At 35.1% G+C, this 60,948-nt stretch overlaps 3 protein-coding genes across 3 annotated transcripts; 1 reads left to right on the forward strand and 2 right to left on the reverse strand.

The window, feature by feature from the left end:
- The first annotated feature begins 26,548 nt into the window (after nt 1-26,548).
- LOC143587688 (shikimate O-hydroxycinnamoyltransferase-like) lies at nt 26,549-29,289 on the forward strand. Its single transcript, XM_077068912.1, has 2 exons — nt 26,549-26,986; nt 28,392-29,289. Exons 1-2 carry the CDS (start codon nt 26,549-26,551, stop codon nt 29,271-29,273), a joined length of 1,320 nt encoding a protein of 439 aa, XP_076925027.1. The 3' UTR covers nt 29,274-29,289.
- A 2,105-nt stretch (nt 29,290-31,394) lies between these two features.
- LOC143587689 (protein ROOT PRIMORDIUM DEFECTIVE 1-like) lies at nt 31,395-32,689 on the reverse strand. Its single transcript, XM_077068913.1, has one exon. The coding sequence runs from the start codon at nt 32,680-32,682 to the stop codon at nt 31,459-31,461; it is 1,224 nt and encodes a 407-aa protein (XP_076925028.1). The 5' UTR covers nt 32,683-32,689; the 3' UTR covers nt 31,395-31,458.
- Nucleotides 32,690-55,088: 22,399 nt separating this feature from the next.
- On the reverse strand, nt 55,089-57,970 carry LOC143587685 (uncharacterized). The gene is made up of 9 exons (XM_077068910.1): nt 56,938-57,970; nt 56,763-56,847; nt 56,570-56,665; nt 56,297-56,449; nt 56,094-56,201; nt 55,896-56,015; nt 55,691-55,816; nt 55,522-55,605; nt 55,089-55,429 (listed from the first exon to the last, which is right to left on the reverse strand). Exons 1-9 carry the CDS (start codon nt 57,909-57,911, stop codon nt 55,304-55,306), a joined length of 1,872 nt encoding a protein of 623 aa, XP_076925025.1. The 5' UTR covers nt 57,912-57,970; the 3' UTR covers nt 55,089-55,303.
- Nucleotides 57,971-60,948: the final 2,978 nt, after the last annotated feature.

Raw genomic sequence — 60,948 nt, forward strand, 5'->3', positions numbered from 1 at the left:
TTCAACTCATCAACTCGGCACAATTAACAACCCTATAAAACACAATATGTCGATGAGCGTAAGCCGGTGTAGGCTAGCATGGTTTGGTCAATACGTACTCTAAGGCTCTTTCATCCTTTAGCTTCCATAGGAGCATCTACAACGTATGACGTCCACAAATCATCGCATAAGCTCCACATCAGATTCCAAACTTTCTTCAAAAACAACTATTTTCTTATGTAAGAGAATGGTGGTACAAACCAAGTTCGTTCCAGGTTAAGGATTACAAACTTGGGATTGAATGAGGTGCTCGGACGAGAGCTATAATGCATGCGTTTGAAATGGTGTAGGTGTATGAAATTTGGACGCATCCACGTTGGATGCATTGTGGATGCTCTGAGAGTGTGTCAAAGTCTCTAATGTTGGTAATTTACAGACTTCAACTCATAAGTTGGTTAATTTGTGGGAACCAAGTTGACAAGTTGGTTAAATTTCTTAATTACATTGTAATTAGATTTAATAATGTATTAGCAAATAAGATACAGTTACTTTATATATACCGAGTTATGGTTAGGGATTATATTAAAGTTTTTGAGTTATATTTTTTGATAATGAACATTTGGGAGTTATCAAATATTGTATGTTAGTTGTATTGTCTTTGATATTAAATTCACCCCTTGAATTGGTATTAGAGTTAACAGGATCGTGGAAATCCTAAAGTTATTGATCAAAGCCGTGATTGAATATACGAAGACCGATCGAAGTGTGATCGAAAAATCTGAAGCCCAATCAATTTCCAACTTAAAGCAATTCGATCCCAGCTGAAAGTAGGGTTGGATTGCACAGGTCAAAAGGTTGGATTAGGCATAAACAGATACAACGATCACTTACAACTAGAGAAAATAAAAGAAATCAAGGGTTGATCAAATGGAACCTGTGAAGGGTAACAACAATTCTTAAAAATCGCCAACTTGAAAAGCTATGACCTTATATTAACTTCTCTTTAAACTCATAAATACTTAAATTAACTAAACTTGACTCACCAAAAATTTTCGTTAACTATATATTCTCGATCTTAAGAACTTCATTCCTAAATAATACGATCTTTAAGAACTCCGCATATCGTTAACTATTTGTTATAAAATAAATCCTTGCATAATTCATCCCCTGAGTAAAATTCCTTTATCGAAGTTAATCTATTAGGATCTTGTATGTCCGTCTCATTTCTTTAATCTCGATTATCACAATAACATCTGTTTCACCAAATCTATTTTCTTTAGTTTTCAAAATTTTACTTTTAAAAGCAAAAGAGGTTGTCAAAATCTCACGGTTTTATTAATTCAACTAGAACATTTATTAATTATCATTTGAAATTATATTTAAAATTATCAAGACAATTGTTTTCTCTTAAAAATTTTATTTCAATATGTTTGTTTCTTACAAAGTGATGATTTTAAATGTTTTATAACCCACATGATGAAACGAATTATGCGGACCATCCGACTATAAGAGTAATTATGGTCACGAACATAATTATCCGAGTCCTCGCATAGAAATCATAATAAGTACAATTATGTGTCATGATTTAGAACCTAAGGTAGCTTGGGTAACGGTACGAATGATGAGATGATAAGGACATGGTGGATACGCCGCTGGTACATCCTATATATAAGTGCCCTTATCGGATTGCCATTTGAAGCGTTGGTTCGGTTATTAAGAAGTTCTACATTATGATATTTTCCTTAAAAAGTTTAATTTGTTTTTAAAACGATGATGTTTTGGTTTTCCTTAATTTCGGGACAAAATTCCCTAAAGTAGGGGAGACTGTAACATCTCGGATTTTTTGTTTACGTTTAAACCGACCTGGAATAATTTAGATTTTCATTATTAAACAAAAATAATATATTTAAGTTTCTAATGTTCAATTTATACCCCCTTATACTTTATATAATGTCTAAATCCTTATTTAAAACAAAAAAAGCTCAATAATGGACCAAATAACAAACTACAGGGACTAAAAATGAAAAAAATGAAACTTTCCCCATTGTGACCCGAGGTGCTACGCGACAGGACCACCCTAGGTAGCCGCGCGGCGCGACGGGGTACCTGCACAGATCGTTTAAGCCTTAGTTTGTTTTCTAGTTCGTTTAAGGTATAAAATCGTTTATTTTAAGCATGTTAGAGTGAATTAAGGTCCAAGTAAACATCATACAACTAAAATACCATTCCTTATTCGTTTTCCCTTGTCCAAGATCAGATCTTTGCTAATAAATCGAAGATTCTTTCCTTAAATCGCATATACTTGCTTAAACGGGCCAAAAAGCCCATATTTTGTTCGTTTTAGCTATTCTTATATAAACACATCATAATTCCCTACTGTAAACCTTAACCTAACCCTACTACATCTCCTACAGCCGTCGCCTACCTCTTCTCATTCTCAAACCCTTCGGTTTTTGCATATTCGTTAAAGACACAAGCCTTGACGTTTGACTTTGCTTATACGTTGATCTTTGACTCGTTATATCTCTTGATCCTTTCACTTTCTGGGTAAGTTGTAAACTGTAAAATTGTTCATACATATTCCCTAGTCAATAACCTTCAATCAATTTCTGAGATTGAAGGGTATTGACTGGTCAATTGCTTTAAAACCCGATAAAGGGTAAAACAGTCAACAACTTTGACTTCTCGTTTTCTCATACTTATGGTCGGATTCAATGTTCGGTCCAGAAGACTTTTCTTCTCGTAATTAAATTTTAAGGGTTCTAACTAAAACCCAAATCAAAGTTTGGATTCTGGTCAGACTCGACTCGTTTAAACATTAAAATCAACATAACTAGAGTTCTACTCATCCGTTTGGATTGATTCCAGCGGCATTAAGTTTGTTTTTATTTATATTTTCATATCACAATGTTTCAGATTCTGATCATTAATCTCGTTGGACGTGTATTGGACGACTCGCTTAAATCATTAGTTCGTTTGTCGAATTTAATAATCACTTGCCTTCCGTCTAAGGTGAGTTTTGTAACACCCCGACCAAAGGCGGATTATACATCGGGGCGCCACATATTGCTTCATTACTCGCGACACTATTGGTGTCAATATTTATTAATACACATTTTATCGCGCACGCGCAGCGGGGAAAATAAAGAACATAAATCAAACATAAATCAATATATTATAAATTATAACATTCAAACATAATTAACTTGTCCTGATACATTTTAATTCTAGGTCCAAAAGTAAAAACGTCCTACGTGTCCACAAGCTCCAAAACAGCTACTGCAAACCTGAACATGTGTTAAAATAAACGTCAAACACTTGCGTGTTGGTGAGAGATCAAGTTTAATACAATACATAGATAACAATAAAATCTGCGCGCAACATGTGTATGTCTGGTTTTCAACAAGGGTGTAATCTGATCGGGACCAACTCTAAGAGACAAGACTGCCAGTGCTCACAATTGAGCTCACAAACAAGACTAACTGTGCATGTGTATACAAAAGAGAAAATCATAAACGAATGTTCTCCCGTGTTCATCTAATGGTACCATGAAAACTGCGGAATAGACCGACAAGACGGTTAATGATCCACACATACAAATAAACAGCCAAGTCTACGTCCTCAACACATGTGATACTGCGCGACTAAAGTTCATAAACAGTTTAAGACTCAAGTTTTGTATGAACACATGAACATCCCAAAGCATTTAAAATAAAAAGGGATTAGATACGAGATAACTCACTTGATAAACGATGCGGTGAAAGATATGCAAGAATCAACTCTTAAACAAGCAAAGTTAACCTATAATTAAGATTATTGTTTTAACGATCTGTTTTAAGTCTTGATAATAAGTTAGCATAATTAATAAGTAAATTATTATATAATATATATATATTACCGGAAAAGCAGGGCAGAACAGGGAGGAAGACGGAGGCAGAGAGGAAGACGGCAGAGAGAGCAAGGAGCAAGAGAACAGGAGGGATTAAGTGTTTGTGTGTGATGTGTTATGAAAATATTATTATTATTTATAGGAAAACCCTAGGAGACACAAACCCTAGAAAAAGGGGGAAAAGATCTCAAAAAGTAAAAGGAAAGATATCAACGGTAAAAAGTTCTGAAAAGTAAAGATATCAAAAGATATGGCAGCTGCAGGGGGCAAGATAAAGCTGACAGGGAACAGTAAAAAGCATGGGCGGATCAGATAAAGGTACTGGTCAAGCATGGCAAAAGCAGATCTCAAAAGATAATGTCAGTCACTTTTTCTACCAACCAATGGGGGTTGGTACGCATGCTGCGCCGAAAGTAACTATTCAGACATTAGATGGGTTAGGTCAACGGCTCAAAAGATAAGACAACACAAAAGCATACAGGCTGGAATAAACAGAAGATACAAGGGTTAAGCGCGGGAAGGCTGAGTGCGCGAGCGCGAAGGCTGGCACAACAATCCTTAGCGCACTGCGGGAAGAATCACATCCTTAGCGTGCTGCGTGAAGAACTAGAATTCTAAGCGCATCGCGGGAAGAACATACATTCTTAGCGCATTGCGGGAAGAACATGCATTCTTAGCGCGCTGCGAGAAGAGTTCTCTTCACGCATCGCAGGAACAAGATGTCTTCACGCAGGCTTCCATGTAAGGAGTCTGGCGCGTGGAGCTGCGCAGACAACCTTAGGCGGGAAGGAACAAAGGACAAGCAAAGAGTTAGAAGAAAGAGGGAAACAAGGCGGAAAGAGAGAAGGAGAGGGACGGGACGGCGGAAAGAAAGAGAGAGAAAGAGGCGGGAAGGAAAATATATTATTATTATTAAAAATAAAGTATAGGTATAAATATATATTAAATCATAAAAGAAAGAGATCGGATAAGAGAAACGGGTACCTGGGTCGGGTCGGATCGGGGCAGATGTTACAGTCTCCCCTACTTTAAGAAATTTCGTCCCGAAATTTATCTCGAAGTAGGTTGCGCAGAGAACAGGTGCGGGTACTTGATCTTCATTTGATCTTCCCTTTCCCATGTAAACTCGGCTCCGCGCTTGGACTCCCAGCGAACTTTCACGATAGGGATACGACTGCGCTTGGTTTGCTTTACCTCGCGATCCATAATCTCAACAGGCTTCTCAATGAAATGCATAGTTTCATCAACTTGGACTTCATCAAGTGGAATGTGAAGGTTCTCGTCAGCTAAACACTTCTTGAGATTGGATACATGGAACGTTGGATGCACATTACTGAGCGCGGGCGGCAGGTCAAGTCTGTAGGCAACTTTTCCCACACGCGCAAGAATCTTGAATGGACCAACATAACGAGGAGCAAGCTTACCTTTCTTCCCAAAGCGGACAACACCTTTCCAAGGCGACACTTTGAGGAGAACAAGATCACCAACTTGAAATTCGAGAGGCTTTCGCCTACGATCTGCGTAACTCTTCTGTCGGCTTCTGGCAGTCAGCAGATGATCACGGATCTTGGCGATTTTATCGGTTGTCTCTTGAACAAGTTCGGGTCCTGTGATTTGAGTTTCACCCACTTCGCTCCAACAAATCGGGGAGCGGCACTTACGACCGTAAAGTGCTTCAAATGGGGCCATACCAATACTGGAATGATAGCTGTTATTATAAGAGAACTCGATCAAAGGCAGGTGCGAATCCCAATTACCTCCAAAATCAAGAACACAAGATCGGAGCATATCCTCAAGGGTTTGAATAGTTCGCTCAGACTGACCGTCAGTCTGAGGATGATATGCCGTACTCATGTCCAAGCGAGTTCCTAGCGCAGATTGGAGAGATTTCCAAAAGCGAGATACAAAACGGCCATCACGATCGGATATGATGCTCAAAGGAGTACCATGGCGGCAGACAATTTCCTTGACATAAAGCTGCGCGAGATGCTCAACACGGTAGTTTTCACGAATGGGCAGAAAGTGAGCAGACTTAGTCAATCGATCCACTATTACCCAAATGCTATCATGTTTGCTTGCTGTCAAAGGTAACTTGGTAATAAAGTCCATCGCTACACATTCCCATTTCCACGTAGGAATTTCTGGTTGTTCGAGCAAACCAGATGGGCGTTGGTGTTCAGCTTTTACTTTAGAACAAGTCAGACATTTAGCTACGAACACAGCAATATCCTTCTTCATACCGGGCCACCAATAAGTAATGCGCAAATCCTTGTACATCTTATCAGCGCCAGGATGAATAGAATATCGAGATTTGTGCGCTTCACTCAGGATATCTGCGCGAAGATTCTCATCAAAGGGAATCCAGATGCGATTGAGATAGCAGAGAATTCCACTCAGATTAGGGACAAAGTGCGCTTCCGCGCCACACGCTAACTCGGCGCGAAGGTTACCATTACTGATGGATGCGCGCTGCGCGTCACGAATACGCGATTCAAGGTTGCTTTGAATCGGCGCGAAGTGAAGCTGGGTGCGCGGCAAGATACAGTTAAGCTGGCAGGGTTTTCGGCTGAGCGCATCGGCTACCACATTAGCCTTACCAGGATGATACCGGATCTCACAATCGTAATCGCTGATGAGTTCGTTCCATCGGCGTTGCCTCATGTTAAGTTCCTTTTGATCAAAGATATGCTGAAGGCTTTTATGGTCAGTGTAGAGGATACACTTAGTACCATAAAGGTAGTGTCTCCAGATCTTCAAGGCAAAAACAACTGCACCAAGCTCGAGGTCGTGAGTTGTATAATTCTTTTCATGAACCTTGAGTTGCCTTGATGCGTAAGCGATAACCTTGCCTCGTTGCATAAGAACACAACCGAGACCTTGGTTGGATGCATCGCAATACACGACAAAATCATCATTACCCTCAGGTAGCGCAAGAACAGGAGCTTCACACAACAAACGCTTGAGCGTCAGAAAGGCTTCTTCTTGCTTCGAGCCCCAAATATACGGTTTACCTTTGTGCGTCAGAGCTGTTAAAGGCAAAGCGATCTTCGAGAAGTTCGAAATGAAGCGCCGGTAATAACCAGCTAAGCCCAGAAAGGAACGGATCTCAGAAGGAGAGGATGGCGTAATCCAGTTCTTGATTGCTTCAATCTTGGATGGGTCGACATGAATACCCATCTTGTTTACAACATGACCAAGAAACTGTACTTCATCCGACCAAAATTCACACTTGGAAAGCTTAGCATAGAGTTGCTCAGCTCTAAGCTTTTGCAACACCAACCGAAGATGTTGCTCGTGCTCGGCCTTGGTCTTAGAATACACCAGAACATCATCGATAAACACGATCACGAATTTATCCAAGAAAGGCCTACACACCCGATTCATTAGATCCATGAAAACGGCGGGTGCGTTGGTTAGACCGAAGGACATGACCAAGAATTCAAAATGGCCATAACGAGTTCGAAAAGCAGTCTTCGGAACATCTTCATCGCGGATGCGCAACTGGTGATAGCCAGAACGGAGATCAATCTTCGAGAAACAAGAGGCACCTTGGAGTTGATCAAAGAGGTCGTCAATACGCGGTAAGGGATACCGGTTTTTAATGGTGAGTTTGTTCAACTCGCGGTAATCAATACACATGCGAAACGATCCATCTTTCTTTTTAACGAACAACACCGGAGCACCCCAGGGCGAAGAGCTAGGGCGAATGAATCCTTTAGCAGTCAACTCTTGAAGTTGGCTGGCCAATTCTTGCATCTCAGCGGGTGCAAGACGATAAGGAGATTTAGCTACGGGGGAAGCACCAGGGACAAGATCAATACGGAACTCGACTTCACGAGCGGGAGGGATACCAGGAAGATCATCAGGAAAAACTTCAGGAAAATCACGCACAACAGGGATATCGCGAAGCTTCTTTCCTTCATCGGGTTTAACCACATGGGCTAGAAATGCAATACACTTCTTCCGCATGAGTCTTTGGGCTTCGGCGCAAGACATAAGTTTAAGACCACTGGAGGGTTTTTCGCCGTAAATGTAAAGATCACCATTTTCTCGAGGTATGCGAATCAATTTCTTGGCGCAAATAACTTCGGCGCGATTATGCGAGAGCCAGTCCATACCAATAATAACATCAAAGCTTCCAAGAGGCATAGGGATGAGGTCGATCAGAAAATCGTTTTCGTTAAGATTAAGCGTACAATCTTTAATCACTGAGTTAATTAAAATAATTTCACCATTAGCCAATTCAACTGAAAAATCTTCTTTTAAATCGTTGCGCGGTCGCGCAAGCTTCTGCTCGAAGGCGCGAGAGATAAAACTTCGATCGGCGCCAGTATCAAAAAGTACAGAAGCATAAAATCCGTTAAGCAAAAATGTACCATTTACTACGTCATTATTCGCTTGCGCTTGGTGCGCGGTTATGTTAAAAGCTCGTCCACGCGTCACTTGGTTTGAAATCTGGTTCACCGGATTCGCTTGCGTAATCTGAACTTGTAGTCTTGGACATGCGTTCCGGAAATGACTGGGATCACCGCAGTTAAAGCACGATCTGGGTCGTGGGTTTTGGTAGGTTGGTTGAGGATTCTGCGGGTAGACTGGTGGTGTTGGCGCAATTGGATTGGCGAGAAGGACTCTACAGTTCTCAGCAGTGTGACCAGTACGGCCACATCGGTTACAAAGTCGACACGGGGTTTGGGTTGGGTGGTGAAATCTACAGGTTGGGCAAAAGGGATGGTTTCCTGTGTAAGGTTTCTTAGTTGGCGGGGCAGGGAGTGCTGGATTGGTTAAGGCATAGTTATGGACTGCAGGAGGTGCTGGGTAGGTTGACAGTGGGTTAGGCGCGTAAACTGGGGGTTGGTAAATGGGTTGCTGGACAATGGGCGGGTTGGTAAGCGCATAGGCCTTGCGCCTGCGCTTGAGGTTGTTACGGTTTGAGGGTTCTGGTTTGGTTTCTGCGGGTTCAGGGGCAGTCTTGGGGAGTTTGGTCTTCTCAGTTCCCCGCAGGAACAGGGTTCCTGCTCTGACATGGTTGTCGCTGAGCACAGCGGCCAACTCGATGGCGTCAGAGAGGGTAACTGGGTTTCTGGCCCATACAGAATCTTGAATTTCCATGGGGAGACCCCCAAGGAATTTCTCGATTGCTCGGCGTGAAGGGGTAACAAGGTGAGGGACCAGTAAGCTTAGCTCGTGGAAGCGCGTCGCGTACTCGCGCGCTTCACCGCTGTACTGCTTCAAGTTCCAAAATTCTTCCTCCAGGCGCTTAACTTCGTTGGGAGGGCAGAATTCTCGCGTAAGAATTTCCTTGAATTCCTCCCATGTTATGCTAGAAGCAGCCTCTGCGCCACGCGCATGGGCTACTCCATTCCACCATGTAAGCGCTCTGGATTCCAGGACACTGGAAGCATATAGGGTTCGTCTGTCTGAGGGGCATTGGGTGTGAAGGAAAGTGTTTTCTATCTTCTCGAGCCACTGGAGCATCACGGTGGCTCCTTCGAGACCTGTGAACTTTGGAGGGTTACCCGCATTAAATGACTTAATGTTATAACTCGAGGTGTTGGTATTGTTTTGGCTCAAAGCTTGGGCTATTGCGGCGGCCATTTCCTGTGAACGTTGCTGTCTACGCATGCGCGAGGCTTCTCTTCTCTGAAATCGGCGAGATAGCGGAGGCATTCTATAAAAATTTTAATTTTAGTTAATATCTTGGTTTTAGCGCAAAGTTTTAATCTTATAAAGCTTGGTTTCACGGAGTCAGTTACAGTCAACAGTTAAAGTAAAATAAATGATCCTAAATGCAGACTTAATAAAGGTAACAAATTCGAATCAAGAATCGACAATTCATGTATCACCATGACTTTCCGAATTCCCAATTTAAAATGACTAGTAAACGAGTATTGGAGATTGACGATTCATGTATCACCATGACTTTTCAATCTTCAATATAAAACATACAAGAAAATGAGTATTGGAGGTTGACAATTCATGTATCACCATGACTTTTCAAGTCTCCAACCTCAGAACATAATCGTAAATGGAAATTGAAAATCAACTATTCATGTATCACCATGACTTTTCGGGTTTTCAAATCCCACAAACGAATATGTAAGTAAAATCAATAAAAATCGAAATTCAACCAAAATCGAAATATCGCGAAATAAAACATAAAATCATATATTGCGCAAGCGCGAGCATATTCATAAATAACGAGTAATTAACAATAAGCGCGCAAACATGAGATTTCTCTCATGCGCGAGAAGGGACTCTTAGGTATTCTAGGCCGTTACGTCTAACCACCTATCCTAAAGTCAACGAGCTCTGATACCAATCTGTAACACCCCGACCAAAGGCGGATTATACATCGGGGCGCCACATATTGCTTCATTACTCGCGACACTATTGGTGTCAATATTTATTAATACACATTTTATCGCGCACGCGCAGCGGGGAAAATAAAGAACATAAATCAAACATAAATCAATATATTATAAATTATAACATTCAAACATAATTAACTTGTCCTGATACATTTTAATTCTAGGTCCAAAAGTAAAAACGTCCTACGTGTCCACAAGCTCCAAAACAGCTACTGCAAACCTGAACATGTGTTAAAATAAACGTCAAACACTTGCGTGTTGGTGAGAGATCAAGTTTAATACAATACATAGATAACAATAAAATCTGCGCGCAACATGTGTATGTCTGGTTTTCAACAAGGGTGTAATCTGATCGGGACCAACTCTAAGAGACAAGACTGCCAGTGCTCACAATTGAGCTCACAAACAAGACTAACTGTGCATGTGTATACAAAAGAGAAAATCATAAACGAATGTTCTCCCGTGTTCATCTAATGGTACCATGAAAACTGCGGAATAGACCGACAAGACGGTTAATGATCCACACATACAAATAAACAGCCAAGTCTACGTCCTCAACACATGTGATACTGCGCGACTAAAGTTCATAAACAGTTTAAGACTCAAGTTTTGTATGAACACATGAACATCCCAAAGCATTTAAAATAAAAAGGGATTAGATACGAGATAACTCACTTGATAAACGATGCGGTGAAAGATATGCAAGAATCAACTCTTAAACAAGCAAAGTTAACCTATAATTAAGATTATTGTTTTAACGATCTGTTTTAAGTCTTGATAATAAGTTAGCATAATTAATAAGTAAATTATTATATAATATATATATATTACCGGAAAAGCAGGGCAGAACAGGGAGGAAGACGGAGGCAGAGAGGAAGACGGCAGAGAGAGCAAGGAGCAAGAGAACAGGAGGGATTAAGTGTTTGTGTGTGATGTGTTATGAAAATATTATTATTATTTATAGGAAAACCCTAGGAGACACAAACCCTAGAAAAAGGGGGAAAAGATCTCAAAAAGTAAAAGGAAAGATATCAACGGTAAAAAGTTCTGAAAAGTAAAGATATCAAAAGATATGGCAGCTGCAGGGGGCAAGATAAAGCTGACAGGGAACAGTAAAAAGCATGGGCGGATCAGATAAAGGTACTGGTCAAGCATGGCAAAAGCAGATCTCAAAAGATAATGTCAGTCACTTTTTCTACCAACCAATGGGGGTTGGTACGCATGCTGCGCCGAAAGTAACTATTCAGACATTAGATGGGTTAGGTCAACGGCTCAAAAGATAAGACAACACAAAAGCATACAGGCTGGAATAAACAGAAGATACAAGGGTTAAGCGCGGGAAGGCTGAGTGCGCGAGCGCGAAGGCTGGCACAACAATCCTTAGCGCACTGCGGGAAGAATCACATCCTTAGCGTGCTGCGTGAAGAACTAGAATTCTAAGCGCATCGCGGGAAGAACATACATTCTTAGCGCATTGCGGGAAGAACATGCATTCTTAGCGCGCTGCGAGAAGAGTTCTCTTCACGCATCGCAGGAACAAGATGTCTTCACGCAGGCTTCCATGTAAGGAGTCTGGCGCGTGGAGCTGCGCAGACAACCTTAGGCGGGAAGGAACAAAGGACAAGCAAAGAGTTAGAAGAAAGAGGGAAACAAGGCGGAAAGAGAGAAGGAGAGGGACGGGACGGCGGAAAGAAAGAGAGAGAAAGAGGCGGGAAGGAAAATATATTATTATTATTAAAAATAAAGTATAGGTATAAATATATATTAAATCATAAAAGAAAGAGATCGGATAAGAGAAACGGGTACCTGGGTCGGGTCGGATCGGGGCAGATGTTACAAGTTTGATCATTCCCCTTTTTCTACACTGTTTTCAAACATTTTGGGGACATATGCGTACTTATTCATATTTTCTATCATATATAAATCTCAAACAATCGCAAACATAATCATTGTGTGTTATATCAATTAAATGCTATTTGCTAATTGCTACTTGTTTAAGTGTGTTTGTATTCTATCAATTCTTGGATTCTCATTAGTATGATCATACGACTGTATTAGTAACCGGAGCCCGATTCGCTTGGCAAAGGTAAAACGACAACCTTAGTCATTGTAATCAATGCCCGATTCGCTTGGCAACGATTTCATTGGCACACACGATTTGGTTATATGCATGTTTGTTATGATTCGATTGATTATTATCACATGGTTGGTTTGCGCATTTTTCATTTATCAACTACATATATATGTGTGTATATATATATATATATATATATATATATATATGCTATTATTTAATGTTTCAAAATTGGTGATCATCTCACTCAACATGTGTTGTTGACAAACTCCATTTTCTGCGCATATGCAGGTTTCTTAGATTGAAGTATGGATATGTAGTCAAAACCATAGGTTATATTGAAGACAAACTTAAATTTAATTGATTGTATTTATTTAATTGAATTATTTTGTTGTATTTGATTATTGTGTGTACATTTCAATTAAAATAATTAATTAGATATTGTCACATTTTATCTATGATAGTATCTTCGAGCTGTGAGCAATTGGATCACGCTCCGGCATTTACGCCTTAGGTTGGGGTGTGACACTTCAAACCCTAATTTTAGAACTTGGTGCTTTGAATATGAAGGACTTATGCTCAATAGATAATTTCGCAAGCAAGTTGTAATGAATGTCGTCTTAAGCGACATCATTAGGTTTCATAGTCTAAGAAATGAGGTTGATAAAGAACTTTCTTCACAATCCACCAAAATGATTTTTTCATATGGTATCCTCGATCGAATAAGTTATGGATTTAAAATCAACTAGGTTCAACGACGTGGTTAGAGTTTTAAAGACACACGAAGAACGTATAAAGTCCAAGGAGAACCAACGAGGCAATCAAGGTAAACTTATGTTAATAAATCCGAACTCTCCTTTCCTAAATCTGGGAATGGCGAACCAAATTGAGGTCGTGGTCGAGATTGGTATCGAGGACATGGTAGTGGTTGTGGTCGAGACAATTCAAGTATTGTGGATCGTGAGACATGTCTAACGGAGAATAAACAAAAGGGTAAAGGTCGGGATATTAGAAAATCGGGAGTTATCGATTTGACAAGAATGATCACTTCACTTCAAATTACCCCAATTGAAAGCATAAAACTGAACAGGTAAGTGTGACTGCGACGAACGAGGTGGATTTGTCCTTGTTCTCGATGAGGCGTGTTCAACAAAACGTGCTCTTAAACGAAGAGAATGCAACTATAAAAATTATGAATCTAGACCAAGCCTAAGAGTATTTGTGATATCTGGGTAACAGAGTGAGCAATTACATGAACAAAAACCTATCCTCCTTTTCTAAAGTCAACATACAAGTAGGTAGAAAATAAAATTTGGGATGGTTTATTAATTAACAAATTATTAAGTTTATTAAGAATTATATTTGAATTAATAATTATTAAACAAGTAGTTGTAGACTCTGCGCGTAACACAAATTTTTTTAATTTATGGCATGCCAAATGTACATAGTTACAAATGATTGATTCTTGTTGCTCTAGCTGTAATCCTAATAGTGATGGCCCATGACTTCAAAATTTTACGGCATTCATTTATGGGCTTCTTTGTCCTGTCGGCTTCAGAAACAACAAAAGAAATTGTGAGTTGTTGTTAGCATGTAGTTTTCAGTTCGTTCATATGAATGCAGATAAAGTTGCAGGTAAATAAGGTGTAAAGTTATGTAACCTGGTCGAAACTCGTGCCGACCCAAACACAAATAACACTACTTTTTAGTCGACCCATTAAGATACGAACTCATAATGACCTAACCCTTTTTAGTCGACCCGTGAAGACATGAGCTCACAATGACCCCAAACCTTCTGACCGGCCCGTAATAAAATCCAGCCGAAATCATTTTGGTCAAAACCCATAACTAAATGCATCGTGGGTTTGATCTACTTGGTTCGTTGCTGTAGCCTCCAATCGAAGACGAGTTCTTCAACATCCATTTGTGATTTAGGGTTGGAAAATTGCTCGATGTTCGATCGAAAAATGCTTGATTCGATTTTGGCTCGTTTCGATTTTCGCTCAGTTTGAATTTCAACTATTCGGTTGTAAACGAGCCAAGCAATGAGCATGCCTTCGCTCGGTTCGGGTCGGCTCATAAACAGCCCTATTCATGGTTCTCGTGGAGGGTAGATAGAAATATGTAGAAGATGTGACTGTATTTGTTTAAAGTAGGTAGATTTGCCATTAAAAAGATATGCGCCCAATATCATAAAGTCACCTGACTCACATCTTGGGATGAGATTGGTTCCCGATCCCGAAAATCATAAATTCTTCGTATCGATATTAAAATTTTCGGTTCGGTACCGGTATTTAAGATAAATTTCGAAAAATACCGATAACAAAACTCAAAACTTTGGTATCGATTCGTACCGACGGTACCGAATCGATTACCAATCGGTATCGTGGTACCGAATTTGCTCTCATCCCTAGTCCATACTCACGTTAGATTTAATCTTGTAATTTATGAATTATTGTGTTTTATATTAAAGAGACGCCAATCAGTAGCCTTTAACAATTTCTTTAATTATTATCTTAAAATTAAGTTTGTCCTACCCTAGTTCCAAATTTGGCCAACTTGTGCATATCTGCCTTCATTGTGTGTCATAAGTAACTCTTTATGATTATCATCGTCGGAGTTTGGCACTTTTGCACCTTATCTCTTTGTGTTTATCCTTTAATTACTTACCGTTCAATTAAGTTGAAGTTCATTATAGTCCAAACTCCATATGATATATCATTTAATAACCTTACCTTTTAAACACGTCTTTAATTATAGCCTATTTGTTGATATTAGGATATAACCACGGATAAGTCTTTCCGTCATGATCGATTGGAACGTATATATTTGACTACTCTGGTTCCTAAAGATTTTTCAAATAGTTATAATTTTAAGTCTTTCCATAAAAGCACGGTCATGAGATATCGAACTTCACCTCTCATACCTCTTCTTCAGCTTATAAAAATAATAGTAATAATAATAACAATAATAGAGGTATTAGTTTATGGAAAATTTGAAACCAAAACTGATGATAGTAATAAACTTAACATTTCTTTGATCTAAAAGATTACCTGGCATTTGCCCAAGACTGATGCTACAATCATATAAAGATGATTTCTTTTAATTAAAAAATGAACCACGTCTGGGTAAATGAAGTCGAATGGAGACGGTGACAAAAAATGTATCACTTGACACATCTCACCGTATAGGAATTATCTGTTGCTAATTAGCTGAAACAATAAAATATAAATAATAGACGTTAATGGTGAACTGGGCTTGTGTTTAACACAATTCCCTTAAACAGATTCGCAGTCTGTTCTCAGGGTACGCCGGTTCGAAAACAGCCGCAACGTGCTGCCGGACTTGATGACTTGCCTAAAACGAAATCAATATAATGTTAAAGAGAAGAATGAAGAATGTTGTGTCTGTTTGGTGTGTCTAAAACTGCTGCATATGGCCTAGTTTTATAGTGATAAAACAATAACAGTATTCAACTTAATAATGACCATTAAAGCGCAATAATTTTGAATAATGGTCATTAGTGCATTATATGTAACTAGATTATAATTATAATTATAATAATAATAATAATCAATAACAGAATAATGTTTATTAATGGCCATTGACCAGAAGTTACGAATTCAAATTCTCAAAAACAAATGCAAAAAATTGCCTCACGCGGTACGTGTCCGCGGGACGTGCGGGCACGCACGAGTTCGATAGATTTTAGTCCAGAAACTCAAATTTGCACCCCCCCTCCCCTGCGTGCTGGTAGGAGTTGTAGTAAAACACATCACAAAGCTTCAAATGAGTAGTGGATATTGCACCTTATAGATCACTCCTCATTTTGTTCCACATCCGATGTGTTCAATTTTTGAGGCATTCATTCACACACACTTATACCCAGTCTTCCAGCATTCCCCCACATGATTGAAGGTCGAAACAACATTATTTAGATTAGATATTAGCAGTTGAATCTTGCATACAATAGGTAGATGTTACTCTTTGAACCTTTGCTTATGAAGCGCACTTAGCCCACTGACTCTGAGTAGATAGCGATGTCTTTGAACTCATCTGTTGTTTGTGTAGATGACAATACACTTCACACAAGACTCTCCCTGACAAAGTCAAGTCCTCATAGTTATGTTCGTTATGGTCATGAACATGAGCTTGGTTCTGCGAGAGCCATTAAGTATTGTGCCCCAACAATACCCTTCGAAGCGCCTCCACTTCTCTCTCACATAGGTGATTCACCATGTGTGGTTACCTTAGTCGAATCATTAAAAAGCCATAGGCTTGGCCTCACACTTGTCACTTTTAGGAATGGATTAGGAAGTTTACCAACCATGTAGTAGACTACCTTTTAAATACGTAAGGTTATCCCCTCCCCCCTCCCCCCAAAGTGCCCTCATTAATTCATATAATTAGGTTTTCCTATTGAACTCAATTCTTGGGATCTCCAGTCTGTTGAGTTAGGTTTCCTTCGTATGAACATTTAATTTTTCAAGGGCTTTAGTCCCATTCCCAAGGACGAATTCTGAACTAACTCTCTACTAAGGGCTTTTGTTAACGGATCCGCAATATTATCCTTTGATTTCACGTAGTCAACAGTGATAATTCCTGTAGAGATTAGTTTTCGTACCGTATTATGTCTACGTCTAATATGTCTGTTCTTACCATTATACATTGTGCTATGAACTCTGCCAATTGCCGATTGGCTATCATAATGTATACAAATGGCCGATGTCGGCTTAGGCCATCTTGGTATATCCTCAACAAATTGACGTAACCATTCTTCCTCCTCGCCCGCTTTATCTAGGGTGATGAATTCTGATTCCATCATGGATCTAACTATAACCCTTTTGCTTAGACGATTTCCATGATACAGCAGCACCTCCAAGTGTGAATACATACCCACTTGTTGTTCTGGAATCATTCGTGTCAGATATCCAATTTGCATCACAGTGTCTTTCGATAACTGCCGGATATGTGTTATAATGCAACCCGTATTCCCGAGTGTATCTTAGGTACCAAAGCAACCAAATCACACAGTTCCAATGAATTGAACTTGGGTTGCTCGTGTATCTACTTAGCTTGCTCACAGCATATGCTAAGTCTGGTCTAGTACAACTCATAAAATACATCAAGCTGCCGATAATTCTTGAGTGTTCCAATTGGTTAGCGGGTTCACCTCTATTCTTAGCTAGATGTTGACTTGTGTCAATGGGAGTTCTAGCTACATTAGAGTCATTAGCATTAAACTTCTCAAGAATTTTGTTCACGTAATGAGCTTGACTTAAAACAAGTCCACTTTGGGTTCGTGTGATTTTAACTCTCAAAATAACATCCGCAAAACCCATGTCTTTCATGTCAAATCTTGCCTTTAGCATGTTCTTTGTGGACGTTATGATTTTGTCATCATTTCCAGCAATAAGCATATCATCTACGTATAGACACGGAATGACATATCCATCAGATGTGTCCTTCACATATACACATTTGTCACATTCATTGATTTTGATCCCGGCATCAAGCATGACATGATCAAACTTTTGATGCCATTGCTTTGGAGCTTGTTTCAATCCATACAAGGATTTTACAAGTTTGCAAACTTTCTTTTCTTGCCCAATGGCTATGAAACCTTAAGGTTGTTCCATATAAATCTCTTCCTCCAGATTTCCATTCAAGAAAGCTATTTTCACATCCATTTGGTGAACTTCCAGATTTCTAATGGCGGCAATGGCAAGCACCAACCTGATGGAGGTTATTCGCGTAACTGGCGAATATGTATCAAAGTAATCTAAACCTTCTCGTTGTTTATATCCTTTGTTCACCAACCTTGCCTCGTACTTATCAATGGCGCCATCTGGTTTCATCTTCTTCTTGAAGATCCATCGATATCCTAGTGGTTTACATCCTTGAGGAAGATCCACTAGTTCCCAAGTATGATTTTGTAAGATAGAATCTATCTCACATTTGATGGCATCCCTCCACTGAGGTCCTTCTAAAGAACTCACCACTTGTTGGTACGTTTGAGGTTCCTCTTCTACCATGTAGGTAAGGAAGTTAGTGCCGAATGATTTTTTGGTCCTTTGCCATTTACTCTTTCTAATTTCAACTTCCTCCATCTCAGATTGTTCTTGAGGTTCATCTCTTGCACCCTCGTTTTCTAGAACAATTTCCTCAACCGGTCTAAAAAACTCAGTTTTCCTTTACCCAACATGGGAACATATGTTCAAACCATGATGCATCCTTTGATTCTAGTATGGTGCCTTTGTTTATTCCAGGGTTCTTGGAATCATTCACAAGAAAACGAAATGCACCACCAAGACGAGTGTATCCTATAAATGTACAATCCACTGTTTTGGGTCCTATTAGTAGCCGTTTCGGTGGTGTCACTACTACCTTGGCTAGGCACCCCCATACTCGCAAGTATTTATATGATGGTTTATTTCCCGTCCATAATTCGTATGTAGTTACATCTTTCTTCTTATTGGGTATCATGTTTAAGACATAATTCGCTGATAAGATTGCTTCCCCCCACATGTCTTGGCTTACACCAGAACTTATCATCATGGCATTCATCATTTCTTTCAAAATGCAGTTCTTCTGTTTCGCTATGCCATTTTATTGAGGGGAGTAAGGAGGCATGAGTTCATGTATGATTCCATCTCTTTCACACAAATCAACAAAAGGTGAAACATATTCACCTCCTCGGTCACTCCTTACTCTTTTGATTTTCCGATTTAGTTGATTCTCAGCTTCGGTTTTGCACAAGATAAACTTATCAATAGCCTCATCCTTACTCTTAAGTAAGTACACATAGAAATACCTTGTATTAGTGCATTCATGAGCAAAATGGCCCGGCTCATGATAGTTGTAACACCTCAAAGAACTCTTGTTAAATCCCACCTTCTGATTTGCAGGCGCGTTCCAATAGTTCATAAAACCTGCCATCAAAGCAATGTTCTCTTGAGTCTCCTTAGAAATAATAGGAATCTGAATGGGAAACTGGCTGGAGGTAGCACTGGGAGCTTGTGGCTTGGTTGCAGGAGCCGATTATGGGAAGAAAACAGGAGCAGCCGGTGCGGGTTGTGGAGTAATTTGTCCTTGAGCTGACTTGAACATAGAGAAGGTCTGCTGAGACTGTTGAGGTTAAGCTTGTTGACCTTGAGAAGACTTAAACATTGAAAAGCTGTCTTGTGAAACGAAAGCATTGTTGGAGGCAATGTTATATCCAGCAGCATTGTAAGTGTTTGCATGATTGATTCCACGCTGTTTGTCTTCCATATCACAAGCCTTAATAATTGCCATTACTTCAGAAAGTGTCAGTCTGGTCAAATCCTTAGTCTTCTTAATAACATCCACATTCAGATCCTAGTTTTGCGGCAGTGAGTTGACCAGCTTGTTGTTGATCTCAGCAAATGTGAGGTTTATATTGGCTGATCTCATCTCTGTGACTAATGAGATAAACTTGTGTAGCTGTTTCTCTAAAGACTCTCCCAAGACATAATTGAACATGTTAACTGTTGTCTTAGAATATCCTGCCTGCTTCTCCTCATATTTTGATTCCCTCATACACTTCAATGAGGGCCTCCCAAAGCGCTTTTGCAGATTGTAGCTCCCTAAACCCCAAGGCAATTTCGGGTGAAAGTGCCATGGTCAATGTAGCTAGAGCCTTCTCATCCTCTTCAACCTTATCAAAATCTGCATCCGAATACAACTCAACAGGCTTTGTCTCCACTTCGTCAGAACCCTCTCTTTGATAAGTAATGACCTGAGGACCTCTGATAATGCTCCTCCAGATCTTTGCATCCTTCGATTTTACATACTTCTCAAACCTAAGCTACCATTCAGCAAATCCCTCAGAAGTCAGTAACGGGGTACACGAGTAGTAGTCCCTATGATTGAATCCAGCTTTTGGTGCAAAGTAGCATTGAAAGATGTACTAGCTGATGGGTCCATCTTAAGCTTGACTGAAAACTAAGAACTCTGATGATAAAAACCGAAAATAGTGAAAGTTTCCCGAGAACCCTAAAAGTTTACCGAGAACAATCAACAATGCCCGAAAACACATTAATCTACCCGAGAACACCGAAATCTTCCCGAAAACCTTGAAATCTTTCCGAGAACACAGAATTCTTCCCGAGAACCTTGAAATCTTTCCGAGAACACTGAAATCTTCCCGAAAACCCAACAAAATCACCGAGAACTATCAACTCCTTCCCGAGAACCTCAAAAATTTGCTGAGAACTAATAAGAGCTCAAGATATGGTAATCTTTGGAGATATAACTAAATCCCGAGAATAATTAGATTTGAATTAAACTTAAGATTTACCAAAATCTATTCCGAAAACTCTCACCAGCCCGAAGAGCACGAAGAACATTTCTTCAAGATCCAGAAATCGTCAATCAATACACACCCAAAAGTCACCTTCAACCGAGCCTAGAATAGGTCTATAGGCTCTGATTCCAATTGTAAGTCCCGTGACAAGATCTTTCAATGTGATATCAATTAACTCATTGATTAGGCGGAAACTAATAAACAAGCCGATTCTATAACACTAACACAATGACAATGAACACGATGAACAAGCTTCAAAACACACATATATTAATACGCTGGGTGCTTAAGCCTTAACAAACTTACATGGGTTATCGACCAACTTAGACGAACAACCTACAATGAGTTACATACATCATATATATAGACTACCAACCTAGGCCCAAAACAAATTAAAGCCCACCGAAATCATGAGATTTCGGTTTACATAATATAGCCCAACTAAGCCCAAACTAAGTCTAACAATACAAAGCATAAACCACAAAATACGGCCCAACAGTTCCAGCACGGGTGTTGATTGAGTCTCGGGTATAGGTTTAGAGTCGAGTAATGGTTGAGATTCGGGTATAAGGTGAGAATCAGGTATTGGTTGTGATTCGCGTCTAGGTTGATAATCGGGAAATTCACGTGCTTTGAGCATTGGCAACAAACGCACAAGAACTCGTTGTCGTTGGACCCATTTGAAGCCAGGCTTGAACCCAAAGGGGCGGCTCGTACCCAGGACGATATCGTCATCTCCGAAAGGGTTTTGTGAGTAACTAGAACTCATTGTAGATCAAAATATTTGATTTTTTTTGGGTCAATAAAAAGAGAGAATTGTAATTTTTGTTTTGGTGAGAAAATGGTGTAAAAGAGATGATTCTTATATAGTTTGTAAAAGAAATATTATTATTATTATTTTAACCTAACCGTGGTAAAACGTTAAGAAGAAGAAAAAAAACGAAGAAGCTGCTGAGTATACCTCATAGCCTAAGTAATGAATAATCAGAAATATATATATATATATGAAAAACCATTTAATCCATCTGGTGACAATGTGCCATCAGTTGTAGACTTGTAGTAATTAGTTATTGGTAAATATTTAATATTGTTCAGAAGAAAAACTGGAATAAGGGTTAGGTAGGATGACCATTCACGGTATTCTTTAATAGGTTTTCATCACACATTTGGAAAGTTTGGGCTAACTTAGTAAGTGTGATTATTTTGATATTAAACCGATTAGGATGAGCGGGTCATTAGATAAGCTAAATAATTGTATTATTTTCTTAAACTTAGTAATGGTCCATGAGTATCATGAGGTTGCATTACAGTAGAAAATTCATATAAAAGACGCCAACTCAACCAGTTTCAAGACAGAGACCACTAACCAAACTATTAAAATCAGTTTCCAAATTAACTAAACTATTAAAACCAATTTATCGTATCGTAAATTTTATTAACTTTAAACCTAAGCGCATTTGTTTTAAAACCCATTTTTTTAATGTACCGGGTTGCTCTTAGAGATGGTACAATTTGTTTTAAAAAAATTTTATATGTTAATGTTATTTGAGTGTAGTTTTATCACTTTTGATATCTATATTTACGATTACAATTATCAACATTAGTTTTTTACACATATCTATGTTTTTTTTACAAATATGTAAATTTTTTATCATATAAATTTTACACATGTGTAACTTGTGATTTATATATGTAATCAAACTTTTTTTAAAAAAAAAATATGATAAAACATGTCTCAAATAATATTAATATATAAAAAAGTTAAAAAATATTTGGTTTTTAAGAGTTCCTAAAAGTTCTTAATTTTTTTGAGTTCTCAAATAAAACTAACCCATATATATATAGGGAATGGTTCATGAGAAAAATGAGATTACTGTGAGAAATGTGATAAATGAATATAGACCACTAGTTTTATTTTATGTTTTAAATGCTTAAAGATAAATAAGGAAAGTATTAATTTATGCTCTCTCTTCAGTTAACATAAATAATAAATATAATAGTTATCCATCCAATTAATATAACTTATTAAATTACGATAATTAGAAAATAATAAGAATTCATTTATTTTTATAACTTATTTTTTCTTTCTTGAATTTTTATCCTACACAAGTACAATTTATTCATACATTAAAATTTCTTTCTATCCAAAACCAATTTCTTCCAACTTAATATATTAATATCCATTAACACGTAGTTACATTGTGATAAATAGTACAAAAAACTATCTTACACGTGTTTACATTAAATATCAACAAAAAAGTACACAACCTATACAAAAACATATAACCTACACTTCTTCTAATAATAAGAAAACCTATAACCTACACACGAAAAACATATAACCGACATACAAGATTCAGCATCAATAAACTACACACGCACACGAAAACGTATAACCTACACACGAAAAACATATAACCTACACTCGAAAATTTTATCCTACACAAATAAACTTTATTCATATATTATATATAAATATCAATCAACGCGTATGTGCATTGTGATGAATAATACAAAAAACTATCTTACATATGTTAGCATTAAATGTCAATAAAAAATATACAACCTAAACAAAAACATATAACATACACTTGTTCTAAGAATAAGAAAACATATTACACACACACGAAAAATATATAACCTACACACGTATAAGATATGTGTATCCATAATTAGAGAGTGATTTATTATGATTATATTAGTTTTATTAATTGAAGAGAGAGAATACATTTATTGTTGTATTCACATTTTTTTATTTATTTTTAAATATTTAAAATCTAAAATAAAATTAGTGTCCCATATTCATTTCTCACATTTTTAACAGTAATTTCATTTCTCTCCTGAACTTAAACCTATATATATATATAAGCTATATATAAAATAAAAACCCATTTCACTTAAGAAAACTTTGAAAACTCAATACTTATCTACATTTTGCCACGTATGCTCTTTCACTTTTTGTTAGATTATTAGACTAAGGGCATAAGTGTCTTTTTTGTTTGAATATTTTACTCTGTGCACAACATCTAATCATTATCTCCGTCTATCATCTTTCTCCATTTATAAATATTATACCCTTTCTCTCTCTCTCTAATATTCCAAGAGCAACACACCAAAGGCACAACACCACCGCAACACCATCTGTGATATCACATTTCCTCCTCACCTCCATCGTCCTATCATCACCATCAACATACAGGAACTATAGAAAAACAACTACTCACTTGAAAACCCTAATGGCACCACCTTGCCACCACCGCTTGAAAGTCTCGTCACCGGAAACCCATGTTTTCTCTTTCTAAAAATAAAGATCCAAGTTTTATTTTTCTATTTTTAGTTTAAATCTCATCTTTGTATTTAAGTTTAGATCTCATTTTTTGGTAATTGAAATGTATGGATTTAGGAAACTAAATGTGTTGATGGTGGAAGGATGGCTTGGTTTTAAAAAATAAATAAATAAAAAGTGTGGAAAAAGTAATGGAATATCAATCTTTCTCTCACATCTTCTTCATTTTTAGTTTACTTGTTTATCAACCAATTATAATCTAAAAACATATTATATAATAAAAATATGAATATTTTATCAAATGTTGATAAGAATGTTGATATTTTACAATTTTGTTATTATAACTACAGTATGTGTTTTTGTTATTACAATTAGTCATTTTTTACTAACCATATAAATATGTAAATTTATATTATATGTTTTGTTACTAACTATAAAAATATGTTAACTTATATAAGATATTTTTTACATATTTAAAAAAATGTAAACTTATATAATATACTTTTTACATATTTAAAAATATGTAAGCACATATTTAAAAGAAATATAAACTTATATAATATATCTGTAACATATACTAAAAGTATGTTTTGTTACATATTTGAAATTTGGTTAAATATGTAAATTTGATATGTTTTATACATTTACTAAAAAATATGTAAACTTGTTTAATATGTTAAAAAAATATGTTACATATATTGAAAACTTTTTTAAATATTTAAAAATTTTTAAGTTAATATATATAAGATATTCTTTACATATTTAAAAAAAATGTAAACTTATATAATATACTTTTTACATATTTAAAAATATGTAAGCACATATTTAAAAGAAATATAAACTTATATAATATATCTGTAACATATAATAAAAGCATGTTTTGTTACATATTTGAAATTTGGTTAAATATGTAAACTTGATGTATTTTATACATTTATTAAAAAATATGTAAACTTGTTTAATATGTTAAAAAAATATGTTACATATATTGAAAACTTTTTTACATATTTAAAAATTTTAAACCTTTTTAGATATTAAAATTATATAAAATATTTGTTACATGTACCAAAAGTTAATATATTTATTACATGTTTTACTAACCATATAAATATGTAAAAATTTTAAAGTTAATACACTTAATGGGTAAAATGAAATTTTGGATGAAAAGTGAGCTGGAGGTTTTCATAAATTAAAAGAGAATCTCTAAAAGCATTTCTTTTTCATTTATTTGATGAACATGATTAGGGTTTCATTTTGATAATTTAACTAAAAAGTGAAATGAGAGGTTTTGACTTTTAATAATTTGATAAAAGAAAAGTTGAGTAGACACATGTAAGTACTATCTAATAAACGAGACTTGTAATACCAAATTACTTTTAACACCCTTTTGGTGCTATAATGCCTTATTTGAATCTATTTTATGTACACATTTTTCTTCTTTAGATCCTAACCATTGATGAGATTGAATGAATGGTTGTGATAAGGTTTTCATAAATGGGGTGGGTTTTCATTTTAACCCTCCCTCTCTCTCTCTCTCTCTCTCTCTATATATATGAAAAACCATTTAATCCATCTGGTGCCAATGTGCCATCATTGGTAAATATTTAATTTTGTTAAGAGGAAAAATTGGAATAAGGGTTAGGTACGGTGACCATTCATTGTATACTTTAACAGGTTTTCATCATACATTTGGAAAGTTTGGGCTAACTTAGTAAGTGTGATTGTTTTGATATTAAACCGATTAGGATGAGTGGGTCATTGGATAAGCTAAATACTTGTATTATTTTCTTAAACTTAGTAACGGTCCATGAGTTTCATGAGGTTGCATTACAGTATATTTAAAACTTGAAGAAAATTCATATAAAAGACGTCAACTCAACCAGTTTCAAGACAGAGACCACTAACCAAACTATTAAATTCAGTTTCCAAATTAACTAAACTATTAAAACCAATTTATCGTATCGCAAATTTTATTAACTTTAAACCTAAGCGCATTTGTTTTAAAAACCATCTTTTAATGTACTGGGTTGCTCTTAGAGATGGTACAACCGTTTGTGTTGAGATGTACTGGACTTTTCAATCATGTTTACTAGTTAACATGACAAAAAAGATAATCCAAAAATTGACTGATGGAACTATTGAAAGCTTGAACGAAGGCCGATGGCGAATTGATCGAAGGCCAATATGTTAAACCTTAAAATCGGGAGGTAAATGATTCATGAATGAACCGTTAAAAGTCTTTGGTCTAAAGTTTAAACCCAAAATTTGGCATTTGTGCTAAAACCGGTATTACCGGTAACCTCAACAGTTCTAATTATAAACCAATTGTCCAATTTACCAAGATAAAACGTCCTGGGCTGGTGAGCGCCAAGTCCCCAACCGGTATATCCAATAGTTGGTTTCGGAGTGTTTTAACGTAAAGAGTATAATGTGAGAGGGGTTGGGTTTGGTTTGGTTTGGTTTGGTTTGGTTTGGTTTTCTAGAACAACATGGCGGGACACTATTTATAATACTTTTACACCTTGTCATCTTCTTAAACGTACCTACCACCTTATTCTGTATATAAACCCACTCACCACCAATCACAACTCGTGTCTTCTTTAAACCTCCATCTCACTGATCATCAATGGGAACCACTGATCGCATGAAGCTGAACATAAACATCACGCAATCAACATTCATACAGCCTTCCAAGCCCACACAAGCTTCCACTGAGCAGCTATGGACGTCAAATCTGGACTTAGTGGTTGGCAGGATCCATATTCTGACGGTTTACTTCTATCGTCCTAATGGGGCTGCCAATTTCTTTGACCCGGTTGTCATGAAGAAGGCGTTGGCAGATGTGCTGGTTGCCTTTTATCCGATGGCCGGTCGGATCGGTAAAGATGAGAATGGCAGACTTGTGATTAACTCTAATGACGAGGGTGTTTTGTTTGTTGAAGCCGAGTCCGATTCCACGCTGGATGACTTCGGTGAGTTCACGCCGTCGCCGGAGCTCCGACGGTTGACGCCGACGGTTGACTATTCCGGTGACATTTCTACTTACCCTCTGTTTTTTGCTCAGGTAATAATGCTTTGGCGATTTTCACTTGTTTTATGATCAGATCTAACACTTTAAAACCTACCTAAAATAGATGTTATGCTAGATCTAGGTGCGTCCACGGTTCGGTTTTGGACTAAAACCAAAACTTTGTTTCACTTTTTGATTGGGGTTTAGTTCAGGTTTGCTTTTTTAGGTTTTGTCACTTTTAATAAATTTTGGGATGAAAAATATAATGGATTGGAGCCTAAAATATCTTGTTAGTGAAATGAGCTACATGTTTATTAAATTGTTATAAAGTACTTGAAATAAACAATTAAAATGTAATTCGGTTTTTATGACACTTACAACCAAAATCCAACCGTAGTTTTGCTTTTTATGAAAACATAAAATCAAACAGTCAGTGCTTGCTTCGATTCAGTTTGTCGGTTTTGAATCGGTGTGTTAGATCCATCAATACTTGTTATCACCTAATTTAGAAGTTGTTGATGAAATTGTAAGTGATTTATTTGATCCAACAAAAAACTGTTGGGCCTTAAATTAGAAAAGACCAATTGAATTGGCATGGATGAATGTATGGTTGTCATGTTATACTCTCTTTGGGTTTTACCTTTGGGGGGGGGGGGCCTCTAAATTAATGGGTTTTGTTTGGGGCTAATTAGAGAATTTGGCAATTAATTGGTGTTGTTTTGACTCTTTTTGTTGACTAGAGTATTAATTAATATGCTCAAATGGTTACTTGTTGCTCACGTCAATAAGAGAAGACTCATTTGACTACAAATCATATTTGTGCTTGGTAGCTTGGTTTTGGGCTCAAGCGTTTCCTGAAACTGGTTTTTGACTTTTTTCGATTTCGGTCTTAATTAAATCATGCATAGTAATGTTATGCATAGTAATGTTCAGCGGGTCATGCATAGTAATGTTATGACTCCAAGATTAGCAAATATAGGTTTTAAAAGATGGGGTTTTGCGATTCAAAAAGGGGTAGCGGCGCAGCTTGTTGCCCGCTTGCCTTCTGTTTCGATGTAATCCAAAAGATAAATTATTAATGATTAAATCATTTATTAATGGCTTACAAGTTACTTAAAATCGTCTTTTTTCAGTACTATCGTTTTGGTTTAGTTTGGTTGATGCAAAACCAAACCTAAAAATCGGTCTTTAAAATATATAAAACCAATGTGTTGGCTTTTGTTGGGTTCGGTTACAACGGTTACTCTGTTACAGTTGGTTTTTTTTCGGTTTTCTGTGCACAAATAGTAAAAATCGGGCAGGAGCATTTATTTTACGCCTAAAAATCCACCTAACTTTCCACGTGCAGAGATTTGAACTCACACAACAAAACATTATACTATTAGGCCATTAAGTTATGGGTTATTGTTATCGTTATTTTTTTTATTATTGACGGTTGTTATTTATTTGTTGCTTATAGGTAACACATTTTAAATGTGGAGGAGTTGGTCTTGGTTGTGGTGTGTTTCATACATTAGCCGATGGCCTATCCTCACTACATTTCATCAACACATGGTCCGATATGGCTCGGGGCCTTTCCATAGCGATCCCGCCGTTCATTGACCGCACCTTGCTTCGTGCACGCGAACCACCCACTCCCACTTTTGACCACGTCGAATACCACCCCCCTCCATCCATGAAAACCGCTCCAAAATCCACCCAAAAACCTTCCACCACGATCCTAAAGCTCACCCTTGACCAACTCAATGCTCTCAAAGCCTCAGCCAAGAATAATAATGGAAACGCCAACTATAGCATGTACGAGATCCTCGCGGCTCACTTATGGCGATGCGCGTGCAAGGCCCGTGGGCTCCCGGATGACCAACTAACCAAACTTTATGTGGCTACTGACGGACGGTCCAGACTGAGCCCCCAACTCCCGCCAGGGTACCTAGGCAACGTGGTGTTCACCGCCACACCAATTTCCAAATCGGCTGACCTCACAACTGGACCATTGTCCAATGCAGCATCGTTGATCCGGACCACTTTGTCCAAAATGGATAACGACTATTTGAGATCCGCCATTGACTACCTTGAGGTGCAGCCCGATCTCTCGGCCTTGATTCGTGGCCCGAGTTACTTTGCAAGCCCAAACTTGAACATAAACACATGGACCCGGTTGCCTGTTCATGATTCGGATTTCGGGTGGGGTAGGCCCGTGTTCATGGGGCCCGCGTGTATATTATATGAGGGGACGATTTATGTTCTACCGAGCCCAAATAATGATAGGAGTATGTCGCTCGCAGTGTGTTTGGATGCTGATGAGCAGCCATTGTTTGAGAAGTTTTTATATGACTTCTAAGGATTGTGATGTTTGCTAATTCCAAGATTTGCGAAAATTGAGAAGGGCAATATTGGATTTTTTTATTAGTATTATTTTTTTGTGCGTGTTTTGGCTTTTGAATGCAGGCAATTAGCTTGGTGAGGTATGACAACTTTATAGTGTACTGGAAATGTAGATTGAGAATAAATATATGTACAACATGTCACAAAATCAGATAGTAACTTGTTAAAAGGACAGTAAGAAAGCAAGTCAGTCCAACCCAAATGTTCTGGACAAGGGTGTTCCTAGATAAAATGCATGTTATTTTTCTGTTTAAGAAAGTAATTAGTTTTAACAACTAATTTACTTTTCATAAAGAAACTACCTGTATCCAGGTTTGGAAGCGACATGAATTAGCGTCCACATGGATAATGAAACAAAATAAACCTGCAAAATCATTATGGGGCATGATGGTAGAAGAGATTCGTTCACAATGGCAAATAAATCGTCAATTGATTCCGAAAAACTTCCATTTCATAACTCGAGTTATGGTCTTTAAAAAAGCATTGCAATGGTTTTACCTCTTTGTTCGTAAGAGCCGCCACTGTAGATAGGTCTGAAATATTATTGGATGCATTTTCACTAACTTCAGTATATTTTTCATACCTCATAAAAAGGTAATAACAAATAAATAAATATTTTAAACAAACAAAGTTCTTTCGAATTTTCAATAGTAGCCTATTTAACCTAGTTGAACAATGCAATAAAATTAAACATCTAAAGAATTACTTAAATAATATTAAGTGTCATAAACAAAAGTAAATAATAAAAAATATATAAAGTAAAGAATTAACATACTTTTCAATACAAATAAGCAAAATGTACACAGTATTGATTCTTATTTATATGAATTATAATATAACAAAATGTACATAGTTTTGCCTAAATGTGACATTTTTTTCTCTCCACACTAAACATGTTTTCAGCATAAAAATAGAAAACCTTACTTGCTAAACTTATGTTATCCATTATCCAAGTCAGGACATTGATTCCACATACTTTCTGCACCATCTCCATCTCCATCTTCGCACCAATAAATGAGCAATAGAATTATGTGGCTCAAAGGATAGCTCCTGTTATACATCATAAAGGAAGCAATGGCATAGTAAGCTAATAATTTAAAAAACACTATTCTCACATCAACATAAACACATAATTATCACTGGTATGATGCCGTCTAAAGATTTCGGTCCCAAAATGGTGCTTAGCAATTGGAGACCTAAGGTGGGACCCTCCAATACCCTACTAACCAATGGGATCATATAAAATTGCAGCATGTGCTGGGCACATGGCTTTCAAGAGCTTATGGTGAGAAATCAGATCGAACTTAGGACCTCTAGGTGGCAATGATGACTCATAGTTCAAAAAACAGGTTAATTTGACCAAAAATAAATTATTGCATACGGGTTCATTTGGATTACCTCAAGTTAGTCAACGGGTCAATTTGGGTCTACCACTCTACCCAAATTAGTCGACGGGTCAAGACGGACAATTATTATAAAACTTAACTTGCAAAAGGTCCAAATGGGTTAACATCACAAACAACCATAGTTTGTCTCCGCTCTCCACCACTTCTTGTCGTCCGTCGGCACCACCGCCGCCACCCTGCCACTGACGCGCCCACCACAGTTCCGCAACTCCGCCACCGACACGTCATCACCATCGCCGCCACTCAACCACCAACACACCACCAGAGTTGTCGCGTTTAAAATAACCAAATTATCATTTTTATAAAACGTCTTGTTTTGAACAAAACCAAACTGACACCTTAAAATGACATCTTTTGACCTGAACTCATTTTATTTAGAATCAGTTTTGAGTTTTGACCTTAACCAAATCCACGTTTTATAAAATGACCCATTTTGACCCAGACTCAATTTTACTCAAAACCTGATTTGACCCGATCCCATTCTGGCCCAACCTGTTTTGACTCGTCATCTGAGCCTGCGCAACCTGCTCATTTGCCAGGCTTAGTAAGCACATTCTACAATTTTTCTTTCATTTCACTTTTAGTTGAGAGACACTTAAGACATTTATCAATAATCTAAGTGTCATAATGAACCATGCAAATCATAGCATAGAAATATATTATCTTAGAAAGACTACAAGTGATACTTTTATAAGAAACTAAGCATGCAATCACCATCAATTATGAATATAATTTTTACAGTAAAAATATATTACCTTCATCATTTCCCGCCTCATGTAGATCATCATCCTCTTCACTCTCACTTGAGCTCAACTTATAATCATCCGACCGCAAACCACATCTCCCCAATATCACAAGATCTAAAAGCTTCCTTCTAACAACATACACCGGATTCGGATCAATCAAACACCCTCTCTCATAAGCTTCCCTAAGAAATACAGTGTGCCTTTTCCCCTTTGTTGACAAATAAAACATTCCTGGATGATCCAAGAACAAATCCCTAACATTCAAATCAATCCCAAACCACTTCCTAAAATGACTAATCTTCTCAACTTCAACTGTCTTCTCAACAGTCAAACTCAAGAACTCATGAACAACTGCAACCGCTCGTTTCTCAATTTGCATAACTCCCGTTTTAGATCTCTTGTTAACGGTTGTAAAGTCATCATACGGCCCGGTGTATGGTAACTTCTGCCATTCTTTAACTTTAGCCCTGAAATTCTTCTTCAACTTCATACTTGGAGGATAGCCATGTTTAAAACTAAACCTCATTTCGGTTCTATCAACACTACAATCGTCTTTACAACACTCCATCATCCTCCAATCTTCAACCGAAGCAGTTAACTTTTGAAGATTATGTGTAGTATTAAGCTTGATCAAGTGAGTATTGGGTTCATGTGCATCAAGAATGTGAAAAATGTGAGGATTTTGGGATAATATTGAATCTTCAAAGTCATCAGGAAGACCGAGTTCTCTCCACACTTTGAAAATGGCTCTAAGCGGGAGTGTCTTTGATGACGACATTGAAAGAAGACGGGTCAAACGATCAATGATAAGCGGGTGCGTGTTATGAATAGCTGCAGCTTCTTCTTTTGATATTTGCATTGCAGTTGAGGTTAGTTTACAATAAGGTTTGGAGAGTGATGGGTCGTAATAGATGTCGAATATGCGAGGGTATTTTCGTAAAAATGCAGTGGGGCCACGGTTGAGGTGGAGTTTTTGAGCGAGGCGGTTGAGGAAGTCGAGTGAGACTGAGGGCGGGTTGTTGTTCGGGTTTGCAAGAATGAGGTCCTGAATGGATATGACTTTTAGTAGGTTCTTGTAATGGTCCATGAATTTTTCAAATGTGGCGTCTCGGAACCTAGAAGCTACATATTGAGCCGAGGTTGTTTTGTGGCGGATAGAAAGAAGTGAACGAGGGCGAGTGAAAGTGAACTTTTTGATAAACCGGGTTGCCATGGTTAACAGAATGTTGATAGTTTAGCTCATAATAATATTATAAGATCTGGAAGCAAAAGAAACATGGTATTACAGATAAGCTAAAACATACATGAAAGTAGCCTCTGTTAAAGCTTTACTCTCACTGGGGAATTTCATCGAACACTTGGTGGGCATTAAAAAGCAGACAAAGAATACACACAGCATATGATGAAACTAATTGCTACTTAATTTGGAAAATGTGACGCGTATTCATGTTCATAGGCTCTATGCCTCTAAACAAGTATTTGTTAATTAATGTAAACTAAAATTATACCTTTGTTGACAAATATTGGGAGAAACAGAGAGGGAGCAATTGTCATGGGTTCACGTTCTTTCCTTTTAAACTGGTATAAACTAGAGTGTTCCCGACGCGTTTTGTGCGGGAAATTCGACAACGGACCCGCATATTAAAACGCGAATACGCAAACACATTGTAACGAATATCACTTTGTCACAACAAAATAAAAGTTTATCTAACTATCAAAAGAACTTGGTTGGTATTGGTTCGGCTCATTACGGTATTGGTGTGGTACCGACACTTTGTATGTGGTTACAATACAAAAAAAATATTCTGTTGAGAAAAAAACTTCGTTTTCATCGGAACTTGTATAACTTGTTGCGAATACAACTTCGTTTTAACAGCATGACATATAAAAATATGAGCATGTCGTAACGGCATACTAAAGTTTTTAAAATATCATATGCTAAACATTACCAAAGAATCAATAACTTAAAATGTATAAGTAATAACAAAAAAACTACATGGGAAGAAAAACACATGTTAAGGTACATACTAAAACCATAAAAACTTTGGGATGCTAAAGTGAAAAGTAAACAAAGTTTACCAAAAAGAAATGACATGGATCAAAATTGAAACAATTTTAAACTTAGGGGGGACTAAATTGAAACAATCTAAAATTGAAGGACTAAATGTGCAAAAAATTAAATTGTACTGTAGCAGTACTTCTTCTTTAATATATAGTGTAATAGTTTATAGCTGGTAAAAGACTTAATTGCAATTTTGAAACTCAAAACGCAATTTTTAACCATGTGGTGGTTATTTCACAGGTAAGGCTCCTGTGGTGGTCATTTTTTTTGCAATTGGGTTTCCCGTCAACTCCCCGTTAGTCTGTTCCGTTAAATAAAAAGGCAAATCTGTCATTTTGTCGAATTGTTCCCCCTTATACAATATAATCCCCCCTTTATCGCAACTTGTAAGTTGCAACCCTATATGTGTCTTCCCGCCGTTCCGTCTTCATCGTCAACTGTCTTCATCTTCTCACCGATCGTAATAATGGCTTGGATTTTTTACACAATCCTAATAGCTAACTGTTGCATATTAGGGGTTCATTTGCCATATAATTTCCACCACTCAACAGTTACATATAAATATATATTGACATTCAACATGTATCATATATATAAATAAATAGATAAATAATAAATAAATAGATAAAAGTAGGATAACTTACCTGGAGCAATTTTACGTGTTGTCGTTTTGCCGCTTCTAAACCGAAAAAACCCTCTTGGTTAATCCACTAAATCAACTCAGCGAATATCAAATCTTGCTTGGCCTTTTTAGGGACAAGCTTATTGATCCAAGCATGCAAACCAAGTGACACTTATTTGTAATTTTCAATCTCCTCATTATAGCAATAAAATTCCGGGTTTAACTAGTAACCCGCCGCGTGCGAGGGATGGTGAAGTTGACTGTTCCATCTTTTGTCAATTATCTTCGACACGATCAAGTACTCATTGCTATTTTCTCCCAAAGCTGATGAAATTGCAAGTTTAGCCATGTCCATAGCTTCATACACATAACCCATAGCAGGTTTCTTCTCGTTGTCGACTAGTCGAAGCACTTTCACCAGAGGTCCCATGATTTTGAGAGCGAGAAGGGCATTGTTCAAGAAAGTAGGAGTATACACGATGTCATCAGCTCTTTACTCCTTTACGCTCTTTAGCCCATTTCCTGTTCGTCCACTTCTCACTTGCAAACATGTTTCTCAACGTCGAATTTTGCTTTTGCAAGCTTTGTAATGTGAGAAACGTTGTTTATAAATATAATCAACAAGAAACACACCCTTTTCAATTTTTGTTCTCACCTTTGCAATCTTACTAATATATTCTAGCATAAGATCTAAGCAGTGTGCTCCACAAGGTGTCCAAAACAGAGTTTTTCTCTTTTCCATCAACATTTGGCCTATAATAATCGAATAAATATAATATGAATGATAAATATAGTTGACAGAAAATATATGTAACACGAAAACTCTATACTAACATGCTAACTTGAAGTTGTTGGCGCTTAATAGTTATAATTTGAACAACATTATCTTCACCAATTCACTCGACAAATTTGTCAAGAAGCTCGAAAACCTTTTCACTGGTCTTCATATAAGAGGACACGTCAACGGACTCCATAAAAGCAGTTCCCTTCGAACTATTGACCAAAAAGTTGATCAAAGTTCTTTGCTTTCTATCCGTCCATCCATCTGACATAATAGAGCATCCAAACTTTAACCACTCAGGTTTCTGCTCCTCAACCCACTGGTCCACCTTCTCTACCTCAGTCTTTAGGAGAGGAACTCATAATTCATGGAAACTCGGTGGCTTCAGATGCGGTCCACACTTCTAAACAACAGTGATCATCTCTTTAAAACAGTCTATATTAGCTACATTGAAAGCTATTCCTGCTTGGTAAAAGAAGGTTGCGATGGTTTGTACGGTTCTGCCTTGCATCTTTTTATCACAAGCATCATTAATGCTTGTTTGAACCATTTTTCCTTTACTTGTGGATAAAAACCAAAATAAAAAAAATAAAAAAGTAAACAAATATTAAGAACAAAGAAAGCATTACAAACTAAAGTGGACAATTTTTACCTTTCGTCACAAACATGTCCAGTGGTTCTTTCACATTAGACTTCTGTTTTTTTGCCATTCCGTCGATAACGATTCCAGGCCTCTTGTTGTGACTGTTAGATATCTCAACTACATCATCCTCATCAGCATCGTCATCAAATTCCATGTCACGTAGGCCCTCGTTAGACTTCTTTGACTTCTTGCTTTCGACATATGCCTTTAACTCCTCTTTCAAATCTTTAGGACACTTCTCACAATCTTTAGCATTCCCATTGCCCCCCATCTGATGCAACTTCGCTCTACATATCCCTGCTTTGGTACTCTTATCACAGAATTTGCAGTTGACAGTGTTTTTGTCTTTGGGGTTTTTCAAGTATTATACTTCCATCCCGGATCTTTTCTGGATTGTGATGATCCAACATCTCGTTGAGAAACTATTATGTAACAACTCGGACTTTTGATTATAAAATATACTCATATTTCCTAACCCGTTTTCGTTTTTGGGAAATTTAATCAATAAAAATTATTAAATTAATTACATTATAGTTTTTCTTTTTCTTTATTTATTATTTTATATTTGAATTATATATAAAAATAATAACCCTTAACCCAAACCCAATAACAAAATCCGTAACCCGTATCCGTTTAACCATGAACCGTGACCCGTTTAAGTTACTTGAGCCACAATTATCGATCTAAACTTGGAATTGAATCATTATTTTGATTACTCTTACCATTTGCGGCCTAACCGTCATCGTTAATTAGGAAACAAGATCAAACAGAACGCGTATTGACATATTCTATGAACCGACCTATGCTCAAACCGATTATATATTCTAGGCTTAACCATAATTCAATTAAACATGTCTGCATTTCCTTTATAACCCGACGAGCAAAAGCCCTAAACCCAATTGCATTGATTGTGGCCGTAAACCTTCGTTCTCATCTGTTCTTGCTGTCGCGACAGTAGTGGTAGTTCTCCCTTGATTCATAGTCGTTCGAGGTAATTAAAACATGGATAAAATTCGTCTAACATCGTTATACATTACCCTAACATTAATTAGACGAACACTGAATGGATTGATCAATTGCATCTTTTAGGGTTTATAATCAATTTGGGATTTATTAAGTTTTGTATATAATGAATCAGTTACAAATTCTAACCAACTGGCGCTCTAGCTTAGTTGGTTAGGGTGTGTGTGTTAACTCCTTTGATTTGCTGTCACTCATGTTCGAGTCCCATTTAAGCCATGTTTTTTGGTATTTTTATTTATTTGTTGTTTAAACTTATTTCTAATAATTTATAATACATTAAAACTAATATTAAAATATTAAATAAACAATATTTTATTTAAACCGACATCATGAAAGTTAAACGTTTCGTTTCGACTAGTTTCGTTACAAGTTTCGTATATATATATATATATATATATCTTATTAATAATAATAAATCAGTATTATTATTTTATTAAAAACCGATACTAATAATGATGTTTCTCGTCGTAAAACGTCTTTGTAAAATCGCTCATATTTATTAGATATATATTATATATGTATATAAATATATATATATATAGGTATATATATGTATTATTATTTTAAACAAGAATTAGAATAAACGTATTGAAAGTGTTAACTATGTCTTACCTTCAAATTTCGTTAAGATTTCTAAAATATTAATTTTATAATTATATATTTAAAAGTTTATTATTATAGTAGGTCACAACTCATACTTATTTAAACTAATTATTTGTAAACCTGATTTTTATAACAAACAATGACTTCTATAATTATATGATAACAATAATTAATAGAGATCAATCGTTCAATCCATAACATACAAATCATAATTGCAACTCAAATCACATCAAAATCCTAAATTCATTATATGTATTACATCATTCGTTCATAATATTATATTATTTAATTAAGACTCTTGTCGATAATTCTTGAAGATCGTGATTATCGCTTTCTTGTCGTAATCATTCTCGTTTGGCTTATTCAATCAGGTGAGTTTTATTATTCTCCTATTTTACTCGAGTTTCATAAACGTTTTGGGGACGTATGTGTATATAATACTATACATAAATAACTATATATACATACATATCAAAAATAGCAAACGTGTAATTGTGTGTGATTAATCAAATCTACTTGTTATGTGCTTATGTGTTATTGTATTGATTCGCTTGACATATCCCCTTGGAGAGGGTTCTCATTCTTATTGACCACCGCCCAATTCGCTTGGCAATGGTCTTATTCTTATTTGCTCATGTTTGATTACCGGCGCCCGATTCGCTTGGCAATGGTTTAATCAACAACTTACTTGCTTATGGTTTGGATTTCATTGCCGCATTTATTACGTTTTGCTTATTTATCATATTAACATTATTTTGGTGTCAAAACTTGGTAAACTCACTCAACATGTTTGTTGACAAAACTCCATTTTCTACGCATATGCAGGTTGCCTAAGTTGAAGGATGAACACTTAGAAAGACCTTAGGATTATAATGAAAACATACATGGATTTAGACTTGAATTTATTTATTTGAATTGTTTGGTTGTATTTGATTATTGTGTGTATTATTTAAAATAATTAATTAGATATTGTCATTTATATTTATGATAGTATCTTCGAGCTGTGAGCAATCGGATCATGCCCCGGCATTTCCGCCTTAGGTTGGGGTGTGACACATTGTACCGTTCTTCAATTAAAAAAACAAAACAAAACAAAAAACCATTAACAAGGTTGACTAAATTAACAAAATAGTTTATTACTAACCTAATAATCAAAAACAAAAAATAAAACAAAACAGAATTTTACTAATCTCATAATCGAAAACATAAAACAAAACAGAAAACCATTAACAAGGTGGACTAATAACCTCGTATTCTAAAACAAAAATTATATATATATATATATATTGCTAACCTTTTCTTCTGGTAGCAACTGGCTGGTAGGCTCTGTAGTAGGGGTGTTCATCGAATCGAATAACGAATTTCAAGTTAAAACGAATCGAATAATCCGAATAATTGTTTTTTTCGCCAGTATTTGTATTTGATTAAAAGTTTAACTATTCGATTCGTATTCGTATTCATATTATATGCTCAATTCGAAATTCGATTCAAATTCGTATTTGAAACTTGAATTCGAATAAGTTCGATTTTAATTCGAATAAGTACGATATGATTCAAGTTAATCTATGTCAAAAATTCGAAAACCATAATCATAATTGCAAAACAAACATATAAATTTAAAGTATCTACAATACCACATGATAATAAATTCAAAACTAAAGCATAAATAGTCTAAAATTCAAAATATTCAAAACGAGAAGTAAATAAGACACATATTAGTATGGGCTAAGAAACAATAGTGTTGCCTATTGGGTTTAATTAGTTTGTAATTGATATTTATTATTTATGGATTTGACACAAATAAAAATAAATAATTATATATAAATATATATACACACACATATATGTATATATAATTTGAATTCGAATTTCGAATCAAATCGAATAATAAATCATAAATTCGTATTCGATTAATATACTCGAATACGAATCGAATTCGAATTTTTTTAAACCGAATTCGAATCTTAATAATCAAATTCGAATCGAATTTCGAATATTTCGAATACAAATCAAATTATGAACACCCCTACTCTGTAGTTCTTGTGATAATAAAAAGCTTAATGCCGATCATTGTAAAGATAGAGACTAACAGCTAATTATGCTAATCTCATATATTTTGGGTAAGTTGTTCAGGTATTAATCACATAAAATCAAGGTAAATAAAAAGAATAAAAAAATATGCAGTTTCCGTTTTTATTCCTAAAATTCCGACTTTAGTCAACCTAAGCACTGTAACAGAGCCTCGCCCTAAAATGTCGCCTAGGTGGCTGAGCGCAGCGTTTTTAATTACTATGCTGACAATATATATCTTTGGGAACATGTATAAAAATTCTAATAGAGCTGGCATATTTTCTATTTTTCTTTTCTTATGTTCTTCACGTATGTCATAAATGGTAAGCAAACATCTTTTAGCTTTAATCATAGAGGTTGCACTAGCACGGCCAACGTCTTTATCTCCTTCTATATGCATTGTTGGGCCCACATAAAGACTTTTGCACCTAAGTTGGAGATAGCAGAGATGAAGATGCTAAGGTGGATGTATGAGCACATAAGGTTAGACCGAAAAAGAAATTAGGTTTTTTGGGGAGAGAGTATGGGTGGCTAGTATATCGGAGAAGATAGGGGAAGGTAGATTGAGATGATTTGGACATGTGAAAAAAAAATAGGCAATGGCTCCCATTAGATCAATGAAAACTCACATTATAGAGGGGAGGAAGGGTGCATAACCTTCTTTATTATTAGTTTTGTTTTCGTCTATCTATTATGAACTGTTGTTTGAATGTTACCAATATTAAATTATTTTAATATATTATTTTTATGATAGATTCTATTTTTTATTTTTTTATTGTTTATACTATTTGTTGTTTATTTATTATTCTTGGTTTTCTATGTCACGGTATTGACCAATGATGACTAATCTCTCTTTCAATTCCCACAGTTTTGTAGAATTGAAAAAGAAACATATAGTGAAGATTATTGGAAAAGTGAATGATTAAAATGATATTAATTAAAGCTTAATGTGCTCTTCTTGTTTTAATTTTCATGTTTTCAATTGTTCATGGTTCCGACTGTAAAATAGTGGAAATTCGCAATACTGCATAATACAAGTTGTGTTCTTGTTAGGCGCATCCATGTCAAAGCCCATAGGAGCCTCTGCATCACTGCATGGCCCGCCATGGTGCGAAATGATATATCAGCTAGACTTACTGATATCTACTATTATAATAAACAAAAATCTATTTATGACACTTGGTAACTAATAGCACTATATTTGTGTCATTTGGCAAGCTTTTCTTCAAGCATTAAAACCCCTTTTATTCTTTATTTAAATAAAGGAAAATTTAAAAAAGTTGGCTCCCTATGGTCCCCCGTTAAAAAAAGTTGGCTCCCAATGGTCCCCCGTTAAAAAAAAACCTAACGACGCTAAGTTTTTTCCGAATTTCAAACTGATTTTTTTTGGGCTTTTGATCAGAAGAAGGATACAAGTCGATTGATGTAAAAATTAGCACGAAACGATACTCCAAACAACTTAATTTTTGCTAATTTGAAGTTCAAACACCCGATTTGAAGGACTAATCCAGCCATTTGAAGCATCATTTAGAGCTAAGTTTTACGTTAATCGATTCGTTTCCTCCTTCCGATCAAAGCCCAAAAAAATCAGTTTGAAATTCAAAAAAAACTTAACGTCGTTAGGATTTTTTTTAATGGAGGACAACTGAGAGCCAACTTTTTTAAATTTGGGACCACTGGTGGGAATAAACAAAGTTGGGATTATTATTGGCCAATAACAGAAAGTTGGGATTATTAAAATCCAATTTTCCTTAAATAAAAGGATAATCAAAATTGGTAAATGGTTCCGTAACCGACCATTTCTTTAAATATGCCCCTCTTATTATAATTAATTATTTAGTAATTAATAATAATAACAACTAATAATAGTGGCGTAGCATTGTGAGGTAATATTATTGTAACTAGCTTTTGCACCTGTGTATTACACGGAATTTTGTTAAATAATAAAGATAAATAAGGTCTGTTATTTTAGCTGTGGTTCTCAAAATACTTATAAATTAATTTAATGTAGACTTAATGAAAAAAACAAACGAGGTTAACGAAAATACTAAAATAGCATGATTTTGGAAACGCCAGGTGTTGATTTGCAAGAACATTTAAAAAATATACTAAAGTTGCGTAGTTGGTCAAACCTCATGTATGAAAATGACACATAATTCAATAATGAATAAAATCCACATTATGTTATAACCCATTTGACAGAATGATTTTGACCCATGACCCATGAATAGCTAGAATGAATAAGAAGAGAGATTAGGAATTAGGATAAATGTGGGTTTGACACCTAAGGGTCAACATTTTCTTTTATTAGTGTAGTAAGATAAGATTTATGAGACCCCGTGAATGGAAGTATCTCCACTAAGCATTGATCACATGAGTGCATATTACTCTTCTATGAATCATTGTCATCATTATTATTTAAAAACAAAATTAAAGGACTTCGCTTAAAGAATCAAATATTACTGTAATCTTTATAATTAATCAATCTTATTATATATACAAGTGTCCAGTTCAAAACTAACTTGAAGTAGAAAATTACGAAAATCACATAAATACTTATATGTTATGCATTAAAAATATAATCACATGTAGTGAAGGGTTAAGCTATTCTACAAAGGCTAACAAAAATGAGAAGTGTAAGAAGTCATAGTTGATTGACATGTGTCAAGTGGGGACCAAAGGTAAAATGGTATAAAAGTAACAGTATATATTTTCTCTCTTCAAATGCAAGTTACATGTCAATTCTCATATCATTTTAAAACGTCCATAACTTTTTCATGCAACATTATTCTTTAAAAAAATTCACCACAATAACAAGTGTTTTTTTATCTTTGATATGAGCATGACTTTGTTATATAAAAATTAAAAAAAATTTACGTGATTGTGTCTTTGTGTCTTTGTGTCTTTCTGTTTGTCATTGTGATTTTTTCGTCATTGTTCTTTCAAATCATCATTGTTTTTTTTCAAATGCTAATAATACGGTTGTGTAATAATAATACGTAAATATAATAACAAAATAGCAACAAATTATCTAATACATAAAATATAATGATGAACACATATTACACAATTACATGAAACGTAAAACACAATGATGAATACATATAACACAATGACCTGAAATGTAAAACGCAATGGTGAATGCATATAACACATTGACCTGAAACGTAAAACACAATGGAAACTACATATTACGCAATGACATGAACGTAATACAAAATGACTAAAATACAATGATAAGTAGTAAGACAAATGACGAGCACAAAGACACAATGACAAACAAAAAGACATAATGATGTAATCTTTGTTTTAATTGCTATTTTTAATATGAGTATCAATTGATAACACAATGACCAAAATTTATAACACAATGTATAGAAAAAACCCAATTAAAAATCATAATAAACAATCAATAAAACAATATAAAAAACCCCCTGTTTTTTTTAATTTTTATATAACAATATGATACTCATATTAAAGATAAAAAACGCTTGTTATTATGGTGAAATTTTTTTAAAAAAATAATGTTGTAAGAAAAAGTTATGAGCGTTTTAAAATGATGGGAGAATTGAAATATGTCTTACATGTGGAAAGAGAAAGTTAACAAAAGTGAGATATTACCTTTATGCCATTCTCATCAACTTATTTTCTTAAATTAATCTCCACCATTCAAATCTAACATCAATGGATTAGATTCCTTCTCACCCTTCTCATTTTTGTTGTCCTTTGTATTTTAACTTTACCCTCTAGTGAAAGAGGGTATATTGTCTATATTTGTGAAATTTTGCAAGTTTTTATTTTCAATAATTAAAACTCTTTTACTTTTAAATAAAATCAAGATTGATAAATAGGTATCCCGTAACCAACCCTTTGTTATAAAAGAATTTATACTGATTTTCATATAATTTATAACACACATGCTGACTTTTAATGTCTCCATAAATCATATCTGACGCAATTGACTTTCTCCCTAAATGATACCAGACACAAAAAACTGCAGTTTGAAATCTGATCTAGAGAATCAAAAACCAATCACATAATCTCAAGCTATTTTATCTATCAAATCTCAGTTGTGTGGATTTATCTGTAAATACTTTCATGATTTCTCCAAAACTTGATAATAAACCTCAAAGGTTTACGATTTGTTTACATGTTTGATTTTGGTTAAATTTATGGTAATCTAGGTTAACGTCATAATTTTTTTACAACACTATTGAATTTTTTAAATAGTAGTTTCTAATTACTATCACCGTATATATGTGTTTTTATTGATGATTACGTTAAATCTGTTCAATGTTTATTCCCATATAATTTTCAAATTGGGGAAAAAGTTGACTAGACTTTACAAACTTAATAAACTTGATGTAAATGTTAAGCTTATGACTAATTTTGGGAACCGATAATGATGCATTTTGTAAAACATGTCTGCTTTGTTGATATAACTGATTAACTGTTTAATAATTTGTCCTTTTATATCATAAATGAAACGGTGTTACATATTTATATATTATTTCTTATTTGTTTAACTAACTTATCTGCAAAGTTAACGTACATTATTTCTTGTAAAGAGTATATAAGTAAAAATAAATAGATTTATTCATTTATGAATAATCATATTTATTTCATAATTTAGCCTGAGTAATTTTTTTGTTAAGATTATATTGGTTTGTCTACTTATCATAATCAATTGATTATCTTTTCGGTAATTTCTCATATTTTGTTTGTAAACAAAACATATATAATTTAATATTACTAGCATAAGTAGATACACCTTTACAGACTTTTTCAATAAGACCAAGTTTCTTTAGAGTTGTGAATTTATGATGTATCTAGAAATACTTTATATAGAAAACATGTTAATACATATGTTTGTTTTCATACTATTTATGATTGTTTTTATACTATTTATGAATCAAAATATTTTAATGCATATGTTTTTTTTATACTATTTATATAATTCAAGTGTTACCAGCTAGGCATGCACAATCATATGTAAATATTTTTTTATATTTATGATAACTTCATCACGATTCTTATTTTTCTTTTGTAATTTGTAATTTATTCGATTTTATAAATCTTTATATTCATTTATTAAAATCAAAATATTATCTATCCAGCTCGTGTATCACACGAGATACTAACCGAGTTTCTATACCGAACATTATTATCTTCATGTATATCAAACATTATCTTATAATTTCTAAAGATTATTTATAAAAGTTGTCATATGTCATCACCTGCAAAAGAAAAAAAATTAAAATATTTATGACATGTCATCTTGTAATTTGTTTGCAGGTCAAATTCATTAAACTTACCTTTCTTTAACAAAACGGCTTTGAAACCATTTAAGTAAAAGTTTTGAAAAAATTTCGTAACGTGAGGATGAGGAAGAGGATGTTATGTTACAATTTATTATTTAAGACATTCCACATTGACCAAAACAACGACCGTAAGTCACACTCGCCTAATATGGCGTGTAGACGCTAATCGCCTCTGTAAACTCAACCAGCATGTGTCTGTATGTACTATATATATACATAACACATATTCACATAACATATATACATCAGTTGTTTTGTTATTAGCTAGCAATGAAGCACATACATCGAGTTATGGATGCAAATGCACAGCATCAACAAAACCCGATCCATCATCTGCAGTCTTCGGGTTATTCGTTCTTCATGCCACAGCAAGCAGTTCCAGGTTTGTGATCTCTGATCGCTTTGTGTTTCATATATGTATCGAATTCGGAGAATATAGACAAATAATGTTATTATGATATGCGAATATTGATCGATATCATGTATGTGAAATGCTGAATATTATTTTTATTAGTTTCAGCAGGATTACCGATCAATAATTTCGGTAGAGGTCGAGGACGGTTTGAGTCGAATATTCGGAGGGAACTCGAGAAGCAACGGATTCGAGAGGAGATAATTGCAGAGGAGATGGCGCGAAGGCGTGTTTTGGAGGCTGAGGTGCAGAATGAGTTGATGATGGAGCGCGAGATGCCCATGAGGCGTGCGGGCCACAACAATATGTCCGAGGCGAAGTTTTTGAATGGGAAATCGATTGGACTTGAGGAGAAGCTTGTGATGTTAATTGATGACAAGTATGGGGGTGGTGGTCGGCTCGGTGAAGTTAGGGGGTTTTCGGGTTCTCCATTGCAAGTGGTAGGTGATTCACCAAAGATTACATTGACGCCTGTCCCGGAGGACTACAAAAAGGAGGTTATTGTCTATGTAAGTATCTGCAAATTGCATTGCTCAAATTCTATGTTATCAGTTGACTAAACTGTATATCCATCATGTAGCTTGATCTGATGTGAATAATTTGTCTTGTATGCTGGTCGCGTTAACTCACTGATCGCATTCTTATTATAGGGTAAATCCAACTGCGAGACTCTATCTGGAACAATGAGGAAATCAACACCACCATTTTCTGAGGTTATTGTCTATGTGAGTATTATTTTGTCTTCTGTGTATATTTATGTATCATCAGTTGCAGTTCATTATTTGTCTCACATACTAGTTCTGCAAATTGCACTACTCAAAAGGGAAAATAAAATAAAATTAGACATTTTGACCACTACTTTAATCAAAATAGACATTCACTTTTAACCGTTACGAAAATAAACATATCACAAAAGCAACCAATAAAAAACACCAGATAACTGGCACAAAAAAATTTTAAATGTACAATGTGTTTGCAAAACAAAACAAACCAATCAAATTAGTACACGTGTAAACAGCCAGGTTAGAAAGCATCAGCTAAGATTCAGTGGTCAGTTTACATGTATTATGCTATTATTGGTTTATTTTGTGGGCCCATCGTATTTTTTTAAAGATTTTCGTAGTGCCTAAATTTCAGTCTTCTTAGCCGTCTATGTCTATGCTTATTTGACGTTGTGTGATTGGTTGGTTCCGGATATGCCTAGTTTATGAAGGCTAAAAGTCAATGCTTATTTTTGTAGAATTTTTGGTCAAAATGTCTATTTTGTGATTTTAATCCATTTCAGATTTTCAGCCATTTGCGAAGAAATATAGTTTCATGATTTTATTTGATTCACATACATACATATCATGTATCAGAATTTGACTTCTATGTTCTCACGATCATGACTCACATATAACATTGCTTATTATGTTACTTGTCAATCTGTCTGACTTTTGAATCATATTAGTAAAGCTTTATTCTGTTTTATCAGTTTACTAACCATATTTTCCTAATACAGTTGACTTTTATCGATTAACTAACTGTATATGATCCATAATATAGCCTGATCTGATGTGATTACTCTGATCAATGTTACCATTATATGAATAACTTGTCCTGTGTTTTGGTCATGGTAACACAATGATCGCGTTCTTATTATAGAGTAAGCCCAATGAGACTCTATCTGGAACCAAGAGGAAGTCAACACCACCAGTTTCCGAAGGTTCAATCCAGTCTGGTTCAGACAGGTCAAACAAGAGAGTCAAAGAGGAATGGACTTGTGCAGTATGTCAGATTCGCACCACAAGTGAACAAGGGTTAACCCAACACATTCAAGGAAAAAAGCACCAGACTAAAGAGGCTGCTTTAGTGGCTCAAAGAACTGGTGCCAACTCTGGTCTGGGGGTTGCACCAGAGAAACCGATCATCAAACCATCGCAGATTGCTCTAACAACCGTCACAGTGAGCTCCAACGAAACAAACAAACCATCAAACTCATCTGACACAAATGATGTGACCAAGAAAGATATGCAGCTTGCTTTAACAGTCGTTAAACCGAGCTCATCTAGCCCGAATGATATAAAGAGTGGTAAAAACAAGAAAGATAAGTTTAAGTTTTTGTGTGAAATGTGTCAAGTAGGAGCGTTCTCCGCGGCAGTGATGAATGACCATAAAGAAGGTAAGAAGCATTCGGCTCGCGTCGTAGACTTTTATCGAAAGGGTATAGTTGACTTAGAAGCTTTTGCAACTGAGAACACCAGTGACACCAAGGACAAAACTGCAAACACCAATGAAACTAACTAAACTGGTTTTGGTTTCTGTTAGATGCTTTTATTGTATAATTTGGAATCAAGTTATTCAGCCAAAAGCCTTCAAATTTTCTGATCATATGATGAAGGATACCGACTTGTGAACATTTATTTTTATCATTTGATATCCTAAGATGTTTGTTAATGTTATGACAATTGGAAAGACAAAATTTGTGATTTTGTTAATAACTAAATTGTCACACCCCGACCAAAAGCGGCAAAACATGCCGGGGCGCGTCGTGATTATTTCAACGCACACGACAGTATTAAATTAAAGTGACAATATTTAAGCAACTCATTCATTTCATTTAACATCAAATACAAAACAACATGTTCATTACAAATAAACAAAGTACAAGAAAATAAATAGCTCATTTCATTAATAACCTAACGGTCCAAAATAAACTAACGTCTTCAAATCTCAACCAACCAATAATCAAACCTGTAACGTTGCATAAAATATATTTTGTCAACACGAATGTTGGTGAAAAATTCCATGATTCTTGTGTATATATAAATACTAGGTTTGATACACGTGTAGAACACGGGTTAGAATAAATAAATATATTTAGATAATAACACAATGTGAAATATAAAAATATGTACAACATATAAAAAAATATAATATATGATAGAATAAATTATACAATACACAATATGGAAATAAAAAGTTGAAAATTTATAAATCTCTAAATCTTTCTTTGTATACAATATTTGTAATTTAATTTATAATTTTATCCTTCATATTAAAATTAGTAGTTTCACTTTATTTTTTATTTCAACTCTAGATAATGGAATACATAACTGACTATGTGTTAAATAGGTTGTCTCAAAAACAAACAAACTATCTAAAGCGATTGCCCGTAGCTTTTATTAATCTTCATTGCAAAACAAACATTAAGTGAATTTTTTTTTTGAAATTTGAAATTAATTATTTTATCTAAATCAACGTAAAATCCGTTACTTATAAACGATTAATAATAACTAATACAGTATAATTATATAAAACTAAATAATATATTTATGTTGGTATTAAATTTTTTGAACCAGGAAATAATTATTAAAAAGAGAAAATAAGAAATCAAATAGAAAAAGAATAAAATATGAAACTTTTAATAAGAAAACGAAATATAATTAATATGAGAGAGAGAGAGAGATGGAAAAATTTGTAAGGAGTACTCATGTGTAATATAACATATGGCATTAAGACCCGTGTAGAACACGGGTTATAATAAATAAGTTTATTTTAATAATAACACAATGTAAAATACAAAATATATTCAAAAGATATAAAGATATAATATATGATAAAATAAATTACACATTACACAATATGGAAATAAAAAGTTATTGAAAATTCACAAATCTCTAAATATTTTTTTGTATAAAATATTTGTAAATTTATTTGTAATTTTAATCTTCATATGTAGTTTTGTTTTGTTTTTGCCTTCAACTTTATATAATAAATCACATAACTTACCATGCGTTAAAATAGGCTGTCTCAAAAACAAATCAACCATCTACAGTGATTGGCGTAGTTTTTATTAATCTTTATTGCAAAATAAACATAAAACAAAAATTTCTTTCTTTAAAATTTAAAATTAATTATTTTATCTAAATCAACGTGAAAAATCGTTACTTATAAAAACTTGATATTAATAACTAATACAATACATTTATATAAAACTAAATAGAATATTTATGTTGGTATTAAATTTTTTTAATCAAAAAATAATTATTAAAAAGAAAAAATAATAGATTAAAAAGAAAAAAAGTTTAATATAAACTATTAATAAGAAAGAGAAATGCATTTAATAAGAGAAAAGTGGGAAATTTTTGCAAGAAGTTGTGTTGTTTGATGTCATGTGACATTGAGAAACTTGTATTTATTATATAGTATAGATGAGGCAAAATCCACAACTCTTATGCGAAACCGTAAATAATAACAACAATTGTGGTATATAAATCATAAATAAATGAAGCTCCTTTCTAATAGGTAAAAATACCGCATTACAAGGAGGAGCGTTTGATCATACTTATTGAGGATGGGGATGAAGCCAACCAACAAAAACAATAAACATTTAGCAATTAATTATATGAGGTATATAACACACAATCAAGCAATTATTCAAAGTAAGCAAGCTACCCCGAAAGTAAAAAAGCGAAAACAGGGATGGATTTACTCACATTGAAAATACTGATGTCGATGAAGAAAACTTAGAACAACAACAACAACAACAACAATAATAATAATAATAATAATCAAGAAAGCAAGCCGACGGTTTAACATGCGTGTTGATGTGCTAAAAGTAGTTTAATATTATTAACTAAAATTACGCTAATTTAGACACTAAGTAATAAATTCTAGACTCTTAAACTTAACTAAACTACTAACCGGCAAGTGAACCGGTCGACTCTAGTACAGCTAAGTAAGTCCGGATGTCGAACCCACGAGACTCTTTAAATTATGTTTACTAGCTAATTAGACTCGACTACAAAACACGACTTATTATTTATAGTTGTTTAAGGGGGTTTTTATTTAAAATACTAAATTAATACTATAATTAAAACTAATTAAGAAAACAAGTAAATTAAACGAAAACAAAGTTTGTTATGAAAATAAGATGATGATGAGAAAACCACCTAGGCTAGACTCCCCTAAATTTCGGTAATGAATTGACTTGGGAAAATATTTAGTTATGGACTGGGATCGTAAAATAGACATTTAAAAGAAAACCAAATAGGACCCCTGACCCTTCTCAAGAGAAAACATATGGATTTCTAACAAGTTTTAACGCACACTAGTATTAAAAATCAAGTTCGCTTACGGTCACCCAAGTGTTTACAATTTAGTTCCTTTATACGAAATCCTACCTTACAGCGCGGAAATCAAAGGCAATTTACTATGATTAATTGATTTGATAAACAATAATAAATAATCAACCCTAGACGAACTCCTTACGAAGAACTAAATCTAGCCAGATTAAATAGCAAAGACTTATCAATAACCTAGCACTTTACAGATTTTAGGTTAGCAGCTCGCTTAGGTTTATTTAACAATATTATTCCTTTGATCTTATCGCGAAATCAAATCATAAAATAATCAAGAACACAGAGTAATTGACCTAATAGCAATCCTATCAAATGACAAACAATAATCAAGGAAAACTATGGAATAAAACTCATCAAGCAATCCTAAGAAATCATACGCATCAATTAATTATAAGCAAATCTTTTACTAAATCATAAAAACCATAACTTAAATAATCCCAAATCAAATCAAAACGTCAAGATAAGTTTATCATAAGCTAGGCAGTCTATACCGTTTAGCCTAGCATCTTAAAATTAAACGAAACAAACAAACAAGAATTCATGGTGTAAAATAAACGAAAACGAAAGAAACAAAAGATAAAACCCGTGTTCTTCGTCTTTAACCAATACGCGCAACACCAGCTGATTCTTCAACTCCAAAGCTGCTGAAAACTCTTCTTGGTTGCCTCGGGATTCACCAAATTCGGATGTGGGGTTAAGGTATGATTAATGGTGAGTTTAGGGGTCTTTATATAGGCAACAAGGGTCCAAAAATATGTTAAGACGGTTTAAACAGGAAGATTCTGGAAGCATGCACCGTCAAACACCCGCCGCGCCGCGCCGCGGGCTTCCCCTCCCCCGTTGCGCGGCGCACCGGCCCAAGGGGGGGTCTGGTTCACTTCGTCTGGTCCGGTTCATTCCTGGTTCGGTCCGGTTCGTTTCCTGACGCGTCGGTTCTCCGGTTCAGCTTGTTTTTGCTCGTTTTTCGCCCTCTTTTCACCGGAATTATAACCCGAAACCTAAAACATAAAACTAAGTTAGTAGTATACAAATCTTTCAAGAAACCTACCAAAACTAATAAAATATTATATAAAATATACACGGGATTTACGTATAATAAACATTATATCACGTGTCCTAGATTGAAAGACCTTGAGTTAATAATGAGTCTTAAAGATGAGATATATGCGGTAGAAAAGTTCATAAAAACAAGGCTTGAGTTTTCGAAAGTTTAAGTTATATTTTACAAAATGTGGTTAAATAAAGTAAGCACGACATGAAATGTGTTGTACATGAAACCGGGCCTTTGATGTTTAGTTTTACTCTATTTTGTTAAGTTTTACATAGGAGAAGTTGGTTTAGTGCTAGTGTGCATGATCCCGCTAATGTAAGCATCAAGATCCGACTTTTAAGATTTGTTCGGTTTAGTCGGTTCGGGACTTAATAAAGTAGCAAATCCACATCCGGCTTACTAAACATTTTAAATATATGAATAACTTCAATAAAATTAGTAGCTTAAACAAGTTTGAGGATTTTTATTAATTAAAGTCCTAAACTCGGGTTTAAGCGAGTGTAAGTCGGCCCGATCTCGGTATAAAACCAAGTTTGGTTCCGACACACCCTAATCTTATAAATAAAAATAATATAAAGTGCAACATGAGTTAAAAAGGTTTAGAAAGATTTTTGGTGGTTTGAACGGTGACTAGCTCGTTAAGACGAGTAGTTCGACTTTTACTCGGTTTTCACCCAAAACTTGGTTTAAGCCAAGATTTGTTCTAACACTTCCAAAATCTTAAGTAACATGAGTAATATAAAATAAAACATAAAAAAAAAATAAGTTGAACTTATGGAGGTTTGTAACTAACTTGTTAAAACAAGTGTTCGGTTTTACTCGGTTTTTACCCGAAACTTGGGTTCAAACAAAGGTTTGTTCTACACTTCCATATCAACCATATAATGACTAAAATATGAAGAAAACCCCAGATCTAAAGTGTTTGATGCAATATGGTTGCTTAAAAGTTAATTAAAATGCTTAAATGAGTGTTCGGTTTTGGTTCGGTCCTTGACTCAGTATGAGACCGAGGATGGTTACCACATGCACAACACCATATAACTAAATATAAAGTAAAACTCAGATCTAGAATGTTTTCATGCAACATGGTTGTTTACAAGTTAATTAAAGTGTTTAAACGAGTGTTCGGTTTTGGTTCGTCCTTGACTCGGTATGAGATTGAGGATGGTTACCGCATGTCCAAAACCATAGAGCTAAAATAATGTAAAATTTCTAGATCTAAACTCAAACAAGAAAGTTAAGCGAGTAAACTTCCCATAAACGACCGAAACGGGCCTAAAATGCATAAATACGCGTTTAAAGGTCCAAAAACCTTAAACAAAGATGAAAATGGTTTTCTTAACATAAATTAATTTAGAACAACTGAAAATAACAAAAACATATACCCGTAACGGCTTGAAATGCAAGATTCGGTTCCGTTGACTTTTAAAGTCGAACTTAAGCAAAACTAGCTAGAACAACTTGCAGTTTAAACATTTTGGGAGAAGAAGATGAAAATTTGCAGGGAAAAATGGCTGAGTTTTGATTTAAATATATTATAACCAGAGATAAAAACATGTTTGGAGGGTTCTAGAATAATTATGGGTTAGAGTCTTGGTTGGTTTGGATGGTTACAACACGAGTTCGGGCCTTAAACGAGCTTAAACGAACCAAAAACATTAAAAAAAACTGATTTTTTTTATACTGAACTGAGTTGTGGGCTGCTGTGCAGCGGGCTGAGACCAGCCTACGCGCCACGTGAGGTGGGCTTCTCGGCTAAATTTTGCTTTTTGGCAATTTTGGTCCCTGTAGTTCTTTTTAGATCGTTTTGAGCACAAAATAAATGTTTTAAACACCGTTAAAGACTTTGGAACGAAACGACAAGTATGAACATGATTATAACTTAAAATTCTTTGTTTTATTAATATCGAATGATCCGAAAGCCAAAACAGGTCGGATTTACAATGCAAAAACGAATACAAATACGAACCGGAAATGACAAATGTCACATGCTTAGTTATTATGTTGTTTGTCTTCCAGTTTTAGTGACCACTGAAGTTGATAGAAATGAAAGTTCAATATTTTGAAAAAATTAGGAATAAAGTTTGATTTACTAACAAAGATAAGAGTGGGTTCACTTTTTTTTTTTTAATATAAATTTAGGGACTTTGGATAATTTTATTTTAACAAACTGAACTTTTTTTTGTTGCTAATATAGTTATTGGATTGTTATTTTACATGCTATTATGAATGCTAGTTATACTTTGTTTAGTTGTTTAAAAATAAAAAGAAATTTTTTTTTGTCTCAATAAAAAAACTAGCTATTTAATGAGAAATGCTAAGCTCATAAATAACTAGATCATCTCCGACATGGGTTTTTGAGCTCTAGAGAGCGCAGACGTAGAATAGAGGTAGAGGAGAGAGAAGTTGTGTACTTCGTGAACACTTAGAAGTCTATGAATGAGGAAAGTCATGACTGTAAGGGGAATTGAAAAGAAATATATCTCAGCCTGTAAAGGGGAGAGAAGTTTATTATCAAAACAATTTTTGTTGCTACATCTTTTTGTTGTTACCAGTGTTGTTAGACGTGCTCAAAAGAACCAATTCTGGTTAACCGATTTGACAAGAACTGGAAATAGATCCCCCCCGAACCTTTAGGTTGAAACTGGGTGGGGAACATTTTCATTGAAACCGGTTACTGATGATCCTTTTCAACTTGAGAATTGGTTTAAAAGCCGATGTTGACCCAAACCAAGACGGGTTTGAAAAACCGTTTTTGTACATCTCTAGCTGGAGTATTTGTTTCTCTAGTTGATGCTATTGTTTTTGTAGTCGGGCTTCTACTTTCGTTGTTTCCACCATATCATATTTGTGTTGGCTATCGTGGTCGGTATAGCCAAGTTCGTGGTCATGATTTGGTACAGTCCAAATCAAACATGTTTATATATATTAGTCACCTGAGTGACATTTTACGAATAAAAATGTTGTTGATGGTTGTTTCTTCTTTTATTATTATTAGTAGGTGAGAATAACAAAATAACGATGAACAAACATCTATCTCTAGGAGAGGAAAATAAAGGTCTAAAGAAGAGAAAATTGCATGGCTACACTATCAGAAATCATGTAAGTGATGTAACATTGGTTTGTTATTCATGTACCTCATTGGTTTTAAAATAAGTTTTTATAAACTTATTTGTGTTCAGGTTAACCATATTCTAAACGTAATTACGGTGCAAGGGGCAGGGGTAACTTGAATACACGGCCCCCTTCCACCTCAGGTAGGAAAACTGAATTCACAAACCATTAGTGAGTGTAATCTAGCTAGGTACTTTGGATTCAAGTTAGGGTCTGAGTACTTATGAATAAAAATGAGACTACCAGTACCTCATTGACTAACAATTTTGGATGCTTTGGGTTCAGGTTAGAGTTGTCCCCCCTCTACCCTTAAGAACAACTAATCTACTCCTAAATCTACCCACCATGGGTAAAACTCTCAAAGACACCTTTCCATCACACTTTTCTAAGCGCAATGCGCTATTATTTGTAGGGAGTAGAACTAGGATTTGCAAATCTAAAAGCCTTTTGTAATTCATTAGTAATACCTATAATATAATAGGTTTGTTAAAACCTTCTTGCTTATGCATGCCTTCTATGCAAAAACAATACATGCATGCAGTTGTCATGATTCCTAACTTACTGATTCTTAATTATACGTTTCTCTTAACAAATTCTCTTTCGCCTGGTCTTCTGTTGCATGTAATGATGGGTTTCTTAACCTGGGGTCTTAGACTAGATCAAAGAGATGATTCCATTCCATGATATAAAACACTATGCAAGTAAAAACAACTATAACAGGCGAACCGTCTAAATAACTATTCTGCATGCATACTAACATAAACCCTTACAGGTCAATCAACTTGCAATGCCCAAAAGGAAACAACAAGATTCCAACCAAAACACAAGATGTTCTTCACATTAACACAGGACAAGAATCACAGATCACAAAGACGTTCACCACATGGTTCAACACACACAAACTGAAAACAAAGACGCAAATAGATTCAAGTTCAAACTTCAAAGAGTACAGTAACAGACAGAAAACAAACCACAAGAAGACACACTCCGAACAGCTCCATGCACACGCTCATTTAATCAGCGTCTTCACAATAGACTTCACATTCAGCTTTTTAAGATCTGTGTAAGACTGCCCACACCCAATAAACATCACAGGCGCTCCGGATATGTAAACCATTGAAAGCGCTGCTCCAACCTACACAAAATATAATTATTATTAAAAAAAAAGGTTTAGACAACTATTGACAACCTTTTCACAGACAGAAAATGATGCTAATATTAGTTTACCTTATCATCTATGGTGTCAAACTTGGTCAACAAGATCCCATCAATCAACCTCGGGCTTGGTGAAGGTGAGAGGTCGGCTAATTTCTGTAACAGCAGCAATGAAAATATATTGTTAACCAAATGTATGAAAATTTTATCTATAAAAAATATGATTATTATTTATTAAGACCTGATTGAACTTTGAGAGTTGATCAACCGCATCATTACCGACCAATGCTTCCCCAACAAAAAGTACGAGATCTGGACTGTTGACATATATAAGCTTGGATAGTGCACGCATCAATGGCTCATTGTCCTGCGAATACCATAATATTATTGTAACAAACATTTTATAAAAACGATCCAAGATAGAATATGAATATATATAAATATACCTGCATACGACCCGCTGTGTCAACAAGAACAACATCCGATCCATTACGAGTAGCTTCCTGAATTGCTTCCTTAGCAACAATTGCAGGATCTTTCTCATAGCCCTTTTCAAATATAGGGATCTAAAAGCGTAATAAAAATCAGAATAAAAGAACTACAAAGGTGTGATAATTAATATCAGGATATGAAATGAACCCTACCTGGAGCCTACGGGCATGAGTACGAAGCTGCTCGACTGCTCCTGAACGGAACGTGTCACATGCAGCCATCATGACCTTGATATCATGCTGTTGAAGCCAGTAAGCCACCTACACCATTGGATTCAGGCTTAGGCTACTTATATAAGTTATAACAAGCGAGCTTATGCCAGATGGTGAAAAGTGATTGGTTAATGTTTGTTTACCTTGGCAAGATTAGTCGACTTTCCAACCCCGTTAACTCCCACAAAAACCACAACATATGGTTTATGCTGCTCCTTAGCAACATGAACATCCCTCAGAATGTCAATGGAGCGCCTCGGGGTTAAGATACGGACAAGAGCATCTTCCATTGCAGCCTGCATTAGTTAGTTCGATCAAGTTCATATTGCTAATATGACAAACAGGATATAAAATATTAATAATATAAACGGTTAACAGTCTTAAAAAGTCAAAAGCGATTGATCAGATCCTCTCACCTGCACTGTTGATGATATCCTGGTAAAAGAAGCAAGCTTTTTGCCCTCCAGACTAACTGCTACCGACTCACAAAGCTTCTCAGCAATTTCTTCAGCCTGAAGTCAACATCTTCACACTTAATCCAAGAAAACAAAAGAGAAAAAGACAAAAGAGGTCTTGGTAGATGGTATTAAGAAGGCAGACACAACATACCACATTCTTGGTCATAAGCCTATCTTTAAGAGCCTTCAAAGCTGGTTCTAAATCTGCTTTCTCCAAGTTCGCCTTCCCAGCAATGCTAAACAGGATTAAAAATAAAAGATAAGCTAAAAATAATTTATATTTTTTGTATAATTAAACATTAATAAGGGTTGAGGAACTAATTTACCTTTGGAACATGGATGTAAACCACCCTTTCTTCTTTGAATCTACCTTCTTATTATCTGTCTCTGTTTCATCTTCATCTTCGGTTTCACTGTCACTGCTGACAATCTCATCTTTGTCCATCATACTCTCCCCTTCAACAACTTGTGCAACCGCCACATCAGCATCACCATTCTCACTCACTGGATCCGTGAAATCCAACTTAGTTTCACGGGGTGTGTCGTCCCACACTCGGTTCTTTTTTGTAGGTTTTTTCTTTGGTTCCTCTTTGGAAACCTTGCTAACAACAACATTACCTTTCTTCCCACCTTTAGACCGAAGCTTGTGTAGCTTATTTACATCAAAAGCCTCGGTATCAGCGGTGTTATTCCCATTCTCCTTATGGTTAACCGTATTCTTGTTAACTACCTCCCCATTGGTATGCCCATTTCCTAAGCCACCTGTTTTTACATTATTATCATCTGCAGCATCTTTACCTGATTCACCACCACCACTTTTTTTTCCATTACCACCTTCAAACCCTAACTTTTGCATTTGTTGACCTTGTTTTTTCCCCAAGTTACTAACCGGTTTAGCCATCACCTGCTTTGATTTCTTCATCTCTTCAGCCCGAGCCTCGGCTTCTTTTCTCAACTGTCTAAACGTTTCATCAAAATCATCATACGTCATCCGTTTCGGATCATAAACAACAGAAAACTCTCGTTTCACCATCGCAAGCAAGTCATCCACATACAAAAGATGCAGAATCTTTTGATACACTGCAACAAAAACGAGACCGAGTTCATTGTGGAACGTCCATTTGAGTGTGTATGATGCCCCAGGTACATCATAATTATAGGATGCTGCACCAGAACGTTCCTCCAATAAGCAAGATCGGATCAGGGTATCGATTGGCGATCCTCTTAAAGCATTACCGAGCTCCTTGCATGTCCAGAGGATTAAACCCCCTCTGGTGAAGATCAGTAACTGCTCTAACATTTCTTACCCTACTTATACCTGTACAAATCACAACAATCAAAACATTCCAAATAAATTAATCTGCAAATAAAATTACAAATCGGTTGTGATCTAATCATGGTCGTAAAAATCAACAACTAATTGATTAATTGCTAGTTAATACCCCAACAACTAGTCACTGACTTATGGCTATTTGGTCAAAATTAAATATAAATTCCAATTCAATTAATCCCGATTAATTGCTAATCCCTGCTCCACCGACTAATCGCTATTTGGTCAAAAATCGGTCAAAACTGAAAATTTTATATCTAAAATTTGGTATATATGTGTATATTTAAAAAATCACAAATAAATTTCAATTCAAAAAATTCCAATTAATCGTTCGTCCCTACTCCACCACCTAGTCGCTGATGTATCGCTATTTGGTCAAAAATCGGTCAAAACTGAAAATTTAATATATAGAATTTGGTATATATATCTATATCAAACAATTGCACATAAATTCCAATTCAAATAACTCCGATTAATCGTTAGCGCCTTGGGGACACTGGATCTAATGAAATTACTAGCCTAATTCAACAATTAGCTGATTCTGATCTTCAATTGCATCTAATCACTTCAAAATTACACAAATTCACTAATAATTAGATTCGAAAAATAAAAAACAATTTGAGCCACAACACTACGAAACCCTAAAATCATATAAACCTGAATTAAAAACCCAGAAACTTAACTAATTTTACAAGTGAATTTTGAGCTTCTAAAGCCCGATATGCTCGTAACAAATATAGTATACACAAGATCGGAAAAATAATATGAGATAGGCGATGTTTTCAACCGGAATCATATAATTTGTGAACTGAAGACCAGATAATTAACGATTAAAATTAGAAGTTGAGGATTGAGATCGAAGGAGAAACGTACCTGTAAAGTGATTATTAATTGGAGATCAAAGAAAGAAGAAATGGAAATTGGGAAAAAGGAAAAAATAAATAAAAAAAAGGAAAGAAAATGTAGAATAAGAAAAGAGGGGTGTTTGGTTTGGTTTGGTATATATAGTGGATGAGTATTTCGATTGTTTCTTTCAGGACCTATTCGGTCAATTTCAGACGGCCCAAGAAAAAACATGTGATTCTTGCAACACATTCCCAAGTTGGTTACACAAAATTAAATTTTAATTACCAACCTTTTTTTTCCTTCTATAAAGTTACAAATTTTAAAGCTTTTCGTTGTCGGAGTGGGTATGAATAGGGGTGCAAACGAGCCGAGCCGAGCCCGAGCTTGACTAGGTTCGAGACCGGCTCGTTTAACTTGTACAGGGCTCGAGCTCGAGCTCGGCTCGTTTCGAGCTCTATTTTCAAAACTCGAGCTCGGCTCGTGAGTAGATTTTCAAGCTCGAGCTCGGCTCGGGCTCGGCTCGTTTACTATATATCAATTATTATTTTTATATAATTATAATAATTTTTATATATTTTTTTCTATTATAAATTTATGTATAAAATAATATATATTATTTAGTTATTTTTAATTATTTTTTCATAACATTATATATATTAACTAATAATTAATAAATATATATTTTAAAAAATTATATAAATGGAAAGCTCGTTAGGCTCGTGAACAAGCTCGAGCTCGATAAGTGAAGCTCGGGCTCGGGCTCGTTTATTAAACGAGCTTACTTTTAGGCTTGAGCTCGGGCTCAGGCTCGATTCAGCTCGGCTCGATCGAGCTTTTTAACGAGCCGATCTCGAGTAGCTCGCGAGCAGTTCGGCTCGTTTGCACCCCTAGGTATGAACACCACTGTGGCCGCCGATATGGTATGCCTTTTCAGGGTTAGTTTCATTACCGGGGCGTAAAGCACCACGCTGGAGGGCAGCGTTTGGCGAAGCGCTATCGCGGTAATGGGCAGAGGGGGAAAAGGGATGCGTTATGGTGATGTGACGCCTGGATCTGACGAGGATGATGAATAACATCAACCGACGTTAACCACAACGAAGCCTAAGGGGAGTCGTCTAAAGAATTGACTTTCAATAAGTGTCTTTTATAAGAAAAGTCGGGTCGCTTTTTTACTTCTTTTATGGCGTGATACGTTTATTGTTTTATAAACAAATTATAGTTATTTGAAATCACCATTTGAAAAGCAATCACCATTGTTTCAAAGATTTATCAAGGGTGATGACCGCCCATGGCCTAGTCTCCTAAAGGGGTGAATTTTTCTTTTAATTACATGTATTTTAAATATTATATTTAGTTTATACCTAAGCAGTTATCAGAATATTGGTCAAGGACCGATATTTGAGATATTGGTAATTTAATATCATGCAAAATTTATATATATATATATATATATATATATATATATATACATATATATATATATATAGGGGTGAGATCTAGAGAGAACTCCTCTTAAAGAGAGAGCTAGAGAACTAATAAAAACTATTTTTAAATTTTTTTTAAAAAATATTTTGCAGTTTCTTTTTCTTTCGTCCTTCTAATAAGATGATATTGTTTCTAAAAAAAAAACCCGACGATGTAGTGCATATGTGCATTAATGTGTATTGCATATATACAATAGTGTTTTATTGCATATAATACAACATAATTTCATTATACAACACACACTTTTGAATATATGCAAATACAAACACTAATAATTGTACTCAAAACAGACTATCGTATATACGTAATACAACATTAATGCACATATGCACTAAATTGTTTTTTTGGTATTTTTGTATATAATATCACACTATTGTACTAATACAATACAAAAAATTGCATATATGCTATTCAACATTATTACATATATCAAAATACACACTAGTGCACATATGCAATAACAAAAAATCGATGTATTGCATATGTGCACTACAACGAGTTTTTTTTTTGTTTTTTTAATTTTTTTATTATTTTTATTTTTTTTTTATATTTTTCGAGTAAATGGTAACAAAATATAAGAATAATGGCAAAAACGGAAATTTAAAAATATTTTTTTAATTAAATTAAAAATATTACTTTAGTAGTTTTCTAGTTCTCTCTTTAAGAAGGAGTTCTC

The sequence above is a fragment of the Bidens hawaiensis genome, unplaced genomic scaffold (genome assembly GCF_021521415.1).
Source record: "Bidens hawaiensis isolate Kalapana, Puna unplaced genomic scaffold, B.hawaiensis_p1.1 tig00035837_1, whole genome shotgun sequence".
In the NCBI taxonomy this organism is placed as follows: Eukaryota; Viridiplantae; Streptophyta; class Magnoliopsida; order Asterales; family Asteraceae; genus Bidens; species Bidens hawaiensis.

What these genes read in the sequence shown, in the direction of transcription:
- LOC143587688 (XM_077068912.1), top strand. Translation starts at nt 26,549, where the DNA reads ATGGGAACCACTGATCGCATGAAGCTGAACATAAACATCACGCAATCA. An exon ending in ACCCTCTGTTTTTTGCTCAG is followed by an intron (nt 26,987 to 28,391) that starts GTAATAATGCTT and finishes TGTTGCTTATAG; the next exon opens with GTAACACATTTTAAATGTGG.
- LOC143587689 (XM_077068913.1), bottom strand. Translation starts at nt 32,682, where the DNA reads ATGGCAACCCGGTTTATCAAAAAGTTCACTTTCACTCGCCCTCGTTCA.
- LOC143587685 (XM_077068910.1), bottom strand. Translation starts at nt 57,911, where the DNA reads ATGTTAGAGCAGTTACTGATCTTCACCAGAGGGGGTTTAATCCTCTGG. An exon ending in TTTACATCCATGTTCCAAAG is followed by an intron (nt 56,848 to 56,937) that starts GTAAATTAGTTC and finishes AATCCTGTTTAG; the next exon opens with CATTGCTGGGAAGGCGAACT. An exon ending in CTCATGCCCGTAGGCTCCAG is followed by an intron (nt 56,016 to 56,093) that starts GTAGGGTTCATT and finishes TTACGCTTTTAG; the next exon opens with ATCCCTATATTTGAAAAGGG.